Raw genomic sequence first — 72,089 nt, forward strand, 5'->3', positions numbered from 1 at the left:
AAATGGACGTTGAAAAAGAGAACACGACTGTATGGAAGGCCATAAAATTGGTTCTCCAGTCCAAAGGCCTTCCAGACTCACGCTAACAAGAAGTCCTACCCATGGTGCTCCACTCCAGAAGGTCGCTCCTCTGCATGGTGACCAATACAACTACTCACAAGCTTATGCTTACGTTCCAGAGGAAATCCACGTCTGGGACTACTCTCCTGTCTTGGCTAATGGCACCAGGGCCAGTCCTGCTGAGAAAGCACGTAAGGAGGAGCAAGACAGATCTCCTGATTGAGACGGTGCACCTGCTGGATGCCAACCCAACATTGGCCTACGTGGCATACCCTGACGACACTGTCTCGATCAGAGACCTGGCATCTGCCAGAACTGAAGATCCGATGCCTCAAGTAAGCCAGGAACCACCAAGTACATCACTCAGGGTTCCAGAGGACATTGCTTGGGAAGTGGTACAATCCACCTCACGACCTGAGCCAGAGCCCTCGAGACCCACTGATCCTGTAACACAGTGGGGTCCAGGAAGTTCAGGAAGCCCAAACTCCTCCAGTACTGTGGTACTCAACCAGAATTACCAGTCCCCCTGACAGACATAACTTGTAAATATTTGTAAAGTATTCATTTTTTGGAATGAATGGTCTCTGTTTTTTACCCACTGGCTCAATTCTGAAGGAAGGGGTGAATGCAGTTAACTGTCATGTATTGTCCAGATGGCTGGCTCCTCCCTTGGCTCCACCCTCACCTACCACAATAAAAACCCTGGTTTTCCCACCTTACCTCGTTGACTGGAAGCTATTAAAAGTCTGTTTGTACTCCTCACTTGTCTCTGAGTGCATTCAGTCACGTTACAGTGTGATCTTATACTCGAGAATCTTCTCACTGATGGACTGACAGGAAGGGGTGATGAGAGTATGGCCGGGCTGGGAATGCAATTAATGTTGCCCCAAAGGGTGTAGTTAAAATCTCCCTCAGTCAGTTTAAGTGCTGTTTTACAATCCCTTTTATATGGAGCATTTTTATATTTACAGATATAATTGTTTCATTCAAAATTAAATATCAATTCTTTAATGATTTTTTTTCTAACAGAGATCATTTATTTGTTCATCTTTGTGACTAAAGCAAATTCAGCAAAACTCCTGGTATCTGGCATATGGGGATTGGTGGATGCTGGATAAGTGAATTTTCCGATTGCTTGAGATTGCATGTTACATGGATTGGCAAACTAACCGCGAGGGTGCGCCAATTTTAAATATTTGTATTTTTTTAAACTTTTTTTTTCCATGTTTTTTTTGCTCATTGCTTGAGGTGGCCGGTTGCTTGAATTTACCGTAGTATGGGATCTATGCCAAATTATGTTTTAAAAGTACTGGCACTCCACAGTGAGTGTAACTGTGCATACACAATCTATTTGTACATGTATATGTTTGTTGCCTACTCTATTTGACCACATGACCTTTCCCTGGTGCCACAGTTTCCTCCTCAATTCCAAAGGCATATGGATTTTTAGTGCAATTAGTTACCATTAATCCCTCTGGTGTAGATGGCAGGTGGAAATATAGGAGAAGAGATGGTGTTAATGGAGAAGTGTTGGTGAATAGTTTATGGGGAATAAATAGCGAATGGGATTTTTCTGAGAGAGGGGGTAGATAGACTGAATAGCCTAAATATTGTCCTGCTATGTCATGAACAAATATGAAGTATATTTTGAATTTAAATTAAAAATTTAATTATTTAATTTAGACATACAGCACGGTAACAGGTCCTTTGGTCCACGAGCCTGTGATGCTCAATTACACCCAATTGACCTAGAACCTCGGTATGTTTTGAAGTAAATATTCAAATTGTGGAAAATTTTGATGGCCCGAGATTCATTCATTAAGATGCCACATAAAGTATTACTGTACATGAAACGGGTTGGGAAAAACCTATGAATGAATCTATTTGTCATAGTGAAGATTCACTTAACTGGACCCAGGGTTGCATATATTTGCTCGTGTCCTATTTTCTCTTGAGATTAGAAGAATGAGAGGAGATGCATACATGGTTGATATGTGATGAATATCTTCCCTTTGATTGGAGTCTAGGATGAGGGGTATAGTTTGGAATAAGGGGGAAGCCATTTGGATCTAAAATAAATTTCTTCACACAGAAGGCAATTGAACTTTCAAACTCTTTATCCTGGTTGGGCTGTGGAGGTCTATTATTGTTCATTCTGAATAAAGGATAATAGATGTTTAGGGTATCGGTGAATGAAGAGATAAGGATTTAGGTGGAAAAAAATGGTAGTGGGTTGGAAAATCTACTCTGTTCTTGTACCAAAGTCCAATGGCCAAGTTCCTCTTCTATTTGCTATGTTGTTATGGCAATGTAATAGTGTGGATAGGAGAGTGGCAAACCTAGGAGAAAACAATGAGATGCAGGTCACATGGTATGCACGGGTAGAAATGATCAGTCCTCCAGCATCTTATTGTTTAGTCAAGATTCCAACATCAACAGTATTTTTTAGGATTAAGGGGTCATTTTTGAATTGCCACTCAGTAACTAAAGTGGGATACCTCGGGTCAGTGCTAGAGCTTTGACTGTTTATAATCTCTGTTGATAAAATGAATGCAGAGGCCAATGGCACTATCACTAAGCTTGCTGAATGTGCAAAAATAGATTGGTTAACAAATTTGTGAACAAGTAAAATGTTGGTAGGAACTTGTCTGAGGAAGGTAAGGAAGAGGAGGAACTGTTCTGGGCAGAGAGAAGTAACAAAAGATGGCACTACCTGAGCTGGTATAAAGGCAGACACAGAGGGAACATGGATACAGTGCTGCTCCGCAGGATCCTATTGCCCAGTCCAAATGCCAATGGCTTCATACAGGTTTTTCAAGGCCTGTTAAAGAAGTCAATGGTGTGTTTTTTTAAAATCCCACCATCACAGGATCTGTGGCCAAGATGCCATTGCCTGTGCTGGCATTGAACATAAGGGATTGCAGATTCTGGGGGGGGGGGGGGGGGGGGGGGGTGGTCTGCAGCAGATCAGCACAGGGCACCAGAAATGGGGAGAACAACCCCTGATTCAGAAGGGGAAGCAAAGGAAACAATCCTAAAGGACAGTGTCCATGACAGAGGACCAGCGAGCGGTTCATCGGCTGAAGGACCCATACAGCCTGCTGAAAACTGGCTCATGGAACCAGGTATTGAAACCGTAATTCGAGGGGGTGCTGAGACAAGGAAGAGTCTTGAAGGCCCTTGGGTGCTGAAACTTTCTTGATTGTATTGGAGTTAAAACAAAAAAAATGTTGGATGAACTCAGCAGGTCTCGCAACATCTATAGGCAGTAAAGATATACCGTATAACTGACATTTCAGGCCTGAGCCCTTCTTCAAGGCTACCTGTGGACACTGTGAGACCTGCTGAGTTCCCCTAGCATTTCTGTGTTTTCACAAAAATCACAGCACCTACAAGCTTTTTTGTTTCACTCTGATCTTATCAGAGTTTTGAATCTGGAGCTTAGGTTGGCAATGGATTGAACAGGGGTCTATGCGGCTGTAGAGGCTGTGGAAGCCCTGGAGGCAAATGTCTCTGAAGGGACTCTCTTTTGCTTCTCTTTCTCTTACTGTAAGAAGCCCCAGGCAATGCAAATAGTGACTCCTTTTTTCCTCTCTTATCGCAGACAAAAGGAAATTTTGTCTGACGTTACATTTTCTGTATTATTACATGACAATAAAATGATCTTGAATCTTGTAGGCGGCAGAAGTTAGGATGCTGCAAGGCAAAGAGAGTGAAAATGGGCCATTAAGAGACTAAAGGTATTTTCTAATTAAGGAGGTGAAAATGGCCACATCAGAACTATTATCAATAGTTACGGAGACACAGGAGAGAGACTGCAGATGGAAGCTGAAGCCAAATTCTAGGCACTTCCAGGTAAACCAAACACTCATTTGTAAAGGTGGAGGTTCTTTGCCCGTATGGCTAAAGATGTACCTTCCTGAATGCACCGTGGCTAGCTCCGAGGCGCTGATTCCAACCCTTCTTGGGGAAGGATAATCAGTGGAGCGCTGCATTCCGCCATCTGACCTGAATGTACAGCCACTGCAAGCGCCTGGTTAGGGGCAGGCTGCTGATGCTCTCACCCAAAGACCCATCTCCCCATTCACCCCTCTCCCTCCAAGGCAGGGGCGGTAGGGGAGAGAGAGCCCTCAAAGCACCAAGGACCATCCGAGCAGCAGAGGCAGTCAGGGCAGCGGGAGCCATCTGAGCAGGTGGGGCTGCTCTCTGCGGCTCAAAACACTGAGCAATGGCCGTCTTCCCTACCCATTATCTCCCATGAAGCTGGAACTGTTCTGGCAACCACAGAGTTTGGGGGATTATGGGTAGGGAAGTCAGCCATTGCTCTGCTGTGAATATATGATGGGTGGCGCTACAGCACCAGTCGCCCCACCTCCATCATGTCTTGAGGGTGCTTCAACGTGCCTCTGGATATGAATTGGCCCTGTCAGAGAGGGCAAAAGTCCAAATGAAAAGGTGGAGAACCTCTGCTAAAACACATAACCACTTACCTCTCTGAATGTGTGATGGCCGTCTCCAAACCGCATAATCCAACCCCCTCTCAGAGAGGGATAATCATTGGAGCGCAGCACTCAGCTGATCGATATGAATGTACAGCTGTGCTAAATGGCTGTTTAGGGGTGGGCTGATGACTCCCAGCTGCCTGACAGCTCCCCTGCCACGATGCCTGACAACCCCCACCTCACTGGGGAGGGGAGGTCAGCAAGGGCCACCAGAGCAGTGGGACCCAGTGGGGCAGTGGGAGCCGACGGGGCAGCAGGAGCCATCAGGCGGTGGCCGGTGCAGGCTGAGAGCCACACTGGGCCACTTTGGCCTTTGGGGCAGCTCTCTGCAGCTCTCTGCAGCTCAAAACGTAGCAGAGCAATAGCCGTCTTCCCTACCCATAATCTCCCATGCAGCTGGAACTGTTCTGGGTGCTTCCAGCTCCTTGGGGGAATTATGGATAGGGAAGACGGCCATTGCTCTGTTGCGAATATATGACGGGTGGCTCTATGGCACCAGTCGCCCCGTCTCCATTGGATTCGGAGGGCGCTACAAGGCACCTCTGGATATGAATGGAACGCTTTTAGAGCTGCTATCTGAAAGGTAAGTTCTTAGTTTTCCATCCACTCCTGTAGCCTGACATGAAATTGCTTTCTATCTGCTGCAGGAACACAGCAGGTCAAGCAGCATCAATCGCTCCTTTTAAGTAGCTCTCCTGGGTCCTGGGTGCAATTACAAGGGCAAAGGCGCTGGAAGCACCTTTTAAATTGCGGGGGGGGGAAGGGGGGGGGGTCGACCCATTAAATCACCAATCCGGTGATTTAAGAGGGATCCTGCCCCCACGATGACATGTCACGCAACCACTGGAAGCACTGCTGGATGTTCGGATGCTGGCTGCCCCATGATGCAAGCGCTGATGTCACCAGAATAAGCAGGTCGGCCATTTTTATTTTCATATTGGCCTTTGACGAGACCTGGGTAAGTTTAACTAGGTTCCCTGACTATCTCTGAGGCATGTCAGGGACCTGGTTGGGTTTCGATGAGGTTGACCCGGTTGGACCCTTTCCAACTGCTGCATAACTGGGGCACTGACGGAGCAAATTGCCCGGTTAACCCCATTCTACATGGGAGTTTGAAAGGGCCTAGTGGGAGAAAAGAATGGCTAACATTTCAAAGCAAAATTCTTTTCATTCTGTTGAAGAGTTTTAGGTCTTTATCTTTATCTCGCAGTGATGGTGCCTGACCCACTGATTTCTTCCAGCAGATTGTGTTTGACAATGATCAGCAGTTGGGCACCATTGATCAGACAATGCTCAACCTATTTCTATTTAAAGCTCAATAGTTGAATGTGCTAGGATCTCAAACTTTTTAAAAATTTGATAGTTTCCACATTGATAGTGTTTTATTGTGTCATGCTTAGTTTCTGTTTCTCTTTCCGTGAATTCTACCCAACTCGATGAATGCTTCCAGCATTTTCTACATTTATTTTGAAATTTCAGGGTATTGACTTAATTTTAATACAGGTGGAATTCAGTTAATGAACCAATCTGGACGAATATTCAAGCAGAGGCAAGGCATGAGGAAATTGATACAGAACAAGTAGCTTTATGTTGCTGCAGTCGTATCATTATCTTTGTCGGGAGCAGTGCCAGCCGCCGCTGAGGATGTAAGCGATGTGATGGGCATGAGTAAGGTGCACATGAGCGGGTGTGTTGAGCATCAGGTTATGGGTAATGAATCTCAGGGGCAGGAGGAGGAGAGTGAGAGTGCCAGGATCACCTGTGTGGCAGTGAGTCAATAGCCCATTTCATGTCAACCTCAGCCTGGAGGCCGGTTTCAAGAGTGGATTGAAAATCCACTAAAAGGCTGCTCCAGCATCACGTTCATGTTGGGAGGCACCTCATAGCACCCTCTGGTGCTGATGGAGGCAGGGCAACTGGTGCCTTAGTGCCAACTGTCATAAATACACAGCAGAGCAATGGCCGTCTTCCCTAACCATTATCCCCTACACAGCTAGAATCGCTCTGTGTTTCCCACAACAGTTCCAGCTGTGTGGGAGAAGACGGCCATTGCTCTGCCGCATTTTGTGCCGTAGAGAGCGGCCCCGAAGGCCAAAGGGGCCTGGTGGGGATGTCACAGCTCACACCACCACCTGCCAGCACCTGCTGCCCCGACGGCTCCCGCTGCCCTGACAGCTCCCATTGGCCCCCACTGTCCTAATGGCTCCCATTTCCCCACTGCCCCCCCCCCCAGCCCCAATAGCTCCTACCCACCACCCTGCCTTGAGGGGGTCATGGAGGAAGAGGTGTGAGTGGGGACATGGGTCGCGAGGTGAAGGTGTCATCACCCCACCCCTAACCAGCTGCTTGCAGCGGCTGTACATTCAAGCCAGGCGGCAGTGCGCAGTGCTCCGCCAATTATCCTTTCCCAAGAAGTGTTGAAATCAGCGTCTTGATGCTGGCCACGGCTCATTCAGAGAGGTAAGTCTTTAGGCATAAGGGCGAAGAACCTCCGCCTTTACAGACAGGTGTTTTCCCTGCTTGAAAATGCCTAATAAGATCAGAGGAGTTTAGCTAGGTGGTGTTTGGGAAGTTGAATAACACAATGTTGTATCTAGTGAATAATAAAGAAAGTGGACTTCATGGTGTGTTGAAAGAAATGATTGGGTGTATTCTTTATTTTTTTGTAAGCTGTGGTGAATCATTGCAGTTACAAATTAATCCACTGAATCAACAAACTGTATCATACCACTATGTGAATTAGAAGCAAGAGCATGCTTCACCTTTAAATAACCTCATGGCTGTCTTGGCTTAAAATGCTGACTGTTCCTTTTCTCCCACTGATGTTACTTGACCTGCTGAGTCCCTCCAGCAGGTTGTGTTTGCCTGTGATTATACCTCCAGATCTGCATTTTCACCTAGTTCCAGTAAAACTTTACCTCATTACTTCTCAAGACACCCTTCCCCACCTCCACCTGGTTCCATCTATCACTCATCTATCTATCCAAATGGGGTTAGGTTCATCTTTTGTAACCCTTCCCCCTCCATCCTGTGGCTCCAACTGCCCATTATTCTTCTCTTATCTCATTCCATCTATCAGCTACAAAAGGTTCAAAGGTTCCTTTTATTGTCAGGTAATAATACATAAAAATGTAATATACATGATACACCTCAACTTTTGTCTGCCGTAATGCAAACAAAAAGTCACCCTGAGCATTACCCGGCACCCATAACAATAAGTGTAAGGGAAGTAAAAAAGAGTCCCTTCAGCAACATGAAGTGTCTGTGGATTTGTCTCCAGTGATCCTGCAGCCTCTGCAGCTCACAGACCCTGTTCAAACCTTGAGAACTTCAAGCTCCAAATCCAAATCAACAAAAAGTCTTCAGTGCCTGAGGCCCTTCAGGGGCCCTTCTTGCCCTCAATGCCCATTCAAATTCCATTTCCCATGAGCTAGTCTGCAGCAGCCTGCAGCCTTTGCGGGTCCTTCGACCACAAGTTGCTCACAGCCTATGTGAGTCCTTTGACTACAAGTTATCAACATCCACAGATTGGGTGGGTTATTCAGCTGCTGAGCCCCTCACTGGTTGCCTTCACTGTAGGATTGTCTTCCCTGCTTTTCCTGCTCAACAGGGAGTGTTCTACCTGTTTCCGAATCCCTGTTCCAGTCTACTGCTCCCCTCGTGTCTGCAGCCCCTCGTGGTATGCTGCCTGGTGCAGTTCCCGTCATCTTATGCACAGACCTCCAAGCTTGTAGAACTTAAAAAAAATATAGCATTGGCTCCTTTAACAGGCTAATTAACATCTGTGCAGAGCAATTGGCATCACGACTGGCCAGTAGGACCTTGCAGAGCAGAGCAGTGGTTCGATTCCCCACTCTCTCAGGTCTACACCAGCAGCAGTGCTGCCATTACAACGGCTCTGGCAGTGCCTCCATTTTTATCAGCTGCTATTTCTGCCAACATCTCCCCTCCCCAGCCAGGTCCATCTGACTAATTCTTCTTCCCCCTATCCTCACGCCATTTCAACCCATCACCTAACAACCCCTGCTTCATGCCTCCTGCCCCCACCTGCTCCTAGGACCTAGATACTGGCTACCTTCCCTGTGGACTCTCAGTTCTAATGCAGAGTCTCGATCCAAAATAAATGAAATAATGTCATCAAGATTTGCAGCTTGACCTGCTGAGATCTTACAGCAGTTTATTTTGTGCTCCACATTCCAGCATCTACAATCTCTTGTGTCATCTTGTCAAGTATCTATCTGCCTAAAAAAATCTTTGAAGGCTCTTTTTCGACCTCCCGATGAGAAAGACAGTTCCAAGGACTTGCAGCCATCTGACAGAAATCTTATCTCAGTCCAAAGGGTGTCCCAATATTTTTCAACAGTGATCATTGTCTTCCTTACACCATTAGGTATAATGAACCATGGAGTCTCCTCCTGCATCTTATATTTTTTTTTATGATTCCCAATAATTCTGAAATATCTGTCAACAATTAGTGAAAAAACTTTCTTCAGGTGGTATTTAAGGGCAATTCTTTTCCTACTTTACAATTTTCCGTCTCAGAACTCTCTAACCGGATGGCCATAATGTCGATTACTCCGGTTTCTGCTTGGCTACCCCCCATTCTTCTTTCCTCCAGCTCTCCACTCTCTCCCAGTGCCATCCCCCCTCCTCTTCCTGGTGCGCCCTCCCTCACTTATTACCTCCTGTCTGTTGGACTGTGCTCCTCTCCCTGGCTTTCACTACCCCACCATTTTGTCCCTAAATATTTTGAAAAATGTGCATATCTGACCTTTGAGAAGGCATCCATTCCCTAAGTAAGAAGTGAGGGTCGCTGGCACATTGTTCAGTTTCAGATTTCAGATTTATTGTCAGACATTACATACAACCCTAAGATTCCTTTATCCTGCAGGTGCAGGAGAACTACCACGAATTGGTAGTGCAAAAAATAAACTGTACATAGCGTAAAACAAACAAAAAACTGTATCAGATACCAAATGTAAACAATTTGACTGTGCCATACAAAGAGAACAAAAATAAAATCAATGAAGTGCACAAGTAAGAGTCATTAAATGAGTCTCTGTGTTTGTCATTGAGGAGTCTAATGTTGGAGGGGTGGCTCCTGGTGGTGCGAGTCTTGTGGCCCCTATACCTTGGCAGCAGTGAGAATAGAGTGTGTGCTGGGTGATGAGGGTCTTTGATGATTAATTATTAGCTACATTTAGTTGTAATTGAGTAGTTTCTTGAAACAATTGGACTTGTTAGTGCTTCTACTGTAGTGCACGACTTAAATTTGGCCTTGAAACCAAGAGTTTCCTCCAAGATTTTGCACAAGGAAGCTTACTTGGTGGGGAGGAGGGTGTGTGTGTGTGCGCGCGTGTGCGTGTGTGGGGGGGTGGTGGTGGAGGAGAGGCATAAAAGGTAGCTATGGGACATTGGAAATGATATTAGATAATGAGTAAAATTCTGCAGACCATTATTTGCATGGGATATAGGAAGTGCAAGGAAGAGCATGGAAATCAAGACAATATTGTGGATGATAAAAGTGATGAATTAAAATGGTTTTTAAAGGAGGTGAGCTCTTCACTGCTCAGGTACATGTGAAAAACAGTTATGTCTTTATCTTTGGCTTGGCTTCGCGGACGAAGATTTATGGAGGGGGTAAAAAGTCCACGTCAGCTGCAGGCTCGTTTGTGGCTGACAAGTCCGATGCGGGACAGGCAGACACGATTGCAGCGGTTGCAGGGGAAAATTGGTTGGTTGGGGTTGGGTGTTGGGTTTTTCCTCCTTTGCCTTTTGTCAGTGAGGTGGGCTCTGCGGTCTTCTTCAAAGGAGGTTGCTGCCCGCCAAACTGTGAGGCGCCAAGATGCACGGTTTGAGGCGTTATCAGCCCACTGGCGGTAGTCAATGTGGCAGGCACCAAGAGATTTCTTTAGGCAGTCCTTGTACCTTTTCTTTGGTGCACCTCTGTCACGGTGGCCAGTGGAGAGCTCGCCATATAACACGATCTTGGGAAGGCGATGGTCCTCCATTCTGGAGACGTGACCCATCCAGCTCAGCTGGATCTTCAGCAGCGTGGACTCGATGCTGTCGACCTCTGCCATCTCGAGTACTTCGACGTTAGGGATGTAAGCGCTCCAATGGATGTTGAGGATGGAGCGGAGACAACGCTGGTGGAAGCGTTCTAGGAGCCGTAGGTGGTGCCGGTAGAGGACCCATGATTCGAAGCCGAACAGGAGTGGGGTATGACAACGGCTCTGTATACGCTTATCTTTGTGAGGTTTTTCAGTTGGTTGTTTTTCTAGACTCTTCCAAAGGCGCTATTTGCCTTGGCGAGTCTGTTGTCTATCTCATTGTCGATCCTTGCATCTGATGAAATGGTGCAGCCGAGATAGGTAAACTGGTTGACCGTTTTGAGTTTTGTGTGCCCGATGGAGATGTGGGGGGGCTGGTAATCATGGTGGGGAGCTGGCTGATGGAGGACCTCAGTTTTCTTCAGGCTGACTTCCAGGCCAAACATTTTGGCAGTTTCCGCAAAGCAGGACGTCAAGCGCTGAAGAGCTGGCTCTGAATGGGCAACTAAAGCGGCATCGTCTGCAAAGAGTAGTTCACGGACAAGTTTCTCTTGTGTCTTGGTGTGAGCTTGCAGGCGCCTCAGATTGAAGAGACTGCCATCCGTGTGGTACCGGATGTAAACAGCGTCTTCATTGTTGGGGTCTTTCATGGCTTGGTTCAGCATCAAGCTGAAGAAGATTGAAAAGAGGGTTGGTGCGAGAACACAGCCTTGCTTCACGCCATTGTTAATGGAGAAGGGTTCAGAGAGCTCATTGCTGTATCTGACCCGACCTTGTTGGTTTTCGTGCAGTTGGATAATCATGTTGAGGAACTTTGGGGGACATCCGATGCGCTCTAATATTTGCCAAAGCCCTTTCCTGCTCACGGTGTCGAAGGCTTTGGTGAGGTCAACAAAGGTGATGTAGAGTCCTTTGTTTTGTTCTCTGTGGCTACCTGCTAAAGTGCCAAAGTATCTTCAAAACTGCCCACACATTATTCAATAATAAGAATAGAAATTCTGCAGCATGAAAGTAGAAGGAGAAAGTAACAACAGTTTCTTCAAGACAAATTTGAGAGGAGGAAGATTCCACGATATATTTCAGCACTTCAAAAATAATTCCAGTCTTCTGCCTCCTCACCGTTATTCTCCCAATTTAAAACCATAACATTTTCATTTCCAGTGAAATATATAAACTACTAACTGTTCTTTTCTTAAATCCTGACTTACCACATTTATTTTAAAAATTATCCATTATTTTAAAGTCATTATCGCCTGTTTTAAGGGCCTCCTTCTTTTAAGAGAAAAAATTGTGTTGCTTCCAGATGCTATTCGTATTCCTAATGACCTCATGGGAATGTGAGTGAGGATTTCAACACAAAATGGTTTTCTGGGAAACCAAAATCAAAACCATTGTGATACTCGATTACAGAAGAATTTTGCTTTTCCCAGAAAAATAAAGTTACAAGGAAGTAAACAGTCACTGAAATCACAGTATTTTGAAAAATAAGGATGTAAGTTACTGACTTGATTAATATTATTATTCTATAGCCTGGCGGCAAAACTCTGCATGCCAAACTGCATGAGTTTTTCAAGCTTTGTTGGGACCAAGGAAAACTACCTCAGGACCTTCGTGATGCCACCATCATCACCCTGTACAAAAACAAAGGTGAGAAATCAGATTGCTCAAACTACAGGGGAATCACGCTGCTCTCCATTGCAGGCAAAATCTTCGCTCGGATTCTACTAAATAGAATAATACCTAGTGTCGCCGAGAATATTCTCCCAGAATCACAGTGCGGCTTTCGCGCAAACAGAGGAACTACTGACATGGTCTTTGCCCTCAGACAGCTCCAAGAAAAGTGCAGAGAACAAAACAAAGGACTCTACATCACCTTTGTTGACCTCACCAAAGCCTTTGACACCGTGAGCAGGAAAGGGCTTTGGCAAATACTAGAGCGCATCGGATGTCCCCCAAAGTTCCTCAACATGATTATCCAACTGCACGAAAACCAACAAGGTCGTGTCAGATACAGCAATGAACTCTCTGAACCCTTCTCCATTAACAATGGCGTGAAGCAAGGCTGTGTTCTCGCACCAACCCTCTTTTCAATCTTCTTCAGCATGATGCTGAACCAAGCCATGAAAGACCCCAACAATGAAGACGCTGTTTACATCCGGTACCGCACGGATGGCAGTCTCTTCAATCTGAGGCGCCTGCAAGCTCACACCAAGACACAAGAGAAACTTGTCCGTGAACTAGTCTTTGCAGACGATGCCGCTTTAGTTTCCCATTCAGAGCCAGCTCTTCAGCGCTTGACGTCCTGCTTTGCGGAAACTGCCAAAGTGTTTGGCCTGGAAGTCAGCCTGAAGAAAACTGAGGTCCTCCATCAGCCAGCTCCCCACCATGACTACCAGCCCCCCCACATCTCCATCGGGCACACAAAACTCAAAACAGTCAACCAGTTTACCTATCTCGGCTGCACCATATCATCAGATGCAAGGATCGACAATGAGATAGACAACAGACTCACCAAGGCAAATAGCGCCTTTGGAAGACTACACAAAAGAGTCTGGAAAAACAACCAACTGAAAACCTCACAAAGATAAGCGTATACAGAGCCGTTGTCATACCCACACTCCTGTTCAGCTCCGAATCATGGGTCCTCTACCGGCATCACCTACGGCTCCTAGAACGCTTCCACCAGCGTTGTCTCCGCTCCATCCTCAACATCCATTGGAGCGCTTTCATCCCTAACGTCGAAGTACTCGAGATGGCAGAGGTCGACAGCATCGAGTCCACGCTGCTGAAGATCCAGCTGCGCTGGGTGGGTCACGTCTCCAGAATGGAGGACCATCGCCTTCCCAAGATCGTGTTATATGGTGAGCTCTCCACTGGCCACCGTGACAGAGGTGCACCAAAGAAGAGGTACAAGGACTGCCTAAAGAAATCTCTTGGTGCCTGCCACATTGACCACCGCCAGTGGGCTGATATCGCCTCAAACTGTGCATCTTGGCGCCTCACAGTGTGGCGGGCAGCAACCTCCTTTGAAGAAGACCGCAGAGCCCACCTCACTGACAAAAGGCAAAGGAGGAAAAACCCAACACCCAACCCCAACCAACCATTTTTCCCCTGCAGCCTCTGCAACCGTGTCTGCCTGTCCCGCATCGGACTTGTCAGCCACAAACGAGCCTGCAGCTGACGTGGACTTTTACCCCCTCCATAAATCTCCGTCCGCGAAGCCAAGCCAAAGAAGAAGAAGAATCCCAATGCACATGAGTGATATTAGTTAATATAAACTTACTCTGGAAATAGCCTCATAAAATTAAATAAGAGGGGCCTGTTCCAGTGACATTGTAGATAGAGTATATTAAATTTTGTTCCTTCAGCTTTCATTTGGGCCTGTTCCAGTGACATCGTAGATCGAGTATATTAAATTTTGTTCCTTCAGCTTTCATTTGGGCCTGTTCCAGTGACATCGTAGATCGAGTATATTAAATTTTGTTCCTTCAGCTTTCATTTGGGACTGTTCCAGTGACATCGTAGATCGAGTATATTAAATTTTGTTCCTTCAGCTTTCATTTGGGCCTGTTCCAGTGACATCGAAGATCGAGTATATTAAAGTTTGTTCCTTCAGCTTTCATTTGGGCCTGTTCCAGTGACATCGTAGATCGAGTATATTAAATTTTGTTCCTTCAGCTTTCATTTCCACCACTGGTGAGAATTGGTAGATTTGGCAATTCTATAAAATGTTTTAATCTTATGTAGTTCCTGAACAATTTATTATCACTTACAAGCAGAATGACAATCATTGTAATTCTACACTTCATTATGAGGTTTTCTTGCATCAAACCATTGGCATTGAACAAGATGATGTAATAGCACTTTAACATATCAGCATCTAATTACGTAAGATGCCTGTGTGATGGTTCAGTCCACATAAAGTGGAACCTAAAAGAATTAGCAGTAACAACAAGAAAAGAGCTCAGGATTCCCTTTGACATTTAAATATTTACACCATTTAATTAGAAAAAGTCAATTCATAATTCGGAGCCTGAGACAGAGAGTTTAATGAGCCATACCTGCTTATGCACCCAAACCACTGACAGATGAAATTGTTTTTTTTAAAGTCTGACGTATGCATCTGAAAGGCTATGATGCTTGTTTTAAATAAAGAAGCTTTTGCAGCTGATTGTCTCCAACAACAGCATCCTTTGAATTGAAAAATAGCAACATTTTTGTTTGCTATTTTCTTGGTAATGCAATGACTCTTGCATTTACCAATCATACCTGCTTGCCTGGTTCCATGCTCCTGCATTGAAAGAATGGTGCACACAGAAAAAAGCACAGCTCCCAAACACTTATTTGTAATGTGTATCAAAGATTGTGGAATAACGATCAGATTGAGTCACAAACCCATGACCTAACTGAATCGCAGAGCAGCCATGGGAAACTGTTCCTAACACCCACTTTTACTGTAACCACAACCCTGAACCTCTAAGCTCATGCCAGACCTCCACCTGGAGGCCATCTACAAGCCCAGAGGGAAAATTTAAAACTTACCTTTCATAGAGCAGCCCTAAAAGGTTGTTCCTGAGTTGCATTCATATTGAGCGGCGCCTCATAGCGCCCTCTGGATCTGATGGAGGTGGGGCGACTGGTGCTATAGCGCCACCCATCATAAATACGCAGCAGAGCAATGGCCATCTTCCCTACCCATAATCCCCCACACAGCTGGAACTGCTCTGCGTTGCCCAGAGAACAGTTCCAGCTGCATGTGGGATTATGGGTAGGGAAGACAGCCATTGCTGTGCCACGTTTTGAGCCACTGAGAGCAGCCTGAAGGTCAAAGTAGCCTGGAAAGGCTGTGACAGCCTGCAACAGCCACCCCCTCATGGCCCCCACCAGCTCCCGCTGCCTTGAGGGGGTCATGGGTCAAAGGGCTGACCATTCCATTAAACCTCTGTCGTCCTTTTTGCATTGTGGCCTTGGCATGTTCCCAATGGCAGACACCTTTCTGGGATCTGGTCTGATGCCCTCACTGCCAATAATATCTCCTACAAATGTTAGTTCTGTCACCCCGAGCTAGCATTTCTCTCTATTCAGCTTCAGGTTTCCTTTCCATAGTCTCTCATCATGCTCCATTCTCGTGGTTCCCCCAGACTATGATGTCATCCATTGAGGTATCAACTCCATACAGGTGCTCATAGACCATATGGATAGTTTTGTGATACCCTTCAGGAGCTGAGACAATTATGAATGTTTCTGCCAAATGGACTATTGGAACATTCACAGTCTTGAACTTGCTTCATCCAATTTTAACTGCAAAAATCCTGATGATGCATCTAACTTGCTGAAAAACTTTGCATTTGCAAACTGTGACATGATTTCTTCACACATCCGAAACTTAAAGTGTTCTCTTTTTATTGCTGTGTTTAGGCCCCTTGGATCTAGGCAAATTCTTAGCTTTCCATTCTTTTTGTCCACAACAACGAGTGAACTCACCCACTCTGTTGGCTCATCAATCTTCTAAATCACGTTCAGGCTTTCCATTCTGTCCAACTCTGCCTTTAGTTGCTTTTGAAGTGCAAATGGAACTTTTCTGCATGGATGTACTATCAGTGGTACACATTTATCCTCTCTGATTATGTCTTCTCCTGGAAGGCAGCCTCGACCCTGAAATTGGTAATTGTACTCTTTCATGAGTTTATCATAGACTGTCTCTCCTTCACTTTCCACAATGAGGGCTCTTTTTACAAGGTTCATTTTCTCATAGGCTGTTAAACCTAATATGGCCTGTACATCCTTTGGTACCATGATAAATGCTAGCATGTGTTCTTTGTCCTTCTGTTTCAGTTTGACCATGCATTCTCCTTGCATTAGTATATCGGTACCTGAATATCCTCACTTCTGTTCCATACATCTTTGGGCTCGGATTAATCTTCTTAAAATTAGTCTCTGATATTACATTAATTTGTGCTCCAGTATCCAATTTAACTGAAATGTATATGTCATTCACTTTTAATCTCAACATCCTGTCTTTGTTTTCTTTCTTGGTCAAAGTATCTACATTGTATTCCTCTATCTCCCTTTCATCTACTGCATGAACCTTGCTTTGTTGCACTTGGATTCTACTGCAACGGGCATAATGATTGCTTTTGTTGCACATATTGCATGTTTTACCATATACTGGACATATTTTTTGGTAGGTGTTGTGCACCGCATCGACGACATGGTTTTCGATTGTCCCTTTCATTTTTGTTTACTGGCCACGCCTCTCTTTTCACTTTGACGTGCTTTTTGTTAAACGGTCTATGTCCGTTCTTGCTCACTGAATCCACGTTGCAGCTAGTTTCACTGAACAACTCTTTTGCCTGCAATTTTACAGTTTCTGTAGCTCTACAGAATTCTACGACTTTTTCCCAGGTCTAGATTTTGCTCTCTTAGCAGTCTTTCCCTTAAACTATTATCTAGCATACCACACACAAATCTCCCTTTTATCAGCGAGTCAGTCAGTCCACCAAATTCATATGTTTTGCTTCTGTTTCTCAATTCAGTCACATACTGATCAATACTTTCTTCCATTTTCTGTATACTGGTCAAAATTTTGTGCCTCTCAAACATCACATTACATTTAGGTATGCAGTATGCTTCAAACTGTTCCATTATTTTTTCCAGTTTCGTTTTGTCTCCTGAAGCAGCAAATGTGAATTTGTTATACACCTCCAGGGCTTCATCACCCACAATATGTAAGAAAACTGATGCTTTCACTTTATCACTTTTCTGATCAGCTCCGAATGCCGCTAAATACAATCCAAAATACAGTTTAAATCTGTTCCAATTTTCAGCCACATTACCTGTCAGCTGAAGTTTCGCTGGTAGATGTGAACCTTGCATTTTTCACTTTGTTAGTTTCTCTTCACTAATCAGTTGCTGACTTTAGATTTTACCTTCTAAAGTATTTCCTTCTAATTTCCTTCAGCTCACTTCTGATGCCATGTTTCATCTTGTATTCGTATGTGTGAGTTCTGAGACAACACATGGATGAAGGAAAAGGTTCTTTACTTTAAAGTTGAAAAAAACTGCACCATGAGGCATGCCATGAAGCTGCAAGTCTCCATTACAGATCTGCATACTGTGTGTCAGCCCCCTTCTGGCAGCCAAATATAATCAAATGGTAAGGCATTGCAACCATGATCACTATCATTGCAAGTTGCTGGTTGGGACATACTGTCATATTATCCAAAGCAAATAGCTACAGTACATTTTGCAGATGGTACTTCCGCAATGTGTCAGTGATGGAGGGTATAAATGTTTCGGATAGTTGATGGGTGCTTTGTCTTAAATGGTTCAAATCTTGAAGTTGTTAGTCTCATCCACACACACGGAGAGCATTCCATCATACTCCTGACTTGTGCTTTGTGGTTAGAGGAAATGCCTTACGGTGTCAGAGCGAGATGCATTACTTGATATTCACCCAATTCCTGGTGCCAATTGCATCTCCTTTGCCATGGATGTTCTATCTCCATCTCCATTGGAATTCCTGCAATATTAATATTTTCCACACCGGTGCCTCTGCCTTCTTCCTGGATCATGGTTTTCCTCTCTAGCAATACAAACAGAGCCCTTGACCATTTGCCATCTATTGCCTGCACCTTTGCTCTCAACCCTTCTCCTTCCGGAGGAGTCACGTGATGGAGTAGTGGCCGGACGGTGAACTCCAGCCCTCTCCAGAAAAGGCGGGAAAAACAAAGGAAAACACAAAGGCACAGAAATAAAAGTTACAGAAAAGTGAGTATAAAGGTGGAAAGAAGATGGTGACAAAAAAAGAAAAATCGAAAGCAACGGTAAGAAGAGAGGAAGAGAAGACAAAGGAGGAAAAAGGTGAAGGCCTTACCTGTCCGAAGAGGCCCGCTGCGGAGAGAGAAACCCGCTCCCTCAGGTCGGTAAATAATGGACTACAAAAATGGCTCGCAGAGCCGAGTAAAAGTGCGCAACCGCGCATGCGCGATACTTCGCGCATGCGCGATGCGAATGAAAAAAAACACACCGACGGGAGGGGGGACCAGCTGGGGAGTCAATCTCCACAGCCGGCAACGACAGCTGCAGAACACCTGCAGCAAGAAGAGACCATAGAAGACAATAGAAACAAGAAAGAAGAGGAGGAAAGGGCATCAAAGAAACAACAGATGGCCAACCCAGAGGAAGAAGAAGAGGAAGAGGAAGAGTACAGGGAAATAGAAGAAGAAAGGCAAGGTAAAGGATATACTTGCTCTTATTAAAGGATACATGGAGTCATTTAAAGAATGGCAAACACAGGAATTTAAGGATTTAAGAAAAAGAATAAACAACACAGAAGAGAAAATAAATAAAATGGAGATGACCTTAACAGAAATGGGAAAGAAAATGGACAAGATGGAAGAGCGGGCAGTAGCAGCAGAAATGGAGGTAGAAGACTTAAAAAAGAAATTGGAGAAATCTAATAAAAAAACTAAAGAGACACAAGAACTACTAGCTCAAAAAATAGATACAATGGAAAACCATAACAGAAGAAATAACATAAAGATAGTGGGCCTTAAGGAAGATGAAGAAGGCAAGAATATGAGGGAGTTTATAAAAGAGTGGATCCCTAAGACCCTAGGATGTCCAGAACTACAGCAAGAAATGGAAATAGAAAGGGCACATAGAGTATTGGCCTCTAAACCACAACCACAACAAAAACCAAGATCTATTGTAGTAAAATTCCTAAGATATACTACAAGAGAAAAGGTACTGGAGAAGACAATGGAAAAAGTAAGAGAGGGCAACAAACCACTGGAGTATAAAGGACAAAAAATCTTCATTTATCCAGATATAAGTTTTGAACTCCTAAAGAAGAGAAAAGAGTTCAATACAGCAAAGGCGATTTTATGGAAGAAAGGGTATAAATTTATACTAAAGCATCCAGCGGTATTGAAAATATTTATTCCAGGACAACAAAACAGACTATTCTCGGATCCAGAAGAAGCACGAAAATTTGCAGAACAATTACAAAAATAGACTGAGGGAGGAAGACGGGTAATGAGAGTTAAAATGATCACGATTGATATGTATGTGGGTAAAGACAAAAATAGACTGAGGGATGAAGACGGGTAATGAGAGTAAAAATGATCACGATTGATATGTATGCGGGTAAAGAGGTATAAGAGTGAATAGAGACAATGAGCATACATGAATGTATCTGTACTTAGAGGAAAATATAGATAGTATAGACAAGAATTAATAAGGGAAGGTAATGGAATAGAGAGAATAAGGAGGGAATTAAAAGAGTGACCTTTGTGACATATGAAAAGTGAAATCTTTTCTGGGGGAGGCAGGGTGGGGGGAAATAGCGGTCACTGCAAAATCAGTTGACGCTTGCGAGTGGATTCGCAAATCCAAATGGAGAGGGGAGATGTGGTTGTCCGACAAGGGATAAAGGACAACTCAGGAGGTGAAGGGGAGATTGGGGATAAATAAGATAGAAATAGGAGAATAAGGAAAATGTTGGATGTTGTAGGAATGTTGTCTTATAAAGAGTTGAAAATAAGAAAACAGAAATGGAAAAGGAGGAAAGGTAATGATGGAAAAACGGAAAGAGAAGATAAACAAAATATAAAAGGGCTACGCTGAACTATATGTCTTTAAATATTAATGGAATACATAACCAAATTAAAAAGGAAGAAACTACTAAATTTAAATGAATAAATGTATTCCATTAGAAAAAATAACATATAGGTTAAGAAATAATATTGAAATATTCGAACAAGTATAGGAGCCTTACATTAAATACAATAGCGAAAACCTACCGGGGACAAACATTACCTAAGTTGATGGAAGGAGAAGGAAAGAAAAGAATGGTCTCAGTAGAATTTCTGGTGTAATTTTGTTGAATGACAACATTGTCTGACTGGCTTAATGCAACCTAGATTGTATACCTAAAATGGATGAGAGGGGGGGGTGGGGGGGTGGTTTGGGAGGAAAGTGGGGGGGGGAGAAAAAGTCACTGTATATGTGTGAAAAAGAAATAGTGTATATCATGGCTAATGTGATTTATGGTGTGAAAAATAAAAAATTAAAAAAAAAACCCTTCTCCTTCCGCACTGAATAAGGATAGTTTCCCAATTTCTGGCAGCTTCAATCAGATTTCATCACAAAATGTATCTTCATCTCCCTTCATCTTTCCTCATTTTAAGAGTGGACCAGGGAATTGCAAAATAAGCAATCTTTTTGAAATGCTGAGGGAGAAGGAGAGGAGAGGATGCATTTAGTGGTGGAATCTCATTGAAGCCTCAACTTGCATTACTTTCCCATGCAACTGCATCTGTCCTTTCATGTTTACAATTCCTGGGACCTAAACAGTCCTTACAAATGATGCCATTGTCCTTCTTCCCATCCAGAAGCACCTCATTCAGTTATGACATTAGAGAAACCAAATACAGATTGGGTGATCAATTTGCAGAGCACTTACATTCGGAACACAGGTGACTCTGAGCTCACTGTTGTCTGACACTTTAATTCTTCAATCTCTAAGCATTCTGACTGTGGCCTCCTGCCCTGTAATGCAAGCTTTACAACTTCCGATGTTACACTCTCTGACCATGTCAAAAAAATTCATCCATCTGTGATATTGGTTTCATTTTTCTCTTGCCTTTAGAACAGGCTGAACCTCTGGACTTGTCTTTTGCGAGAAGTGTTGATATTGTCTCAATTCACTGACTTTTATTCTTGTTCTTTCTATCTAACTACCCTCTCAATAACCTCTTGACCAAATGGCCTTGTCTTAAAATTATCCCACAGCAATCCCACACCATATTAGAAATATTTCATTTGAAATGGTGCAATAACATGGATCTCCCAGTGGCCACCCATTTAAATTCCCCATCCCATTCCCAACACTGATCCAAATCTCCAATACAATAAGAAACACTTCAGTGTTCCCATTTCCAATACCTGGTACCCCTTCAGTCAGCTTTGAGCCAGTCTCCTGCAATCCACAGCCTGGTGCAAGTCCCTTGACAGCAGTCTCCAGCAGCCCACAGCCTGCCTGGGTTCCTATCCTCGTGAAACCAACAGCATCTGTGTAGGTCCTTCAGAGGACATGGTCTTGGGGAAATTGAAGGGATTAAAGGCCGATAAATCCCAAGGGCCTGATAATCTACATCCTAGGGTACTTAAGGAAGTGGCCATTCAGATAGCAGATGCTTTAAGAATTATTTTCCAGAACTCGATAGACTCAGGATCAGTACCCGTGGATTGGAGGGTAGCTAATGTTACCCCACTATTTAAAAAGGGGGGTACAGAAAAAGCAGAGAATTATAGGCCGGTGAGCCTTACATCAGTAGTGGGCAAAATGATGGAATTCATTATTAAGGATGTAATGACTAGCAGAGAAGGGATCAGACAGAGTCAACATGGATTTACAAAAGGTAAATTGTGCTTGACAAATCTATTGGATTTTCTTTGAGATGGTGACAGGTAAAACAAATGGGGGAGAGCCAATGGATGTGGTGTACCTGGATTTCCAAAAGGCTTTTGATAAGGTCCCACATAAATGACTGGCATGCAAAATCAAGGCTCATGGGATTGGGGGAAAGGTATTGATGTGGATTGAGAACTGGCTGGCAGGTAGAAGACAGAGAGTTGGTATAAACGGCTCGTTTTCTGAGTGGCAGGCGGTGACCAGTGGGGTACCACAGGGATCTGTACTGGGACCCCAGCTGTTCACAATTTACATTAATGATCTGGATGAGGGGATTGGATGTAATATCTCCAAATTTGCAGACGACACTAAGCTTGGAGGGGTTGTGTGCACTGAAGAGGGGGTCAGGAAGCTCCAGTGTGATTTGGATAAATTGAGGGACTGGGCAGATACATGGCAAATGCACTACAATCTGGATAAATGTGAGGTTATCCACTTTGGTAATACAAACCGGAGGGCAGATTACTATTTGAATGGCAATAGATTGGGAGATGGGGAAGTGCAGAGAGAGACCTAGGGGTTCTTGTGCACCAGTCACTGAATGCGAGCATGCAGGCACAGCAGGCGGATAAAAAGGCAAATGGTATGTTGGCCTTCACATCAAGAGGGTTTGAGTCTAGGAACAAGGATACCTTACTGCAGCTGTACAGGGCCTTGGTGAGACTCCACCTGGAGTATTGTGTGCAGTTTTGGTCACCTTATCTAAGGAAGGATGTTCTTGCAATGAGGGAGTGCAAAGGCGATTCACTAGGCTGATACCTGGAATGGCAGGAATGACTTATGAGGAAAGATTGTGCAATGTTGGCAGCACTGACAAAAGCAAATTCCATGTAATATTGCACTGTCTTTATTGTATGCCTTGAATCTTGAATCTTGAATGTCTTCTTTTAGCCATCCTGATTTCTTTCTTGATTTTTTTTCTTGTATTTTTTATACTCTTCAAGTACCTCATTTGCTCTGTGTTGCCTATACCTCTCTCTTCTTCTGAACCAAGGTTCCCTATGCCTGTTCACTTCTTTAATCCTGACCAGAAGATACAAACTCTGTACTCTCAAAATTTCACTTTTGATGGTCTTCCATTTAGCTGGAAAATCCTTGCCAGAAAACAACTTATCCCAATATATGCATTCTAGATCCTTTTTCATTTCCTCAAAATTGGTGTTTCTTCAATTTAGATTTTCAACCCAAGGCTCAGACTTAGCCTTTTCCATAATTAACTTGAAACCAATGGCATTATGATCAATGGATCCAAAAATTTCTTCAACACATTCCATCACCTGTCCTGTCTCGTTCCCTAATAGGAGATCCAATATTGGACTCTCTATAGTTGGTACCACTACATATTGATTTGGAAAACTTTCCTGGACACATTTGACAAACTCCAAGCCATCCAGTCCTTTTACAGTTTGGGAGTCCTAGTCATTATTCCCAGGAAAGTTAAAATCTCCTACTATCACAACCTTGTTTCCTGCAGCTCTTTTCGATCTCTCTACAGATTTGGTCCTCCAATTCTCACCGACTACTGGGCGGTCTATAATTCAACCCTATGAGTGTGGTTATACCTTTCTAGTTCTTCATTTCCAGCCATGTACCCTCAGTAGACAAGCCCTCTTGTCTGTCCTCTCTGAGCACAGCTGTGACATTTTCCCTATGACCAATGTCACTCCTTCACCTTTTATCCACTCCGTTCTATCGCGTCTAATGCAATGGAATTCGGAAAATTGAGCTGCCAGTCCTGCCCCTCTTGCAACCAAGTTTCACTAATGGCCACAGAATCATAATTTCACATGCCAATCCACCTCTAAGCTCCTCTGCCTTTCCCATAATACTCCTTACATTGAAATAGATACAACTGAGAACATTTCTACCATGTACAACCCTTTTACTTCTGATATTATTCTTCTTTGGCTTGGCTTGGCGGACGAAGATTTATGGAGGGGGTAAATGTCCACGTCAGCTGCAGGCTCGTTTGTGGCTCCCTTTCTCCTCCTCCACTCCCCTATTTGCACTGGCACTCGGGTTCTCTCCCCTGAAAATCTAGTTTAACCCCACCCCCCCAACACTGTAGCAACACTAACAAGGATATTATGGTAGTCCCCTTCTAGTTCAGTTGCAATCTATCCTGTTGGAACTGGTCCCACCTTCCTTGGAAGACAGACCAATGATCCAGAAACCTGAATCCCTCCCTCCAGACCATCTCTTTAGCCATGTGTTAAGCAGCACTATCCTCCTATTTCTAATCTCCACCCTCATGTTAAGCTAGTTTGGCAAGGGGATGGCAACCAGAACAAGAGGACGGTGAATAGGGCAAAAGATGCACAATTAGACACAGTGTATGATGAGTTTATGAGGAAGGGTAGGCACTCAGACCCTGACATCCTGTCAACGTTCTCGTGAACCTTCTCTGCACTCTCTCTGTTTTGTTTATATCTTTCCTAGAATTTGGTGACCAAAACTGTACACAGTACTCCAAATTTGGCCTCACCAATGCCTTGTACAATTTCATCATAACCTCCCTACTCTTGAATTCAATACTCCGATTTATGAAGGCCAACATTCCAAATGCCTTCTTCACCACACCATCTACCTGAGTATCAGCCTTGAGGGTACTATTTACCATAACTCCTAAATCCCTTTGTTGCTCTGCACTCCTCAATTGTCTACCATTCAATGTATATGACCTATTTAGAGTTGCCTTTCCAAAACGTAGCACCTCACACTTATCTGTATTAAATTCCATTTCTCAGCCCACACCTCCAGCCTTCCTAAATCACCTTGTAATCTATGGTAATCTTCCTCACTGTCCACAACACCACCAATCTTTGTATTATCCGCAAACTTGCTTATCCAATTCTCCACCCCTACTTCCAGATCGTTAATATATATAACAAACAATAGTGGACCCAGGACTGATCCCTGAGGAACTCCACTAGTCACCGGCCTCCAATTGGACAAACAATTTTCTACCATTACTCTCTGACACCTCCCATCCAACCATTGCTGAATCCATTTCACTACCTCCTTATTTATACCTAATGCCTCCTCCTTTTTTCCTAACCTCCTGTGGGGAACTTTGTCAAAAGCTTTACTAAAGTCTAAATAGACAACATCCACAGCTTTCCCTTCATCAACCTTTTTTGTAACCCCCTCAAAAAACTCAATCAGGTTTGTCAAACATGATCTACCCCTGTCAAAACCATGCTGATTACTCCCTATCAATCCCTGTGCCTCCAAATATTTGTAAATACCATCCCTCAGAACACTTTCCATCAACTTGCCCACCACAGACATCAGACTCACGGGCCTATAATTCCCAGGTTTACATTTGGACCCTTTCTTAAACAGCGGAACCACATGCGCCACCCTCCAATCCTTTGGCATTACCCCTGTGGCTAGTGGCATCCTAAATATCCCTGTTAATGGCCCCACTATCTGTCCACAAGCCTCCCTGAGTATCCTTGGGAATATTTTGTCCGGTCCCGGAGATTTAGCGTATTGAGTCGTGATTGAAAGAATATCACAAATTGGAACTACATTTCTGTGGATACACAGTGTATCAAAGGACAGGAAGTTAAGTAGAGGGGGAGGGGGATGGTTATGCCGGTTAAAAATGAAATTAAACGGCATTTGAAGGTTGGCTGCAAGTGGAGGGTTTTGCTAGGGATCGGGTGCACCAGGATGAGTGGGATCAAGATGTTTTAGGAATGTATTCACTGTGGCGGGTTGGGGGGGGGGGGCTTGAGACAAATATGGACTTTAGGTATGTATATGTAAATGAATGTCTTTGTTTATTGGATCTTGTAAGTCTATGAAAACTCAAATAAAATATAGAAAAAAACAGAATTAAACTGTTGGAAGGAGGATACATTGGATCAGGAGAGAAATAATTGCTGTGAGTAGAATTAAGAATCTGTAGGAGTTAAAATGCTCTGATGAATGCTGCATACAGGCCTCCAAACAAAGGCCAAGATGTGGCGTGCAATTTATAGAGGGAGATACAGAAGGCATCCAAAGAGGACAATGTTACAATAGTTATGGAAGATTTCAATATGCAGCAGGGTTGGCACCAAGGAAGGTGGCATCAGTGGGCATTGCGCCCCCAAACAAGGTGCTGAGCCCCCCAAATGGTCTCGACTGTCAACGTCAGACCCGCTTCCGCCCCCAGCCACATCACTAGCGTGGGTCGAATGTCTCTAGCATCTAACTTGACACATACGAGTGCCTCTCAACCACCCCTGGCCGCATAAAGTATCCAGCTTGGGAAGCTTGATGCAATAAAAGCAGTGCTTTTGTCTGCTACGTCGAAGAGATGGAGGTTGTTAATATTCATCGGCAGGTAGGACCAGCATCCACCTCCTCTCCCCCACTGAGCGAGTTTAAGTGTTACCCTGTGCCCCTGTAGTACGTTAATGCCCCCCTCTAACATTCGTTGTGGTGTCGACCCTGATATGCAGGTTGATTAGGAAGACCAGGTTGATCCTGGATTCTAAAACAAAATTGATAGAACGCCTTCAGCAGAATCAGAATCAGAATTTATTCTGTGTTTTGCAGTAGCATCATATTGTAAACATTCATATTATAAACATCTTACAACATTACTATATATAAAAAAAATAATAACAATAATAATGGACGAAAAGTAAGGCAGTGTCTTTGGTTCATTGATTATTCAGGTATCTGATGGCAGCGGGGAAGAAGTTATCCCTGTGCCACTGAGTGCACATCTTTATGCTCCTGTACATTTTCCCCAATGATAGCAGAGTGAAGAGGGTGTGGCCTGGGTAGTGGGGGCCTTTGAGGATAGAGGCTGCTTTTTTAAGACACCGCCTCATGTAGCTATCCTCTATAGAGTGAAGTCTGGTGCTAGTCATATCGCAGGCCGAGTTAACAACCCTCTGGAGTTTATTCTTGTCCTGAGAGTTGGCGTCTCCATACCAGGCAGTAATGCAACCAGCCAGAATGCTCACCACAGTACAGCTGCAGAAGTTTACTAGAGCCTTTGGTGACTTACTGAATCTCCTCAGACACCTCACCAAGTATAGCCACTGACGAGCCTTCTTTGTGATTGCATCAATATGGAGGCACCAGGACAGATTCTTTGATGTTGACCCTCTCCACTACTGAGCTGTCATTGAGGACTGGACCGTGTTCCCCTGATTTACTCCTAATGTGGCTTCTTAGAACAGGTTGTGGGTGAGCTGTCCAGGCAAATGGCAACTCTGCATTGGGCATTGTGTTGATAAGGGAGCTGAAGGTAAGGGAACCCTTAGGAGGCAGTGATCATAACATGAAAGAACTTGCCCTGCAGTTTGAGAGGGAGAAACCAAAATCAGGTGTGTTAGTATTCCAGTGAAATAAAGGAGACTACAGAGGTATGAGAGAGGAACTGACCAAAATTGATAGGAAAGGCACATTGGCAGTGAGGTCAGCAAAGCAGCAATAGCTGGATTTAGTGCAAGAAATAAGGAAGGTGTGGAAGAGATATATTCCAAAAAAGAATAAATATGTGAATGGTAAAATGACACAACTGTAGCTGACAAAGAAGTCAAAGCCAAAGTAAATTAAAGGCTAAGTTTGTAGCTAATACAAAGATACATGAAGGAGCAGGTAGTGATGAGGAAATAGAGAGGCTACGGAGAGACTTAGATAGATAGAGAGAATGGGCAAAGAAGAGACAAATGAAGTACAACATTGGAAAGTGTATAGTCATGCACTTTTTTTGAAGTAATAAAAGGGCAGACAATTATTAGGATGGGAGAAAATTCAAATTTCAGAGATGCAAAGGACTTGGGAGTCCTTGTGCGGGATACCCTAAAGGCTAACCTCCTGGTTGAGTCGATGGTAAAGAAGGTGAATGCAATGTTGACATTTATATCTAGATGAATAGGAGAAAAGAGAAAGAATGTGCTGTGAAGGTTTTATAAGGCACTGGTGAGGCCTCACTGAGACATTATAATATATTATCTTTTAGGGAGCTAACTTATGGGTTGGAAACAAAGTCACTTGCACACAGAGAACACAATCAGTGAACAAAGCAATAAAACTAGAGTTGATTGTAGCAGTGCTTCTATGGTCATTTCATCTAAAACTCTTGCCTGGGTTTGTGAAATCTTCATGGAAATCACAGTTCTGTAACTTCCATGCAGGTGAGGTGAATTGTGAAATCATTCATATGAAGAAACATCTCTCTGAAAGCAACTCAACAAGAATTTGTGGGTTTTGAGAAATCTGATGACTTGGTGTCTCAATTACATAATTACTTTTGAACAGCAGTTTAAAGATCCTGAGTTTCAAGACAAAAGATTTATAAGACTGAACTTTGAAATTGAGTTTGTGCCTGAACTGCAATGGTTTGAAATCTGCACATGAAACCACCCCCCCTCCCCCCCACACACACAGATATATGCATTTGTGCATAGTGTGTTAAGTTTAGAATTAAGAAAGATTTTATATTATTAGTCATTAATAAAAAAAATATTGTTTTAAAGATAACATTGTCTTGGTGAATTTCAGTTGTTGCTGGTCTAGGTTGTAACAATGGGATAGATTATTTTGGACCCCTGATTTAAGAAAGGATGTGCGAGCATTGAAGAAGGTTCAAAGAAGATTGACAAGAATGATTCCTGGGGAGGCGTAGCAAGATGGCGTAGAGGGCAGACATGCGATCCCACTTCTCCTCAGCCATTTTTTTTAAGCACCTGTCTTTAAAGTTTATCAAAGTGAATAAAAGTTGTATCTTTATTTTTGGGAACATTAGTGGGTCAAAATGGTGACTAATGTTTAAAAAAAACCGAAAGCCCAATTACAGAAGAGATTACCTTTTAAAAGTGCTGAAGAATTGAAGCCTACCTGTCCAGTTGAAGCCACGGAATTGTTGTTTGGAACCTTCAAGGCACAGAGAACTGCCAGGCTGAGTATTACACCGGCGCCGAACTTGTCTCCACAAGATGGTGCCAGCATGTTGACGAGCTCAACCGGAGTTGATTCGCGCATTCGCGATGACCCGGCTAAGAGAAGAGGTCTTGAGCCCAGGCTGCCGTCGGGTGAGATGGGAACACGCGGGATGGCGTTGGAAGCTGCCTCTTTGCAGTTCCTGGCCTTGTTGGGCATGCGCGGTGCCTCAAGGGTCTGTGAATTACTGGACCACGTATGGGCTGTGGGGGGGGGGGGGGGGCTGTGCAGACCCACAGCCACACCTGGAAGGGCCTGAGAATTTGGAAGAAGAAGAAGACTTACCTTTAACAATTGGAGGTGGAGTCTAGAGAAGGTAGGCCTCAAGATGTGGAACTAGAACTGGAACTTGGAATTGAGTCTGTTGTACAGTTTTAGAAGGGATTGCCTATCATATGGACAATATATTTAAACAAATGACTCGAGGAGTTTTGGATGTGACAACTAAATTATCTAATATGTCTGAAGATATATCTACACTTAAGAGGGATGTCAGTAAATGTATTAAATCAGTGGAATCAGTGCAAGAATTTCTTTTAAATTGGAACAGCTTTATCTGAATGTAAAATTCAAGTTGTACATAATAAGGAAAAAAATAAAGAAAGTGTAAGATTCGTTTGTGGATTGGGGAATCCAGAAGAAAGACTTACTGAAAAAAATTGATTCATTGGAAAATCAAAGTCGGAGAAACAATGTGAAAATTGTGGGTCTTCCAGAAGTCATTGAAGGGTCTGATCCAATAAAATTTTTCAAGAGTTGGATTCCCGAGGTGTTGGGCAAAGAGTTTTTTTCGGGAGGTTTAGTATTGAAGAGGGCACATAGAAGAAACCGTTACCGGGACAACCATCACAAGCGGTCTTAGTTCGGTGCCTGAACTATCAAGACAGAAATGATATTACGGTTGGCGGTAAAGAAGGAAAGACAAAGTCAATCTCCAATTATGATTCAAAATAACAGAGTATTTTTTAATGCAGATTTGAGTTAAGAAATTATTAGGCGATGACGGGAATTAAATTCGGCTAAAGAAGTACTGTGATGGAAGGGTAATAAATTTGCTTTTCGATATCCTGCAGTGTTAAAAGTCTTTTATGGTAATTTTCAATCTCAATTTTTTGAGATTATTTTTTGCATTAATTTTTGCTAATTCATTACCGGATTTACGAGGACATGGAAGAGTTTCACCATCATCGCCCAAAAAGTTGGCAAATGGAAATGGGCAGAATGGGGAAAAATGGAAAAAATGGAAAGAAAGAAGGTTTAACACAAAATCTTATTGACATTGAAGATCCGGAACAATAATTGGGAATGGAGTCATTGGGTTGAATATATTTACAGTATTGGATTGTATTGATGAGAATGATGTATTTCTGGCTGGTGGGGGGGTGGATTGCACTGAAATCTTTAATAGTCATCTGCCACTAGTGGGGTTTTCCACACCCAGTTTTTGAGGGCATTACTACCTTTGGGTAGTGTTTTTTTTGGGGGGAGGGATAATTAAAACTTTTTCTATATATATTTTCTTTTAAAAAAATATTTAGGGGAGGGAGAGTGGTTTTCATTTACTAGAAGAGGAGCAATATTTTATGGTAAGTGATTATATTGTTAGTTTGTAAGGATGTCTAATATGAAATTTGCAACTTTTAATGTTCAGGGATTAAATATTCTGATTAAGCAAAATTGTGTTTTGGCTTATATTAAGAAAATGAAAACTCATATTGCCTTTTTACAAGAAACGCATTTGAGTGAAAAAGAACACTTGAAATTGAAGAAACATTGGATTGGGCATTTGTTTTTTTTTTCATTTAATTCTAAGGCAAGAGGTGTAGCAATTCTAATTCATAAGAATTTGTCTTTTGAGTTGCAAACTACAGAAGGGAATGCTGGAAGGGTTTTAAAGGTGAATTGTAAAATTTTTACTGAATCTTGGACTTTGCTTAATGTTTATGCACCTAACATGGACGATGAGTGTTTTATTTTGGATGCTTTTTTGTTATTAAATCAAGCTAATGAAAATATTTTAGTTGGGGGTGATTTTAATTGTGTCTTGGATCCTTTGTTGGATAGATCCCCAAAAAATAGAAAGAAATCAAAGATGGTGATACAAATTGGGACCTTGATGAAGGATTTAAATTTGGTGGATATTTCGAGAAGGGTTTATCTTATAGAGAAGAATTTTTCTTTTTACTCGTCTCGACATGATTCATTTTCTAGAATAGATTTTTTTTACTATCAGCACATTTACAAGGAAGCGTATTACAGGCAGAATATCAAAGCAGGGTCATATCAGATCATTCTTTATTATTGTTTTCTTATGTAAGTTCATCTTATAGATGGAGATTTAACACAATGTTGTTGAAAAAAACCAGAGTTTGTCATTTTTGTTAAAGAACAGATTACTTTTTTTTGTCTTAAAATGTTAATTCAGTAAAAAGTCATTTTGTGTTATGGGATGCATTAAAAGCTTATTTAAGAGGACAGATTATTAGTTATACCACTGAATTTAAGAAGCAGTATATGGCAGAAGCTTTGAATTAGAAAAGTAAATTGATGAATTGGAGAAGGAATTTCAGAAACAAGTGACAGAAGATTAAAAAAAGTGGCTTTGATGAAATTGAAATTGCGTTATAATACATTGCAGATTTATCAATTTGAATATTTAATTAATCGATCTGAGCAGCGTTATTATGAGTTGGGTGAGAGGGCACATCAGGTACTTGCATGGCAAGTTTCATGGATTATTAATGCTGTAAAAAAGAATTCAACAGTTACCTATAAACCTCAGGAAATTAATGACCAGTTTTATTCATTTTATAAAAAATTATATACTTCTGAGGGGTAACAGGATAGTGGTTCTATTGATTCTTATTTATCTAAGTTAACGTTATCAACATTAGAAGAGGAGGATGTTATGGATCTGGAAGCTCCGTTTACAGAATTAGAGATTAAGGCGGCTATGTTGGAAATGCCCAATGGGAAGTCACCAGTCGATGATGGGTTTTCGGTGGAATTTTATAAAACTTTTTATGAAGATTTATCTTCGGTGTTTGGGGAGGTATTACAACAAGTGACTGAACATTATGAGTTACCAGAATCTTGCTCCAGTGCTTTAATTATTGTAATCCTAAAAAAAGATAGAGAAAATAATAGCAAAATGTGTTAGCAAATTGACTTGCTAAGTATTTACCTAAATTGATACATGTTGATCAAACAGGTTTTTATTAAAAATAGAAATGCTTCATATAATACTTTTTGATTGATTAGTTTGGAGGATGTGCTTGATGTGGAAAAAGACTTTGATAGGGTCAAATGGGATTTTTATTTAAAGTGTTGGAGAAGTTTAAATTTGGCCCTTTTTTATTGGTTGGGTTAAAACTTTATATATGAACCTGACTGCTAGGGTGGTGACAAATGGTCAAATTTCATCATCGTTTAAATTGACGCGTTCAATTCAACAAGGTTGTCCATCGTCACCAGCTCTGTTGGCATTGGCTATTGAACCGTTAGCTCAAACAATAAGGCAGAATGAACAGAGAAGAGGGATGAGAGTTATGGATGAAGAGTATAAGATTAATTTGTTTGCAGACGATGTTTTGATATATTTAACAAACCCAGAACAATCATTGCCACATTTACGGGAATGTTTATTACAATATGGAACATTATCTGGATATAAAGTTAACTGGGATAAGAGTGAAATTTCACCTGTCAGAGAAGGAGATTATTTATAGTATAAAAATATTATAAAACTGAAATGGTCTGATAAAATTAATTATCTAGGATTAACTGTAAATACTGATTATCAATGGTTATACAAGTTAAATTATGTTCCATTATTAAAAAAGATTAAAGCAGATTTAATTAATTGGAAGGACCTTCTGTTAACTTTAATTGGTCAAGTTAATTGTATTAAGATGAATATTTTTCCTCGTATTCAATATTTATTTCAATCAATACCATGTTCTCTTTCAAAGAGTTTCTTTCAGGATTTAAATAAAGTTACAAGAGAATTTTTTGGAAAGGTAAATTACCATGGGTAGCATTAAATAAACTTACTTTGAAATATGCATTAGGTGGGCTTCAATTACCTCATTTTCAAAATTATTATGAAGGAGCCCAGTTGAAATTTATTCGTAGATTGATGGATTTGGACCAGTACCTGAGTTGAGCTAAAGTTGAGATGACCTGTATTTCTGAAGTCGAGGTGTATCAATTTATATTTCGATGGATTGTAAATTTTTTGAGGGAATATAATAAAAAGTTGAGATTCTAAGGGATTGTTTTGTAGAAGGACAGTTTCTCTCTTTCAATCAATTGAAAGAGTGTTTTGATATTGCTGAAAATGCTTTATTTGTTTAATTATCATCTTTGGTGAAAAATATCTAGGGTAGAGAGATGATTTTACCTGTATTCACGGAATTCGAGTCTTTGATTTCTTCTATACCAAAAAGGGGTTATATTTCTGTTATATACCAAGTATTACAAGACAATATGGATAAGTCAGAATGGGAGAAGTCCAAGCTTAAATGGGAAAATTATTTAACTTTTGTTTTTCCTGAAGACTACTGGGCAGATATGTGCCATAATAGTGTTAATAAATTGACGAATGTGCGGTATGGAATGGTAATTATAATTTTCTACATCAGTTATATTTATCACCAGAGAAATTGAAAAAATATGGTTTCAGTAATTCAGATTCTTGTTTTAGATGTGGTGTATGTATTGGAACTTTTTTACATGCTGTTTGGTCTTGTGTACATTTACAACCATTCTGGGATGAAATTAAGTTAATTTTGGAAAAATTATATAATTTTAAGTTACCATTAGATCCCTCTATTTGTTTAATGGGTTATATGATTCCTTTAAGGGGATTTGGGTTAGATAAATTTCAAATTGTATTTATATATTTAGGATTGTTTGTAGCTCAAAAATGTGTAGCAAATACATGGAAAGATAATATAGTGATTAATATAATGCGATGGCAGAATGAATTGAAAGCTTGTATTGTTATGGAAAAAATTATATATAAGCTACATGACAATTATTCTTTTTTCATTAATAAATGGTTACCATATTTGGAATATATGCATTTAGATATATTTTGATTTATTATACATTTTTAGTTTATGTTTATATATTTTTAGCTCTCCTTAAGAGAGCTGGCTGGTGGGGTGGGATGTGGGGCTTCATTTATTTTTAAAATTTTTTTAAAAAGAAATACTCATAAAATTTTCTTTATAGAATGTATTTTGTATTACTATTAATGATTCTTCTAATTAATAAAGTTTTTTTTAAAAAAAAGAATAATTCCTGGAATGAAGGTATATGGAACATAGGAACATAGGAAGTAGGAACAGGAGTAGGCCAAAAATGGCCCATCGAGCCTGCTCCGCCATTCAATACAATCATGGCTGATCTAATTTATAACCTAACTTCACCAACCTGCCTTCTCCCCATATCCCCTAATTCCTCTATCATGTAAAAATTTATCTAACCGAATTTTAAATATGTTTAATGAGGCAGCCTCAACCACTTCCCTGGTTAGAGAATTCCAAACATTCACTACTCTCTGGGAAAAACTATTTTTCCTCATCTCTGTCCTAAATCTACTCCCCCGAATCTTGAAACTGTGTCCTCTCATTTTAGTTTCCCCAGCCAGCTCAAAAAACCTTCCTACATCTATCCTATCCATACCCTTCATAATCCTATATGTTTCTATAAGATCTCCTCTCATTCTTCTGAACTCGAGCGAATACAATCCTAGACGATTTAATCTTTCATCATAAGTCAACCCCTTCATCCCAGGGATCAACCTAGTAAACCTCCTCTGGATCATCTCCAAAGCCAGTATATCCTTCCTCAAATATGGAGACCAGAACTGGACACAGTACTCCAGGTGTGGTCTCACCAGTATCTTATACAGTTGCAACATCACCTCCCTACTCCTGAATTCAGTTCCTCTAGCGATGAAGGCCAACATTCCATTTGCCTTCTTAATAACCTGCTGCACCTGCAACCTAACTTTTTGCGATTCATGCACAAGCACTCCCGAGTCCCTCTGCATAACAGCATGCTGTAGTTTTTCATCCTTTAAATAATATTCAGCTCTTTTATTTTTTTTGCCAAAGTGGATAACCTCACACTTACTAACATTGTACTCCATCTGCCAGACCTTTGCCCACTCATCCAGCTTAACTATATCCCTCTGCAGACTCTCCATATCCTCATTACAATTTGCTCTTCCACTCAATTTGGTGTAATCCGCAAACTTGGCTACACCACATTTTGTCCCCTCCTCCAAGTCATCAATGTAAATGATGAACAGTTGTGGGCCTAACACTGACCCCTGCGGCACCCCACTTACCACTCTCTGCAAACCTGAAAAACTCCCATTTATCCCGATTCTCTGCCTCCTGTCAGACAACCAATTTTCAATCCAGACCAATATACTTCCCCGGACTCCACTTTCCTGTAACTTACTGATAAGTCTCTTGTGCGACACCTTATCAAACGCTTTCTGGAAATCCAAATATACAACATCAACCTGTTCCCCTCTATCCACCGCACCCATTATATCCTCAAAGAATCCTAACAAGTTTGTCAAACAAGATCTTCCCTTTCTAAAACCATGCTGCGTCTGCCTGATCGAATCCTTACATTCCAAAAGTTTCACTATTTCATCTTTAATGACGGCTTCAAGCATTTTTCCAACCACAGACGTCAAGCTAATTGGCCGACAATTTCCAGTCTTCTGCCTCCATCCCTTCTTAAAAAGTGGCGTGACATTTGCTGTCTTCCAGTCTGCCGGGACTTGCCCAGAATCCAAGGAATTTTGGTATATGACCACCAATGCATCAACTATAACTTCTGCCATTTCCTTCAGAACCCTTGGATGCATGTCATCAGGACCAGGTGATTTGTCTGGTTTTAGTCCCATTAGTTTCTCCATCACTACCTCCTTTTACAACTATTTTATCAAGGCCCTCCCCAACATTCGCATCCTTAACTCTGCACTTGGGCATGCTGGACGTGTCTTCCACCATGAAAACTGACACAAAATGTTTGTTTAATGCCTCGGCCATTTCCTCATTTTTTGCTACCAGTTTTCCTTTCTCATCCTCCAAGGGTCCTATGTTAACTCTGGCCACCCTCTTCCATTTTGTATATTTATAAAATTTCTTGCTTTCTGTTTTTATATTTTGTGCAAATTTACTTTCATAATCCTTTTTCCTATTTCTTATTACCCGCTTTGTAACCCTTGTTGTCTCTTAAAGTTTTCCCAATCTTCCAGTTTCCCACTGCTCTTTGCAGCTTTGTACATCTGCGCCTTCAATTTTATAGTCTCCTTTATTTGCTTTGTTAACCATGGTTGATTTTTCCCTCCCTTGCTGCCCTTTTTCCTGACCGGAATATATTTTTGTTGAGCATTACAAAATAATTCTTTGAAAATCTTCCACTGTTCCTCAACTGTTTCATCAATTAGCCTGTGCTCCCAGTCCACTCTGCCCAATTCCTCCCTCATTCTATGGTAGTCACCCCTGTTTAAGCATAATATATTAGTTTTAGATCTAACTATTTCCCCTTCCATCTGAATGAGAAATTCAATCATACTATGATCGCTATTTCCCAGATGGTCTCTGACTATTACATCATTTACTCTACCTATCTCATTGCACAACACTAGATCCAGGAGAGCATATTCTCTTGTTGGTTCCTTAACATGCTGCTCAAGAAAGCTATTGCAGATACATTCTATGAAGTCCTCTTCCAGACTCCCACGACCAACTTGATTTTCCCAATCTATGTGGAAGTTAAAGTCCCGCATGACTACTTCCGTATCATTATTACATGCCTCACTTATCTCTCTATTTATTTCCTGTGCCACTAAACTATTGTTATATGGTGGGCGATAGATAACACCCACCAATAATTTTTTCCCTTTGTTATTCTTTATCTCTACCCAAATGGACTCAACATTATGCTCTTTAGATCTTATATCATTCCTCACTACTGCCTGAAGCTCATCTTTGATTAAGAATGCAACTCCACCTCCCTTACCATCCTGTCTATCTCTTTGCACCACCTGATACCCTTGAAAGTTTAATTCCCATTTAGGGTCACCTTGTAGCCATGTTTCCATGATGGCTACCAATTCATAGGCATGGATACCGATTTGCGCCTCAAGTTCACTAACCTTATTTCTAATACTGCGGGCATTCAGATAAAGGGCCCTTATGCTCTTTGTCCTTTTAATATCTAGTGACTTCTGTAATCTTTTCTTTTGATTTTTCTGCCCACTATTTTTCTTTGTAATTTTCTTAACACTATCATTGACCCGAAAACTCACTGCACCATCTGATTTTTTACTTTCTCCTCCCAACATTACTTTTCCTATTTTACTTTTCCTGGCCATTACTTTATCTTTCCTACCCTTTTTCCTATTACTCTGGCTCCCATACCCCTGCCAAATTAGTTTAAACCTTGCCCCACTACTGTACCAAACATACTTGCCAAAATGTTGACACCTTTTGGATTTAGGTGCAACCCGTCCCTCTTGTAAAGATCATGCCTTCCCCAAAAGAGATCCCAATGATCCAAGAAGCCAAATCCTTGCCTTGTACACCAGCACCTCAGCCACACATTCATTTTCCTTATCCTTACATTCTTTTCAATCCTTGCATTTGGAACAGATAGTAATCCCGAGATCACCACCCTAGCGTTCCTGTCTTTCAGCTTTCGTCCCAGCTCACTGTAATCCCTTTTCATTACCTCCTCCCTTTTCTTGTCAATGTCGTTGGTACCCACATGTACCAAGACATCAGGCTGCTCTCCCTCTCCTCTCAGAACATTTTGGACCCAATTTGTGATATCTCATACCCTTGCACCAGGGAGGCAGCACACCATGCGGGTATAGTTATCTGGCTCACAGAACCTTCTGTCTGTACCCCTGACAATGGAGTCCCCAATAACTACTGCATTTCTCCTTTTCCTTTTCTTTTGCACCACTCTGCCAGGCTCATTGCCATTGACCTGGTGCCCGTGGCCATCTTCTGTCCGGTCATCTCCCTCAACAGGATCCAACACAACATAACTGTTGCTGAGTGGGATAGTCACTGGTGTGCTCTCCATTTTTCTCACTTTTTTCTTTCCCCCCCTAACGGTTTCCCACTTACCTGACAAGGGTTCTGGAGTATTTATCACCCTGAAAGTTGAGTCGATTAACTCCTCACTCTCCCTTACAAGCCGCAGGTCATCAATCTGCAACTCCATATCCCTAATTCGCTCCCTTAGTAACTGCATCTCGGTACACCTGGTGCAGATGTGGCCATTTCGGAGGGTGGAGGTCACCCATTGTTCCCACATCTGACACCCAGTACAGAGCACTAACCCTATTGGCATGGCTCTGAATGCGAAGGCAAATAATTCAGCTTACCTTTTCTCCTTGCCTGCTTTCGCCGAAGCCTGATAAGCCAAAGCCAGGAAGTCTCACTCCTTCACTGCTCCACTCACTCACTCACTGAACCACTCCTCACTGCCTGCTCCCTCCCCTTTCACTCCTTTTATTGGCCCCTTGACCAATTAACCCTGTCACTTTCAGCAAGCTCCTCCTCCTCTGATTCACAGCCTGACTCTCTCCAAGCTCCTCCTCCGACTCCTAGCCGAACCAAGTAGGCCCAAGCCCCGGTAAGCCCCCGACTTTAATAGCTTACCTTCTCCTCACTTTCAGCAAGCTCCTCCTCCTCTGACTCACTTTCAGCAAGCTCCTCCTCCTCTGACTCACTTTCAGCAAGCTCCTCCTCCTCTGACTCACTTTCAGTAAGCTCCTCCTCCTCCGACTCACTTTCAGCAAGCTCCTCCTCCTCCGACTCCCAGCCGAACCAAGTATGAGGAACATTTGACGGCTCTTGGACTGTTCTCCTTGGAGTTCAGAAGAATGAGTTAGGATATCATAGAGCCATTGTGAATGTTGAAAGGCCTGGGTAGAGTAGATGTGGAAAAGTTGTTTCCTATGGTCAGAGAGTCTTGGATAAGAGGGCACAACTTCAGTGTTGAAGGGCACCCATTTATAATAAGTATGCATAGGAATTCTTTTTTTTTCTCAAGAGCGTTGAACGTCTGGAACTTGCTACCATGAGCAGTTGTGAAGCCAAGTCCTTTTATGTATTTAAGGTAGAGATTGATAGCTATCAAAAATTATGGGGAGAAAGCAGGGGAGTGGGGCTGAGTGGGATAATAGATCAACTGATGATGTACCAGCAGAGCAGGCTTGATGGGCCAAAATGGCCTTCTTCTGCTCCTGTATCTTATGGTCTTATAATCTAAGATGTCTCCTAATTGTATATGCTTGATGAGCTAAAACACACAGCTAGCTCCAATAAAACAGGGAGCGCAACATTACTGCAATCATGCAATCAGAACCTGAATACTTGGGTGATATGTTTCTCTTTAATTTCTCTTTCCAACATAATTTTCTTTTGTGTTAAGAAGCCTGCACAAAATATTTCACTGCATATGAGAATTTGTCTAAAATATGAACTTTGATTCTTTGCAACAATAGTCTTTGAGTCATAGCAGTAATTCAGGAAGTGGGCGGTGGAAGTTGGGCTCTGTGCCAAACTCTTTGCTACAATCAACATTATTCAATTTCAAAATCTTTATCAGCATAGATAAGAAACTTCCAACTGGTCTATGAAGCCCATCCCATCCCAACATGACATTTTACAACATTAAATCACCTCCACACAGCCATTTGATGTGATTGTAATTATCAATAACTCCATTATTCAGTGGGATTAATTCAAGATGTTTTTGATAATTTAAACAATATATATATATATATATATATATATTATATATATATATATATATATATATGTGTGTGTGTGTGTATATATATATATGAGAGAGAGAAAATTTTTAAATAGTATATTTTTTTTCCAATCAATCCTTTACAAGGCAAATGTTTTTGTTTTCCTAATGTCAATTTGTGAAGCAGTTTGACAAGTGATATTCATTCAGGGCTAACACTGATCAACGATGGCAGCACATTTACTCAATTACTTGGCCACTCTCCCACAGCTCCAGTGACCCAGCTTTGATCCTGAACTTTATACTTTGTGGAGTTTGCACATTCATCCTGTGATCAAGTGTGTTTCCTCCAGATGCTCCATTTCCTCCTACAACCCATAGATGGCAGATAATTTACCTTCATTCATGGGTGAACCTTAAAATCTGGGGGTGTTGACAGAAATATGGGGAGAATAGAAAGTATTGCGGTAGGATTAGAGGAAAATTACTACTTGATGGTTTGTGTGAACACAGTGGACAAGTGGAAGATCAGTGCGAGGGACCAAATGGCCTACTCCAGCACCTTTTGTCTATTGTCTAATGCTGTATCTCTATTAATCCATTAGCAGCTACCCCTGCCTGTCTGTGGGCTTTGTGGAGCAATCCATGCTGCAAGCCTACACAGGCAAGACCCCTCATCTCTTCCTCCGGTATATCGATGACTACATCGGGGCTGCCTCATGCACCCGAGATGAGCTGGTCAACTTCATCCACTGTGTGCCCAAATTCCAAGCTGATCTCAAACACACCTGGTCAATCTCGAACAACATTCTCCCTTTCCTGGATCTCTTTGTCTCTATCTTGAGAGACAAGCTTTCCAGTGATATATAATTACAAACCCACTAACTCCCAAAACCCATTAACTCCCACAACTACCTTGAATACACTTTCTGACATCCTGTCCTCTGCAAGGATCCTATCCCCTTCTCCAGGGGTGCAGTATCACCGGATTTCACCGGACCGCTGCTCCGGAATGCCTGTAAAAAAAGGATCAACTTCTCCATGAATGATGTAGATGTGATTCTAGATTTGAGAGAACATTCCTCTCCCAACAAATGTTAGAATTTAAGTCAGAATACTGTCTGCACCCCAACTTTCCATTTCGGACAAAGGCATTAGTGAATCAGGATGCTGGCAAGGCCAGACTGCAAGCTAAGGGAATGATTGGCTACGACTCTCTATTGCCCCTGTACTCCAATGTATGTGAGCAAGGATTCCATGGTCCCACTAAATCTCGTGATACTTACACAGAGAGGGAAGTCACCATCTAGTTGGGGCTGCTGTGACTCCCTCGTGCATTCATCCCTCCCCACCAATTACACCCCCCCGCCCCAACCTCTTGCATCTTCTCCTGTGGCTGCAAGAGGTGCCATACTTGCGCCCACTCATTCTCCCTCACCACAATCTGGGACCCCAAAAAGGCCTTTCAGGTGAAGTAACAAATCAGGACTGATTTACTGCATCCAGTGTTCTCTTTGTGACCTCCTCTATATCGGAGTGACTGGATGCAGATTGGGAGATTGCTTTGCAGAGCACCTTTGCTCCAATCACAACAGTAGCCAACCATTTCAGTTCTGTGTCACACTCCCATACTCACATATCTGTCCATGGCCTTATGCACTGTCCCTCCAAGACCACCCATAAATTGGTGAAACAACATCTTATTTTCCATCTGGGCACTCACCAGCCAGGTGGCATTAATATTGACATTTCTGGTTTTTGCTAACCTGCTCTCCCGTTCCCCCTCCCCCCTTCCATTCCCCTTTCCAATTCTCCTCCCTCCCTTTACCTAGGCATCCCTCCTCCCATTGATCTCTGCTGTCCCCTCCCTCCCTTCTCCACCAGCTGCCTTCTGACCACTGCTTCCCACCACCCCCCACCCCCGCCCACTCTTCTGTTTGGACGCCTACTGACATTTGCACATGCCTTGATGAAGGGTGCATGCCCAAAATGTCGGCTACGTATTTTTACCATAGCTATATAAAGGACACAGCTTGACCTGCTGAGATTTTCCAGCTTTGTGTTTTTACTTCAACCACAGTGTCTGCAGATTTTCATGTTTTACTACTAAAAATAAATAACAAGCAGGCAATCATATTGATTCCTGGTATTTACTGCGGGTCAGATGTTGGAGCACTTAACTTCCTATTCCACAGTTAGTGTCATATTGAATACACTTTGGACACAGCCCTCAGCTTTATCTGCCAGAAAAAAAATACTCCACTAGAAAAATAGGCTGAAAAATGACAGATAAAATATGATGCAACAATTGTGAGGTGTTTCACTTTGGAAGAACAAACCAAGAAAGGGCATGCACTGTATATGGAAGGGCACTGAGGAGTGAGGTAGGACAGAGGGATCTGGGAATACAGACACATAATTCTCTGAAAGTGGCATCACAGGTAGATAGGGTGTAGAGTGTGTTGAAAAAATCAAAGGCTTGTTGATCCAAATCAAGGCTTTTATTAACTAGAAGACTGGAGCGTATCACATGTAGGTCGACCAGTGCAGAATGACCTGGTCTGGCTAGGAGCAACCCTTTAAGACCTGCCAGTAAGCGTGGCTACACTCTCAGCCAATCACAATCATCCTACACTACAATCTATACATATACACATTGGTGATAGAAGCTGTACTATCCCATAGGACTATAAAGAGAGTTTTTGGAATATTGGCCTTCATAAATCAAAGTACTGTGTAGAGGAATTGGGATATTATGGTAAAGTTGTTTGACAAGGACAAATTTTGTCACCTAACTACCGGAAAGATATCAATGAGATAGAAAAAATGCAGAGAAGATTTACAAAGATGCTTCCAGGACCTCAAGAACTGAGTTACAGGGAAAGATTAAACAAGTTAGGGCTTTATTCGATGTAGAGTAGAAGAATGAGATCAGATTTGATGGAGGTATACAAAATTATCAGGGGTATGGGCAGAGTAAATAAAAGTAGGCTTTTTCCATCGAGGTTAGGTGAGATATAAACCAGAGGAAATGGATGAAGACCATAAGACATAGGAGCAGAAATAACCTATTCAACTCATCAACTGTTCCAGCCAATTCAATCCACAACCTGCTGAGAAATTCATGTGGTATCATTGATTAAAATCTCTCTCCATCAGGTCAGAAGCCCAGGATGGCAGGGGGTGTGGGGGGAAGTGGTTGGTGGGGGGGGGGGGGAATGGGGGGAATGGTCAAAGGATACAGAGAACATGGAATCCCACTCAACCCAAGATGATGTCCAGGAATAGCAATGGAGATCTGTACAAAGGATAAGAAAATTCTGGCCATTAATGTTTATTATTTTTTTCATCATTCCTAATATTTAAAAACCATATACAGTACCAGGCCATTGGTTTGAAAGGGTAAAAGTAGCAGATGGAACAATGGGTGGGTGGAAGGTGAGATCAGCTTCTTATCTGTGTAGACCTTGGTCTAACTGAAAAGTGGTCAATTGCAAGGGAAGCTAATGGGATATTAGGCTAGTCAAAGCAGAAGGTAGATTTCTTATAAAAGATGCTTCAGAATATCCAATGGGTTGAAAATATGCTTTGGTAAGCAAGGGGAAAGACGGGCAATATTTTATAGTTCACAAAGGGTAAACAAACAGTCCACACATCCTACAATGTGGAAGAATTCAGGGTTCAAAATTATTTCAAATCTATTTTAGGGAGGAGCTGCAGAAATTTCACAAAGAGAAAAATCTAGATGCTCCCTCTAAAAGAATTCACTTACAAAAGAGGAAGCTAAAGCCTGCACTGGATGAAGAGGAAAACAAGGACAAACGTGGAAATTTATGACTATACCCTGACTTATTGGTGCTTTTTATGGAAACGAGGAAATGCCAATGAGTCTCCTGTGAATTTCATTGGAAACTATTTCTATCACTTATATATTTGTAAATAAATGTGATCACACACTACGTTCATTACTTGGTCTTTAACACAGCCCTGTGAATAGTAGATTCTGTATAACTTTGGGAGCATTGTATGATGTGAGATATTTTCTCATGCTTACCCCCAGTGAAATTTAAAGACCTTCCCATCAGCAAGTGAACAAACACAGTTTGTTTCTTCAAATTTCATTTAGTTGTCAATTGGAAAAATATGGAGTATTTCACTGGCTGATTAGCCTGATCTACAGCTTCAATGAAACAGCTTGTCAGTTGTGATAACAATTAAATACTTTGTGCTCTAGAAGTTGCACATGTATGGATAGTCAACTTTGTCCACTTCATGGGTCACCTCTACTTAGTTCACAAGCATGTTCCTGAGCTTTCTGTACAACCTGTCATTTCAATTTTTGCTTTACTCCCAGTCTCCCACCTGTCTTCTACCTCCTCCTCTGTTCTAGTGATATTCAACATAAACCTGAGCAGATCATCTTTATAGCAGGTATATTACAGCCTTCCATGCTCAACTGTTACAGGTAATGTTTCACCTGTCCCATTCATACCTCCTCTGGGCATGTCTTTTGTCTCATTACCACTTCTTTCATCTTACACCATCATCCCTTTGATGTTCAATCTTATTTTCTTTTTAATCCCATCATATACACTCCGCTTTGTTCGTTCTTTTTCTTATATTTTCCCTGTCTTAAATCTTGTTCAGTTTCTCCTTCTGATGAAAATACCTTGATCCTAAAGTTCTCTGACGAGCTGGCCTTTTCCATAACCTTCTAATCTCATATGTGAGCGAGGATTGTCTGGTCATTTATAGGGCAGGAATTGTTGAATCATAGAATTCCAGTGCCATAGAATTAGACAGCAAAGAAACAGAACCTTTCAAACCACTTGGTTCACACTGATCTATTTTCCTTCGATAAGTCTAGATCCCTTTCTGCTTTTCCTATTTAAGTATCTGTCAAAACACATTTTATATTTTGTAAATTGTATCTGTCTTTACCACTTCTTCTGGTAGCTCATTTCCAGATATCCATCACCTTCTGTTTGAATGATTTACCCAGCAGATCCCCTTTAAATTTCTCCCTTCTGGCCACGAAACCATTCCATCGTAGTTCCTGGGGGGGGAAAAAAACTCTAATTATGTATCACATCTATGCTCCTCATATAAACTTCCGTAAGGTCTCTATGTTTCAATGAATATAAGCAAGTTTATCCAATCTCTCTTTATATCTACAACTCCTTATTCCAAACAATACATTGATGAATCTCTTTTGCTCCCTTTCTAATGGCGTAGCGGTTTGTGCAACGCCTTTATAGTGCAAGTGATCGGGACCGGAGTTCGAATTCTGCGCTGTCTGTAAGGTGTTTGTACATTTTCCCTGTGTCAGTGTGGATTTTCCCCGGGAGCTCTGGTTTCCTCCCATGATTTGAAATGTTCCATTGGGTGTAATTGGGCAACACTGGAATGTGGTCCAAAATAGCCTGTAACATGCTGTCTGTCTACATTTAAATTTAAATTTAAAAAATTGTCCTTTCTGTAGTTTGGTAACCAGAAAGGTACACACTCTTCCAAATGTAGTTTTATACAGCAACAACATGACATCTCAACTCAAATACCAGCCTACCCTGAGTACATAAAATGCCTTCTTCACCATTTACTGTTTTGCCACTTTCAACACCCTTGTCAAGGTCACTTTATACATCAGTGCTCCTAAGCCACCCACACATATATCAATGACTGAACACTTATTCAATTGCTCAAAAGCCTGCTTCCAAGTTCATCTTTCCTTGATTCTGATAGCTTTATTTGATTCTTTCTCAGATGACTTAGTCTCATGGGTGAATCTAGAACATGGGGGAGGTGTCACGTGATGGAGTAGTGGCTGGTCGGGGAACTCCAGCCCTCTCCGGAAAAGTTTAAAAAAAACCACACAAAACACAAATGCACAAACATAAAAATTAAAACAAAGTGAAAGTAAAGGTGGGAAGAAAATGGCAGCGAAGAAAGAAAAGTCGAAAGCAACGGGAAGAAGAGAAGAAGAAAGAACGTCGGAAGAAGAAGGTGGAGGCCTTACCTGTCCAAGGAGGCCCGCCGCGGAGAGAGAAGCCCGCTCCCTAAGGTCAGTTGAAGTCCCGAGCTCGGGACTACAAAAATGGCTCGCGGAGCGAAGTAAAAGTGCGCAACCGCGCATGAAAAAAAAACACTGACGGGAGGGGGGACCAGCTGAGGAGTCGATCTCCACAGCTGAGAATGACAGCTGCAACACAACAACAGGAAGAGAACATAGAAAACAACGAGAACAAGAAAGAAGAGAGTAAAAAGAAAACAAGGAAACAACAGATGACCAACCCAGAGGAAGAAGAAGAAGAAGAACATAGAGAAATAGAAGAAGAAGGGAAAGGCAAGACAATGGATATTTTTTTAAAAGAATATATGGAATCAGTAAAAGAATGGCAATTACAAGAATTTAGTGAAATAAAAAGAAGAATTAAAAGTACAGAAGAAAAAATGAATAGATAAGAGATGGTCATGTCGGATATAGGAAAAAGAGTGGACAAGGTGGAAGAACGAGAAACAGCCGTAGAAATGGAAGTAGAGGACTTAAAAAAGAAATTAGAAGAATCTAATAAAAAAGTTAAAGAGACACAAGAGCTGTTAGCTCAGAAGATAGATATAATGGAAAATTATAATAGAATAAATAATATAAAGATAGTGGGCCTTAAGGAAGATGAAAAAGGCAAGAATATGAGAGAATTTATAAAAGATTGGATCCCCAGGGTCCTAGGAAGACCAGAATTACAGGAAGAAATGGAAATAGAAAGGGCACATAGAACATTAGCCCCGAAACCACAGCCACAACAAAAACCAAGATCCATTTTAGTAAAATTCTTAAGATATACAACAAGAGAAAATATATTGGAGAAAGCAATGAAGAAAATAAGAGAAGACAAAAAGCCACTGGAATACAAAGGTCAAAACTTTTTTTTCTATCCAGACATAAGTTTTGAACTCCTGAAGAAGAGAAAGGAGTTTAATACAGCAAAAGCGATCCTATGGAAAAAAAGGATATAAATTTATGCTAAAGTACCCAGCGGTACTTAAAATAGTTATTCCAGGGCAGCAAAACAGACTATTCTCGGATCCGGAGAAAGCACGAAAATTTGCAGAACAACTACAAAACAAGCAGAGAGATGAAGACATGTAACGAGAGTAAAAATGACCACGAGCTCTATGTATGTGTGTATATGGGTATATATATATATGTGTGTGTATGTATATATGTGTGTACATGAGTGTATCCATATTTAAAGGAAAATATATAGAGTATAGATAAGAATTAATAAGGGAAAGAAAGGGAAGAGAGGAAGTAAGGAGGGAATTAAGAGAGTGACCTTTATTATATATGAAAATTAAAATCTTTTCTGGGGGGGCTGGGTGGGGAGGAGTTACGGTCACTGCAAAATCAGTTGACGCTTGCGAGTGAATTCGCAAATCCAAATGGAGAGGGGAGATGTGGTTGCCCGACAAGGGATAAAGGGCAACTCAGGAAGGGGAGGGGATAGTGGGGTTAAAGAAATTTTAGATAGGAGAATAAGGGAAATGTTTGATGTTTTAGAAATGTTGTCTTATAAAGTGTTCAAAACAAGAAAGCAGAAATGGATAAGAAGGAAAGGTGATGATGAGGAAACGGAAAGGAAAGATAAACAAAGTATGAAATGGCTACGTTGAACTATATGACTTTAAATATTAACAGAATACATAACCAAATCAAAAGGAAGAAACTGCTAAATTTACTGAAAAAAGAAAAAAATTGATATAGCATTCGTGCAAGAAACACATTTAACTGAAATGGAGCACAAGAAATTAAAGAGAGATTGGGTAGGACATGTAACAGCAGCGTCATATAATTCAAAAGCTAGACGAGTAGCTATATTAATCGGTGAATCTAGAACATGGCCATGATTTTTTAATAAGAAGTTTCTCATTTGGGACAAGATTAAAAAGAAATTTCTTCTCCTGGAAGGTCATGAATCGTTGCAAGTCTCTAGTCCAGAGGGTTATGGAATTTGATTCATCAAGCATATTAAAGGGAGAAAACAGACACATTTCTCATCTGCAGAGGTTGTGGACAACTGACAGGAATGTGTTGAGGCTAACTGAAGAGTAGACCAGAAGCACCATCATGGGTGCCAAGGTTAGCATAATGCTATTACAGCGCCGGTGACCCAGGTTCAACTCCACTGCTGCCTGTAAGAAGTTGGTAAATTCTCTCTGTGTCCGCGAGTATTCCTTCTGGGTGCTCCAGTTTCCTCCCATGTTCCAAAGACGTGTGATCAATCACACGGAGTGCAATTGTGCACCGTGGGCTTATGGGCCCGAAAGGCCTGTTTCAGAGCAGAATCTCAAAATTAAAATGATTTGTTTAAAAAGAAAACTCTACCCCTGTTATCTTTTTTTTCATTTCATCTCATTTCATTTCATTTCATCTCTTTTTTGATTTCATTTAATAGACCCATTAAGAATTAAACGAGGATGTCAGTCATAGACTGATTCCGACGATGTTAGAGGCTGGCATGACCTTTAGAGTACAATCCACTATAATGAAAATAATCATTCTATTTCTCAACCTAACAAAGAGCAGCTGGAGAGATTCAACAGATCAGGCAACATCCAGAGAGAAAAATGGTCAGCCAACATTTTAGGTCCCAACCTTAAATTTTGACTGACCATTTCTCTCCATAGATGCTGACTGACCTATTGAGGTTACATGGATGCTGCCTCCTAAGTCTCTTCAGCTACTCATTGTTTGTCCAAAGTTCTAGCATCTGTAGTTTATTAAATTTCACTTTTACCTATTTAGAAATGCTATCAAAGCATGGATATGAAATTCATGCAAACTTGCAGAGAACGCACAAACTCCTTACAGACAGCACCGGGTTGCTGGTGTTCTGATAGCATTGTGTTAACGACTACATTTTATTTCTTGTCCTGTTTAAGATACAGTGTGAGATGTTTAGAGGTAAGGACATTGAAAAGCAACACAAAGTGTGATTAGCTTGTACAGATGGTGAAATGATTTCACATTGCTCACTTAAGTTTGTCACTATTGGGCATATTGTTGGAGAGTGAAAAAAATGCAAACTCTTTCCTTAACTAACTTGGCAATACAGCATGTAATTTACTGGGTTCACTTTTAGAGTGATATCAAGTCCTTGGCAACCAATGCTCTTGGTCGCACTGATACACGGGATAAGAGAATGAAAGGTATCGATTATTGTTCAGCTTATATTTTTGGGTGAATTCTTCAATTTTGAGAGTCGAGACACATGAATTGTGTAGGAAGTATTATTTTTACCATTAGTACCACCAAAAGAATATGGAAAAAATAATATACACTGGCATTTATATAATCTCATCACCACGAACCAATTACAAGCTGTGGGAAAGAATTTTATGATAATGGACCTGAAAGTGTTTTTTTTTTTTGGCCAGAAGTTATTATGAAACTTCCTTATGGCTCAACTCATCTCTGTCTTCTGAGTTGTGGAAATGGATGGTGGCACGTTCTGACCTTCTGTTCACCGCTGAGGTCAGCATTTAAACCATGGATAGCACACAAGCATTCTGAGCTCAGGGATTAAATGCACTTCACATCAAGCCCATTAGCTTTTTTTTTTGCAGCTGGCATGGGCCCATTTATTTGAACAAAAGTCCAAATAATAGGTTTGTTTTTCCCCTTTATCTCAATTTATATTCAATTTCTTAAAATTCATTTTTGGTTCAAAGTGTTTCGAAACATATATGGTGCATCTGTTTTTATTTCTTTATATATGTAATTTATATTTTTTAAATTATATTAATCAATTTGAACTAATTGCGCTTGGTCATTGTCTACCTGCTAATATTAAGTGGTTCAAAGACCTTGGAACGGCACTCACATACTCAAATCCCAGATTAAATACTGAGGATGCTACAAGTTAAGCTACAACTCACACCAGATCAATGATAAATAAAATTCTTTTTCCTCTCTAGTAAATGCCAGAGTGATTTGGAGATGGAGCTAGATGAACACTGGATCATTCGTGAGGCAGGGATAGGTAAAAGTTTGAGACAGGTAACTGGGTGACTCTTAGGAGAGGAAAGGGATAGACTATCAGCACTGAGAGCCCATGTGCCATTTCCTTCAACAATGTAGACTGTTTTGAGTAATGTTGTGGGGGAGGGGGGGAAATCCAATGAGGGATAAGTCGTAGTGATCTCGAAGAGCCTGGCTCTTCGCCTCAGAAGGGAAGGGAGAGGAGGAGAGCTATAGTCATTGGGATTCAATAGTTAGGGGAACAGAGAACAAGATTGGGACTCCCGATGGTATGTTGCCTTCAAGTTGCCGAGATCAGGGAGTCTCAAATCACGTCCATAGCATTCTCAACTGGGAGGGTGACCAGCCAGATATTATGGTCCACATTGTTACCAAATACAAAGTAAAGGAATAAGGTGAAAAAGAGGGAATATGGAGAGTTAGGAAGGAAGCTAAAAAGCAGGACCTCAATGGTGGCATTCACTGGATTGCTGCCTATGCCACATGCAAGTGAGGGCAGGAATAGGAAGGTGTGGCAAATGAATGCGCAGCTGAAGAGTTGCTGCAGGGATTTTTATTTGTGGATCACTGTGATCTCTTCTGCAGAAAGTATGTCCTGTACTAAAAAGGCGGGTTGGCATCTGAACTGGAGGGAAGGTTTGCAAGAGTTGTTGGAGAGGGTTAGTACCAGTTTACTAGGGAGGTGACAACCAGAATATGAGGGCAGAGAACAGAATAGATGGGCCAAAGGTTAATGGACTGTGTTGTGAGCTTGTGAGGAAGGATGATGATGGAGGGAGCATAAATGTAGTCAGTTGAATTGTTTGAAATGTGTTAATTCAATCCAAAATGTATTAGGAATAAGCAAAATAAACTTAGCACATGGATCAATAAGTGAAATTACAATGTTGTGGCCATTTCAAAGACTTGTCTGATGGAAAGACAGGATTGATTGATGTAGGTACTGGGGTTAGATGTTTTTAAAGGGATAAGATAGGAGATAAAGGAGGGGGCAGGGGTGAGCACCATTACTAATCGGGGATAGAATCACATTTGAAGAGAAGGAGGATATTGTGGAGGGATTGTTCATTGAGTCAGTGTGTGTGGAAGTCAGAAACAGGAAGGGAGTAACCACTGTATTAGGAGTACTCTATCAGCCCCCAAATAGCCCTTGGTACACCGAGGAACAGATAAATAGGCAGATTTTGGAACGGTGGCGAAATAACAGAACTGTTGTTATGGGTGACTTCAACTTCCCAAATATGAACTGGCACCTTCTTACAGCAAGAAGAATAGATGGGGCAGAATTTGTCAGGTGTTTCTGACCCAGTATGTAGACTAGCCAACTAGAAGAGAGGCCATACTGCATCTTGTTCTAGGTAATGAACCTGGTCAGGCGACAGATCTCTCAGTGAGGGAGCATTTCAGTGAAAGTGATCACAACTCCCTGACTTTTAGCATAGCCATGGACAAGGATAAGTGGAGACAAAATGGTAAAGTGTTTAATTGGTGAAGGGCTAATTATGATGGGATTATTAGGCTTGAACTTGGTAGAGTAAATTGGGAACAGATGCTCTCAGAAGTAATATGAAGGATGTTTAGGACCATTTGTGTGGTGTTCTGGATGGGATAGTCTGACTAAGACAGGGATAAGTTGTTAGGATAAAGTAACCATGGTGATAAAACAGGTGAGGCAACTAGTTAAGAGGAAGAAGGAACCATGCATAAGATTTAAAAAAAACTTTAGTTATTTGAAGAATCATTAGTAGTAATACAAAATACATTCCATAAAGAACATTTTATTTGAGTATATATTAAAAAAAAATATATAAATCAAGTCCACACCCCCCTCCCACCCCATCAGCTCACTCCCTTAAGGAGAGCTAAAAATATATAAGCAGAACTAAAAATGTATAATGAATCAACATATATCTAAATGCATATATTCAAAATATGGTAACCACTTATTAACAAAAAAATAATAATTGTCATGTAGATTATATATATTTTTTCCCATAACAATACAAGCTTTCAATTCATTCTGCCATCGCATTATATTAATCACTATAATATCTTTCCATGTACTTGCTACACATTTTTGAGCTACAGACAATGCTAAATATATAAATGCAATTTGAAAATTTATCCAACCCTAATCCCCTTAAAGGAATCATATAACCCATTAAAAAAATAGATGGATCTAATGGTAACTTAAAATTATATAATTTTTCCAAAATTAACTTAATTTCATCCCAGAATGGTTGTAAATGTACACAAGACCAAACAGCATGTAAAAAAGTTCCAATACATACACCACATCTAAAACAAGAATCTGAATTACTGAAACCATATTTTTTCAATTTCTCTGGTGATAAATATAACTGATGTAGAAAATTATAATTACCTCACATTCATCAATTTATTAACACTATCATGGCACATATCAGCCCAGTAGTCTTCAAGAAAAACAAAGCTAAATCATTTTCCCATTTGAGCTTAGATTTCTCCCATTCCGACTTATCCATATTGTCTTGTAATATTTGGTACATAACAGAAATATAACCCCTTTTTGGTATAGAAGAAATCAAAGACTCGAATTCCGTGAATACAGGTAAAATGATCTCTCGACCATACATATTTTTCACCAAAGATCGAAGTTGATAATAAACAAATAAAGAATTTTCAGCAATAGTAAAACACTCTTTCAATTGATTGAAAAAATGAAACTGTCGTTCTACAAAACAAACCTGTAATGTTTTTAGACCCTTAGAATCCCAGCTCTTTAAATGACTATGAAACAAACATTGAAAAAGAAATAAGCTGATTAGTATATAATGGAGTTAAAATTGACAATTTACCTTTTGATCCTAAAATCTTATTTTTTAAAATCCATAATTTTATAAATGTTTTAATATCGGCATATTACATTCCCTCAACAAATTTACATTCCATCGAAATATAAATTGATACACCTTGACTTCAGAAATACAGGTCATCTCAACTTTAGATCAACTTGGGGACTGGTCCAAATCCATCAATCTACTAATAAATTTCAACTGGGCTCCTTCATAATAATTTTGAAAATGAGGTAATTGAAGCCCATACTTCCAAGTAAGTTTATTTAATGCTACCCGTGGTAATTTATCTTTCCATAAAATTCTCTTGTAACTTTATTTAAATTCTGAAAGAAACTCTTTGAAAGAAAACACGATATTGATTGGAATAAATATTGAATATGAGGAAAAATATTCATCTTAATACAATTAACTCGACCAATTAAAGTTAATGGAAGATCTTTCCAATTAATTAAATCTCCTTTAATCTTTATTAATAATGGAACATAATTTAACTTGTATAACCATTGATACTCAGTATTTACAGTTATTCCTAAATATTTAATTTTATCAGACCATTTCAGTTTTATAATATTTTTATACTCTGAATAATCTCCTTCTCTGACAGGTAAAATTTCACTCTTATTCCAGTTAACTTTATATCCAGATAATGTTCCATATTGTAATAAACATTCCCGTAAATGTGGCAATGATTGTTCTGGGTATGTTAAATATATCAAAACATCATTTGCAAACAAATTATTCTTATACTCTTCATCCATAACTCTCATCCCTCTTATCTGTTCATTCTGCCTTATTGTTTGAGCTAACAGTTCAATAGCCAATGCAAACAGAGCTGGTGACAATGGAGAACCTTGTCGAGTTGAATGCGTCAATTTAAACGATGATGAAACTTGACAACTTGTCACCACCCTAGCAGTGGGTTCGTATTTAAAGCTTTAACCCAACCAATAAAAAAAAACAATTTTACACTTCTCCAATACTTTAAATAAAAAATCCCATTCGACCCTATCAAAGGGTTTTTCACTTCAAGCGCATCCACCATTGGGTGGTTGGGCTGCTGTCAATATGCATTGACCAAACTAATCAATCAAAAAATATTATCTGAAGCATTTCTATTTTTAATAAAACCTGTTTGATCAACATGTATCAATTTAGGTAAATACTTCGCAAGTCAATTTGCTAACACTTTTGCTATTATTTTATAATCAACATTCAATAAAGAAATAGGTCTAGACAAAAACACTTTCAACGGGTCTCTATCTTTTTTCAGGATTACAGTAATTAAAGGCCGAGAGCAAGATTCTGGTAACTCTTATTGTTTAGTCACTTGTTGTAATACCTCCCCAAACATCAAAGATAAATCTTTATAAAAAGTTAAAACCTCTTTCTTTCCATATTTTCCATTTTCACCATTCTTCCCATTCTGCCCATTTCCATTTGCCCTCTTTTTGGGCGATGATGGTGAAACTCTTCCATGTCCTCGTAAATCTGGTAATGAATTAGCAAAGATTAATTAGCAAAAATTAGCAAAAATTAATTAGCAAAAATTCTCAAAAAATTGAGATTGAATGTTACCATAAAAGACTTTTAACACAGCAGGATATTGAAAAGCAAATTTATAACCCTTCCATCATAGTACTTCTTTAGCCGAATTAAATTCCCGTCATCGCCTAATAATTTCTTAACTCAAATCTGCATTAAAAAATACTCTGTTATTTTGAATCATAATTGGAGATTGACTTTGTCTTTCCTTCTGTACCGCCAACCGTAGTATCATTTCTCTGTCTTGATAGTTCAGGCACCAAACTAAGACTACTCGTGATGGTTGTCCTGGTAATGGTTTCTTTTGTAAAGCTCTATGTGCCCTCCCAATACTAAATCTCCTGAAAATACTCTTTGCCCAACACCTCGGGAATCGAACTCTTGAAAAATTTTATTGGATCAGATCCTTCAGCGTCTTCTGGAAGACCCACAATTTTCACATTGTTTCTCCGACTATGATTTTCCAATGAATCAATTTTTTTCAGTAAGTCTTTCTTCTGGATTCCCCAATCCACAAACGAATCTTCCAATTTCTCGGTTTTCTTCTTATTACGTACAACTTGAATTTTACATTCAGAAAAATCTGTTCCAATTTTTAAAAAAAATTCTTGCACTGTATCCACTGATTTAATACATTTAGTGGCATCCCTCTTGTGCAGATATATCTTCAGACATATTAGATATATCTTCAGAGGTATTAGATATTTTAGTTGTCACATCCAAAAATCCTTGAGTTATTTATTTGGACATATTGTCCATATGATAGGCAATCCCTTCCAAAACTGTACAAACAGACTCCATTCCATATTCCAGTTCCACATCTTGAGGCCTACCTTCTCTAGACTCCACCTCCAATTGTTAAAGGTAAGTTTTCTTCTTCTTCCAATGTTGTTGGGCCCTTCCTGGTGTGGCTCCGGGTCTGCACACGTCCACACAGCCCACATGCGGTCCAGTAAATCACGGACCCATGAGGCACTGCGCATGCCTGGCAAGGCCAGGGACCGTACCGAAGCAACTTCCCACGCCATTCCTCGCATCCCCGGTTCACCCGATAGCAGCCTGGGCTCAAGGGCCCTTCTCTCAGCCAGGTCACCCACACGTCCGACATCACAAATGCACGAATCAACTCCGGCCGAGCTCGCCAACATGCCGGCGCCATCTTGTGGAGACAACATTGGCACCGATGTAATACTCAGTCTGGCAGGCGTTCTCTGTGCCTTGAAGGTTCCAAACAACAATTCTGTGGACAGGTAGGCCTCAATTCTTCAGCACTTTTAAAAGGTAATCTCTTCTGTAATTGTGTTCATTTCTGATCACCTCATTACAGGAAAGACGTAGAAGCTATGGAGATGATACAGAGGAGATTTATCAAGATGTTGTTTGGCTTGTGAGGCCAGGCTAGCAGATCTAGGGCTTTTCTCAGGAGCGAAGAAAGATGAAAGTTGACTTTATACAGATCTACAAGTTTATGAGAGGCATAGATAGGGTGGACAGCCAACACTTGTTCCCAAGGGTGAGAGTAGTAAACACATGAGGGCATCTATACAAAGGGGAAGAAGGTTTTGATGAGATGTCGGGTATGTTTTTTATACAAAGAGTAATGGCTGCCTGGAATGCATTGTAAGGGGTGGTGTTGGAGGCTGGTAGAACAAAATCATTTAAAAGACTCTTAGAATAATAGAGGGTTATGAGGTAGGGATGGTTTCATTTGTTGTGTAGGTATATATATATCGTGGGCCAAAGGGTCTGTCATATGGTGTAATGCTCTATGTTCTATGTTCTAATTCTGAAGAAACCACATGGCTATTCTTGAGCTATATGCAGACATTAGGAGCATTTTGCCATATTTAATGTGATGGAGCAGAACATCATAATGATGAAACAGAGATTCCATTACTGTTTCTTCTGTTTCTTCACTGTCCATTAACCTTTAGACCATCTACTCTATTTTCTGTGTTAAATTTTAATACATTCTTTGCTTATTAAATCCTACTAGGGCGATGTCACATGATGTTCTGGAGTTAGTACGTGGAACCTAACCCTCCTTGGTAAACTGTAAAAAAAGTTAAAAAGCAATGTTCTGAACAATTAAAAGCTATTGAAGTACATTTAAATACATTTACAATACTTTCAACATATCTCCAAAAGAAAGGGAAAACTGCTCCTGCCTTACCAGAAACCCAATGCAATAAAAAGCAAGAAGAGACCTGAGACCTAGCATTGGTGAAAAGCAGGGAGCTAGCATTCGAGCTGCTCTGTGGTTGAGTGATCCTCTGGAGTGACCTTCTTTTGCTGTCGCTCTACCGCTGCGAAGGAGAGATGGTGTCCTAGAAGGAAGCAGAAGTGACCTGCATGTGCACCTGCGCAAACAACAGTGGGGCTTCAGCAACACCATTTAGAGGAAGAAGAATCAGGTTCACAACTATCTAGCAATCAAAGAGGATGAAGGTCAAGAAGGAGAGCAGCAGCAGGAAGAAGCGGTAATGAAAAAAAGTTAAAATTGTTAAAAGCAGAAATAAGAGTAAGGCTAAAGTTATATCTAATATTGAATTACTGTCAGAGGTAAAGGGAGAAATAAACAAAGATTTGGAGGCTATTAACAAAATGAAGGACATATTAGAAGGTTCAATGAAAAAGTGCAAGAAGATATGCAACATGTGAAAGACAGAGTGACTATAGTCGAAGATACTACCGCTGTTTTAACTATGAAGAATAAGAAGTTACAGCAAAAGTTAGATATACTGGAAAATTTTAGAAGGAGAAAAAAATCAAGAAAGTAGGTCTTAAAGAAGGTGTAGAAAAACAAGACCTAATTGGCTTCTTTTTGGAATGGTATCCTGAAATGTTGGGACCTGAGCAGTTTGCGCATCCTATAGAGATTGAAATAACACATAGAGCTCTTAGACCAAAACCGCTTCCAACTCAAAATCCACGATCTGTGTTAATTAAATTTCTTCAATGCTGAGATAAAGAGAAGATTTTATTTTTGGAAGCAGGATTAGCAGGAAGCCTGCTTGAGTATGAAGGGGCCAATGTTTTAATTTATGCTGATATAAGTGCAGATTTATTAAAAAGAAGAGAATTTAATCTGGTTAAAAAGATTTTATGGGAGAAAATATATCAGTTTGCATTACATCATCCAGCAACTTTGAAGATCTTCATATCTTTTTATTTCACTGGATATATGATGGAGAAAATAAGTTATTTTTGAGCTTTGTGGAAGCTGAAGATTTTGCACAAAATCTTCAAAGAGTTCAGAAGGAATGAAGAATAAGAAGATTTGTTGATGTTTTTGTTTCTTTCATGGACAATTCCTTTGGTAGGTTTTTTTAAATAAGGTGAATTTGGAATATTGTATGCAAAATATTTTTATTTATCTTTACTATCTTTGTTTAGTCTATGGGTTTTTCTTAAATAAACTTTTAAGTAAGATTTAAAGAAGAAAAATAAAATTTATCGGGGGGTTGAGGAGGATAGGAAGTTTTGACTTCTATTGGACCATGTGGGTAGTTGTGAATCTGGTCACAGCCCATAAAATAGAAAGAGTAGTGTTGGACTTTGTTATTACAACACCTATTGGGGAGGGTTTATTTTGTTTATATATAGTTACAAGTTTGATTAAATGTATACTTTAATTGTAGTTTCCTTTTTTTCTTTTTATCTGAATTGCCAAGGAGGTATGTGCAAGCACACTGGGTTTGGAATGATAGAGTTGTGGGAGGAAGGTTCGCAGGCAGAGCCGAAGGAAATAGTGGTCTATTGAGATGAGTAATATAGTCAAATTTGTAAATTATATTAATGAGATCGATGGAGCCATGAAAAGGAAAAGTGAAAAGAGTATTAATATATATTAAAAAGATGAGAGTTAAATATAGCTTTTTTGGAAGAAACTCATTTAAATGAAAAAAAAATTGAAGTTAGAGAGATTGGGTTGGACATGTAATAGCTTCTTTTAACTCTAAGGCAAGAGATGTGGCAATTTTCGTGAAAAAGCATAATCCAACTAAATTACAAAATGTAGTAACAGATCTTGCTTGGTGATGTGTGATGGTACATTGTCAAATCTTTTCAGAATTATGGATGCTTTTTTATATATTTTATTTATAAATTTTAATAATATAAAATTAATTATAATATATTCATACAGATATTATATAATTAAGTAAAAACCCCAGCAACCTCCCACGTCGACCTCACTAACACCCTCCCTCCTCCCCCTTCCACCTACAAAGAAAGAAGAAATGAGATCATCACTTAAAAACAACAATAATCAACTATTTAGCTGCGGAAACTGAGACACCCACCGGAGCGAGTTGAGAGATTAAAACTTCAACCCAAGAATTTTTAAATATGGGCTCCATACTTTTACAAAAATATGATATTAATCTCTCAAATTATATGTTATATTTTCTAAAGGAATACAGGATTACATTTCAGTATGCTATCTTTGCATTCCTAAAACTAAATCAGATTTCCAAGTAATAGCCAAACATTTTTTTTTAAAATGACCAAAGCTAAAGGTAAAAATTCAATTCAATTTAATGTCCCATAGTAAAAACAATATTAGATCAAAGGGTAGACTCATTTTTAATACTTGCTCGAAAAACAATTGTATCCAAAAATTCTTAACTTTAGAACAAGTCCAAGTCCTTGTCTACATCTAAAACACAAATCTGAGGAAATTAAATCAAATTTATTTAATTTTTTAGGGGTTAAATGCAATTGATGTCAAAATTATATTGTACTAATCTATATCTTACATTTATAACCTTAGACATATTATCATTGCACAAATTTCTCCAAATATTTTCACCTATCTTCCTATTTAGATCAAGTTCCCATTTCATTCTTGTTTTATGAACATTCACTTAGGCATTTTATTTTCTAATAACTTATACATCTCAGAAATAAGCTTAATTGTTTCTTCCTTAGTAAGCAATAATTCCAAAGCAGATTGTCCAGGTAATTTTAAACTATGACCTAATTTTCCCAATAATTTTTTTTTAACCAGATAGTAACAAATAAAAGTATTACGAGGAACTTGAAATTTGTCCTTCATTTGATGAAAAGATAGAAACTTCCCTGCTTCAAAACAATCTTCAACTTTTTAAATCCCAAATTGATTCCATACCTGGGGGGGGGGGGGGGGGGGTGGGGGGAAGGAGATCATTAGGTGTAAATTAGGTGGCATGGACTCTTGGGCTGAAATGGCCTGTTACTGTGCTGTATGTCTAAATTTTTTGAAAAATTAAAAAACCTTTGAGGAAGTGACAAACAGGCTGCATTACAGAGATGCTGTGAATGTTGTGCATTTGAATTTTCAGAAGGTATTTGACAAGGTGCCACACATGAGGCTGCTTAACTGGTATAACAGGAAACATACTAGTGTGGGTAGGGTAGAGCATTGCCTGATTGACAGAAAGAAGAGTTGTAATACAAGGATCATATTCTGATTGGCTGCCAGTTGCTAGTGGTGTCCCAGAGGGTTGGTGTTGGGGCTGCTTCTTTTTGTATTTCATATTAATAATTTGGGTTCTGAAATGAACAGCTTTGTGGCCAAGTTCCCGAATGATACGAAGGTAGGAGTAGGTAGTGTCAAGGAAACATGGAGGATATTAGAAGAACTTGCAGATTAGGAGATTGGGCAGAGAGGTGGCAAATTGAATACCATGCACTTTGATGGAAAAAATAAATGGACAGACTATTTTATAAATGGAGAGAAAATTGAAAGAGAAAATTGAAATTCCATTTCTTTAAAAAATGATTATTTACTGTAAAAGGGGTAAAAAGCTTATTTTGATATAGGGGCATTTTAGCTGTAATCTTCCTTTTCCACCAATCTCATATTCAATTTTATTCCATATTTTAATTAAATATTTCAAAATTGGTGGATCCTTACCAATTAACAATTTTGAATTCCATTTATAAATAAATTCTGACATAGACTTCTCATCAATTTTATCTAACTCTATATTAGCCCAAAGGTTTATTGAGATCAAACATTGCATTAATAAATTTCAATTTTGCAGCTTTATAGTAGTAATTCTGAAAATGTGCAAGTTGTAAACCACCTAATTGAAATTTCCATTAATTTCTCCAAAGTACACTCTTCATTTTCCCATTCCATAAAAAACTCCTTATAATTTAATTAAGATATTTTTGAGGTATTAAACAAGGAATTAATTGAAAAAGATATTGAATCCTTGGAAAAATATTCAATTTAATACAATTCACTCTGCCCATTAAGGTAATAGGTAAGTCATTCGATCTATTTAAATAATCTTTAATTTTATTAAATAATGGAACATAATTTAAATTATACAGATTATCTAAATTTCTATCAATTCTAATACCTAAATATTTAATCAGGTTATATGTCCACTTAAATTGAGCTACATACTTACAACGATCATAATCTCCTTTTACTAATGGCATAACTTCACTTTTATCCCAATTAACTTTATAACCAGATATTTCCCCATAATCTTGTAACTTTTTAGTTAAAGAAATTAAAGAATTTTCAGGATCTGTTATATAAATCAATACATCATCTGCAACCAAACTAATTTTTTACTCCTTCTTATTCACTTTAATTTCTTTAATACTAAAATCTTGCCTTATTGATTGTGCCAACAGTTTAATTGCTAAAACAAATAATGCAGGAGATTAAAGATAACCTTTTTTAGCCAATCTAGTTAATGAAGCAGAAGCAATTTGTCCATTGGTAACAACTCTAGCCAAAGCATTTCTATGTAAAGCTTTAATCCAATTCATAAATATTGGCCCAAATTGAAATTTTTGCAAAATCTTAAATAAATAATTCTATTCTAATCTGTGAAAAGCCTTTTCAGCATCTAATGATAAAACTAAAGCTAAATCCAATTGTTTCTGAGAACTATGAACTTGTCTAATTAATTTAGCTATATTATCAGCAGAACATCTTTTTTAATAAATTAAAACTTTAGCAACAATCTTATAATCAACATTTAATAACAATATAGACCTATAAGACTCCAGTTTTAATAAATCTTTATCTTTCTTAAGTGTTACTGTTATTACAGCATTTGAAAAAGAATCTGGTAATGAACAAGTTACAGTCACTTGTTTTAATACTTCCATTAAAAAAGGCATCAATAAGGCTTTAAATCTTTTATAAAATTCAAACATAAGCCCATCTTTACCAGGAGATATACCATTTTGCATAGAATTTAAAACCTTAAGAACTTCTGGTTTCCTGACTGAATTTTATAAATAATTTAAAGATGTATTGATTCATATTTTTATAGAAATGTTAGATCAAGCATCAATGACTCATACTCTCCCAAACTCATTTTCAACAGCAATAATTATTGTGAAATCCTTTAAATTTTTTTATCGTATATACCTTCCTCATTATTAAATGGTGATTATAAAATACCAATATTCACCAAAATATTGGTGAATAGAGTTACTAAATTATTGCCCAAATTAATAAACATGGATCAGACAGGTTTTGTGAAAAAAGAGACAATCGGCAGCCAATGTGGCTAGGTTAATGAGTATTATACATTTAGCACAAAAAAAGGAAAGATTTGAGTGTTGAAGTGGCCCTAGATTGAGAAAAAGCATTTGATAGATTGGAGTAGGCCTTTTTGTTTAAAATGTTAGATAAATTTGGGCTTGGTCAAAGCTTTATAAACTGGATTAAGGCATAATATAACAACCCTAAAGCAAAAGTAGTATCTAATGGACAAATGTCCACTCCATTTCAATTGGCAAGATTTAGCAGATAAGGTTGTGATTTATTCCCAGCTCTGTTCATTTCAGCTATAGAGCCACTAACGGAGGTAATTAGGAGTAATTTTGGAATTAAGGTGTTCAAGGTTGGTCAGGAAGAGTACAAAATTAGTTTATTTGCAGATGATGTTTCAATATATCTGTCAGAACTGGAGATTTCTCATTTAAATTTGAAGAATGTGGGAAGATCTCAGGTTATAAATAAATTGAGATAAAAGCAAAATTATACACCTTACTCCAGGAGATTATAGCCTTTGTTGAAGAAATACTCAATTTAAATGGCCAAAGAGGTGATTAAATATTTAGGAATCCAGATAGATAATAATTTAAACATTTTATATAAACTGAATTACTTAACATTACTTAAAAAAGTTGATTTTTAAAAATGGATGAACCGGCCAATAACGTTAATAGGAAGGGTTAATTATATTAAGATGAATATATTTCCACAAATACAATACATTTTTAAAAACCTTCCACACTATTACCACAAAAGTTTCTTATTCAATAATTAAATAAACATATTGCGGCGGCTCCCAAAGGATGAATGCGACAATCCAGCAGGCTGCACTCCCCTCCAGTTGGCCACAACTAAAGGAGCCTAACTGGCCTATCAAGGAAAGAGGATCTCAAATGCACCAATCGGCACTGAGGGGGCTTTGACCATGCCCCTCAGCTTGAGAATAAAAGCTGTGATCCCAGTAGAACTCAGTGTTAACTACACTCAACTGTGGTTTATGTTGTTCTTTCTGGGAACAGCGTGTTCTTTCTGAGCTAACCTGCACACACCTATAACCTCTCCTGCATGATAGGCTCCATAGAGCCATAGTTTGCAGCAGCCAGCTACAACATAAGGAAATTTCTTAGAAAGGTAAAATATCAAGAGTTTTTATGAAAAGATTAACATGGAAATATGAATTGGGAGGTTTACACTTCCTAATTTTAAGAATTATTATCAAGTGGCTCAGATGAGATTTCCTACTTTTTTTTGAGGGATCAGGAAAACCACCATGGGATAAAATAGGAGAGAAAATAGCAGAGGAATTTATCTATAAATGGGATTCAATAACTGGCGTGAAAGAAACACCATTGTTGAAACATTTAATTACTATCTGGAGCAAGATAAATAACGAAATTGAAACAAAAGGAAATACATCACCTAAGACACATTTGATTCAACATAATCTTATACCTTTCACTAAAGTTGATCAATTTTTAAACTTTTAATTTCATAATAGCTTTAAAAATATAGAAGATTGTTATGAACAAGGTCAATTGATGTAATTTCAATAATTAAGGAATAGATATGGAAAAACCCCAAATGCACTTTTTGCTATCTTCATTTGAGAGGATATCTGTGGGAAACGTTATGTTTTTAGCAGCTTGTAGTGAGTTGGAAAATCTTATCAGGAGAGGTAATACTAAGAAATTTATCTCTGTAATGTACCTTTTATTCCAAACAGGCACTATTAAACAGGCAGTTTATAAATCTAGACAGAAATGGGAGACAGATCTAAATATTACAATTGATGAAAAAAGTTGGTAAGATCTTTGTCGAGATTGTATGACAAATACTATAAATGTAAGGTATAGACTGCCTAAAGAAATCTCTTGGTGCCTGCCACATTGACCACCGCCAGTGGGCTGATAACGCCTCAAACCGTGCATCTTGGCGCCTCACAGTGTGGCGGGCAGCAACCTCCTTTGAAGAAGACCGCAGAGCCCACCTCACTGACAAAAGGCAAAGGAGGAAAAACCCAACACCCAACCCCAACCAACCAATTTTCCCCTGCAACCGCTGCAATCGTGTCTGCCTGTCCCGCATCGGACTTGTCAGCCACAAACGAGCCTGCAGCTGACGTGGACTTTTTACCCCCTCCATAAATCTTCGTCCGCGAAGCCAAGCCAAAGAAAGAAAAAAGGTATAGATTAGTTCAGTGTAACTATCTGCATCAATTATATTTATTGCTGCAAAAATTGAATAAAATGAAATTGGATTTATCAGATAACCGTTTTAGATGTGGTTAAGAAACAGGAACCTTTTCACACTCTACTTGGTCATGTTCTAAAGTAAGGTCTTTTTAGGTGGATTTAGGAAATTTTTTAGAACAAATTTCCACAAAATCTATACTTATTTTTATTATGAAATATTTAAGGAACATGCCTAAGTTAAAATTATCATTTTATCAAGTGAAATTTATCAAAATAGCATTATCAGTGGTAAGGAAGTGCATTACAATGACTTGGAAATCAGATGCATATTTAGGAATGGAAATGGAATGCAGAAATTCAAAGTTGTATTCCTTTGGAGAAAATTACAGATAATTTAAGAAATAAATATCCAAATTTAGGGGTAAAAGTGTACTTCCGGCCTCTTAAGACTTGGGTTAATCTTCTTCCCTAAAATGATGATACAAATACTGTAGGATCCCAGTGGGAAAAGCAACCTTTTGTGCAATCTAGAAAACCATTTCCTCTCTTTTTTTTAATATTTTAGATAACTAAATATCATTTGTATTTTTTCTTTTTGTACCATTTCTTTTTTTAATATTTTATTTAAAATTTTAAAACCACAATTACATTCAATTAATAATAAATTGTATATTATATATACTGCAACCGCTGCAACCGTGTCTGCCTGTCCCGCATCGGACTTGTCAGCCACAAACGAGCCTGCAGCTGACGTGGACATTTACCCCTCCATAAATCTTCGTCTGCGAAGCCAAACCAAAGAATATATATATATATATATATATATAGATAGATATCTATATATATATAGATATCTATATCTATATATATATTTATATATAACAAACAAGATATTTTGTACAATTTCTGAGTTGGAGGGGGTAAGAAAGGAAGGAGGAGAGGGTAATGGGGGGGGAGGGGGGTAAAACCAGCATGTAATCATTGTAAAGTTAAATTTAATCAATATTTGTTTATTTGAGAGTTTATTAATTACATGTATTGAAATGTTTAATTAAAAAAAATCCTACTAGATCATATTCATAAGTACAATGTCCATATGGACTGAAATTCTTACTTGATCAGCCACACAGGTATGGATGATTCACCAATAATGATGAATTAAAATACCACAATATGCCATAGAGAAAGAGATAATAAAAATAAAAGGATAAATAGATGTATCACAGTTGCAGTTAGTATAAAATGAATGATGTTTCAAGGGAGCAGCCAGATATTTTGGAGGTCCCAGGGTTGTACTGGAAGGTTCAAGAGCCTGACAATTGTTGAATCTGTAATATTTGCTTGCTAATTGACCATGACTGATAGTTTGCCTCACTGGACATTCGAAGAGTAATTTCTGTTCTAATAGTACCCTTGGATAATTGCCCCTGAAAGGTGAATATGAATTTATATTTGGGCCTTCTAGTTATCACAGGCAAATCTCAAGCAACAGACAAAAATTAATCTCTGCACTCTGTTGAAATAAGTATGGTCGCACAGCATTAACCCTGCTGCCTCACAGCTCCAGAGATCAGGGATTAATCCTGACCTTAGTCGCTATCTGTGTGGAGTTTACATGTTATCCCTGTGATTTTGTGGTTTCCCCTGATTGCTCTTGTATCCCCCCCCACATCCCAAAGATGTGCTGGTTGGTAGGCTATTCTTAATTGTCCCAAGTCAAGGTGGGTGATAGAAGAATCAAGGATTAACATGCAAGGGAGAACAAGTCATTGAAAAGAAGGGGAGAGGGGAGGGGAAGGATTGCTCCAGCATAGATTCAGGGACATGATGGCCTCCTTCTATGTCATAGAATTAGAGTCTTAACATTTTTGAAGCAGGTCCAATGGCCCAGTGGCTCTATGCCAACAAACAAATACCCATTTATTTTCATCCTTTTACTTGGACTGTTTTGTTCCACCCACAATGCCACCAAGTTCTACTGCTCATCTGTGCAGTAGTAACAACTTAGAGTCGTTAATTTACCAAACTACTTGTAGAGACATTGAGAGGCTCATTCTCAGAACCTTGCCTCAGGATCGTTGCAGGCTGTCTCTGCTCAGATATGAGACTCTGCTGATCATGGCTGAATTACAGAAAAAGGTCCATCAATAAGGTTAGGTATTATCCATTTTCGGTGAATACATCTTTTATATTCCCATAACTGTCTTGACTGCAATCTGGTCCTCGATCTCCCTCTTCATTCTATTGCCAAAGCTATTCTCTCATTCTCTGCAACCGCCACTGCCTCACCAGACTTCATGTGCTCATCGGTACTCTTACTCTGGTCCTCTGGATGGACTCACCACAGCACCCTTGACGTGGACCACAGATAAATGTGGGGGACCTCAATGCTGAAAACTTTGGACTGGGAGAGGATACTGAAATGAGTTTGCTGAGTCCACCAATCGATCTGGAGAATTTTATGCAAAAATCTTTGTGTTGACTCCTTATTATATATTGACATGTGCTCCAGGTCATCTATGTCCCAGACTAAACATTAGGACAGAGATCAATGATGCCCTGTAGAGCCTGAGCTCTTCTTTGGGTATGGGGTCTTGATTTTCATAAACTTTCTCTCAGAAAGTTAGTCTGTGCTGGTGTACTGAAAAAGCTGGTGTATTGTTTCAGCAATGTCCTTCTTCATAACAGGTGCCTTGCAAAATATGGGAAGACTTAATTAGGTCTCATGGATCTTTATTGTCAGAGGGTGGTATTAACTTGCAGAGGCATGTTGGATGAGGATATTCAAGTGTTAAATTAAGGCCCATTCACCCCCACGTAAGAGTTGATGTTGATCTGTTCAGTCTCCGAACATGCACACGATTAGGTGTCACCTGTATAATGCAGCTTAATGACTGAGTTTCTGAGTGAACGCGACATGACTTGCTTGAAGTGTTTCCCACTTGTCCTGAAGATCAACATTTCTGCAGGAAACCTGCTGCAGATGAGTTGCAGCATTCCCGAAAAAAGAAATTTGGATAAGTATTGAGGTAATGCCACAGCTTTGTCTGACTCCAATCTGCATTGAGGTCTTATAGCTATTGAATAAGATTGGCATTGAATGCCATCATGTAGCAGAAGAATGCTTGCATTATAAAAGAAGTTATTGCAACTCTTGATGCTATTTACAGTCAATTATGTTCTTTTTGAAGTATTTTACTGGAGACAACAGGCAATTTGCTTGAACAAATCAAAACATTCCATTGGAGAAATTCTTTCTCAATTGGTAACACAACATGAAAAATAATTACAGGCCATTATACTTCACTTCAGAAATCTTGAATGGAACTTTCTTTCAGAAATGGAGCAAAATGCATAGTTCCCACTACAGAAAACTTTTGGCTAACCTGCAGCTGATTTAACATCTTGAGGTTAACCATTCAAAAAAATTATGACATCAGTTTAAAAGGTCCACCATTCAAAACTTAAAAGCCTGTCTCCAGATACCCTGCAGAGATGCTCCTGAGATTTTCCAGACAATAGTGTACAGCAAGAGTACATTAATCACAATAAGAGGAGAATAATAATACCTTGACTGCTGTTGCAGTACACTGAGAATACATTAAGTATAGTGGGAGAACAGTCATAAGGCATTAAGTACCATTACAGTACAGCAAGATTACACAGAAAATTTACAAACTTATTGAAACTTATTCATAAAAGGTATTTGGTTGGAGAGAGTCAAAGTGTGTATCTATAAATCCCTGTAAATGAAAACATATTGTTTTCACAATTCAAAAGAAATTAGGGTCCTGACTGTGAGCCAATAAAGGGTAAAACAACTTTCAAACAAGCAAACATGACTATGCATTTAATACAAAGTAAACAACAAGACTTTTAATGTGGTTTTAATTCTCCCAGAAGTTACTTTGTCTAAAAAGCTACTTCCCCAGATAATTGAGAATTGGCTGTATTTTATGTGGAGAATCCAGAGAGCAGCTTCCCATTACTTTCCGGAGGCATTTAAGGATCAAGGTTAGAAGTCAATTCTATATATTCATTATTTTTTTGGTTAGATTTGTTGACATGAAGTTTCATTATTAATGCATTTCTCTGAAATGTAATAATGTTTTTAAAAGTTAATTTGTGATTATTACAGAATTTTGTTCTAGCTACAAATAGCTTTGATCCTTATTAAAAAAAACCTCAAAGTACATATATCTAAAATATGCATTTTAAAGTCACAGAACACAAAAAAAATACTGGCTGGAAAGTACAGAAATCCTTACAATTCTCACAATAAGAGATAATGCAGGCGTGTCCTTGAGTAATACAACCTGCTGATAACCTGAGCCATCTGCTTAATGTTTGCATTCTTGTTGTATGACTTGTTCAATCTAGGAAGCAAACAACTTTTCTTGGTTGTTTTCAGGGCATCAATGGCAAGACCAGCACTGATTGCCCAGTTTTAAAAACTGTCTTGGTAGTAGTGGGCCTTCTTGAACTTACATTCCAGGTGCTGAAAGCATTTCATAATGTTGGACAATGCATTCTTCCATCTTTCTCCATCCATATAACACTGGACAATGAAGATTTTTGTTTCCTGAACACTTTTGGATGTGTGTAATGGATTTGGGAATGCTGATCATAAAAATCACCTTTAAAGTTTCCTATCACATACCATCTTATAGGTATAACCTATTTTGTGATTTCCTGTCGTATTTAAAGTCTACTAGTATATTGCCAACAAAGCAAGCTGTTTTTATTAACCCAAGCATTCCTGGGCATGCACTCAGTGCAGGTCCTATGCTAGTTTTCACTTCGGCCTGGACATGCTTAGTCAGGATAGATGCAGACAGGCTATAAAAGTAGCTCACAGATGCTGTGCATTACATTGATATCGATTGAATGCATGTTGATGCACATGTTCTTCAGACGATAGCATAGTGAGTGTATTTAACAATAGCATTTTTTGTCTTCAGGAAAATTCAATACAGCCTATATTTCTCATCAATGTCACCACAGCTGCAATGCATTCTGTTACATTTGTGATGAGTACATGTTTAATGCTAAATTCAATATAAGGTTCTCCAACCTCCTATGTGATACAGCGAATCTGAAATTATCTTTCTATTCAGCTTGAAATTGTCTATCATCATCCCCAATTTTCTTTCAGGAAGCAAACCTTTTTAAAAAAATGAGTTGTCCAGTGTAATTTATGGCAGTGTACAGGAGAAAAGGTGATGCAGAGGGAGGCAGAAAGGATTACAGTCAAGGGAGTGTTGTCAAAGAAACCTTCAGTGCATCCTATTGTTGGGATGTAAGTTGGGATGTATGTAAGAGTTGGGGAAAATGTAAATGCTTGGGCTGATAGATAAGTGCTATTCAAACTTTCTTCTGGATAATGTCCATTATTTAGAGTATTATTAAGGTCTTCAGCTATTCACAAAACTAGAAAGGCCTTTTTTTTCCCCTTCATGAGCCCTCGTGAATGTAGGGGTAAGCTGATTTCCAGGTTGTCGGTAGGCCATGCAATTAAGGAATTCTAGTGAGACAGGCAATCCCAGGAATTAGCCTCACTGACAAAGTAGGCAAAGAGAGAAAGAGATCCTTCAAAGTCAGATGACATGCAACTTTATTGAATCATAGACATGGGTTCTGTCATCCTATCTCCTCCATGCCAATCGTGAAGTTAATTCTATTTGTTTGCGTTAGGCCCATTTCCCTCTGAGTCTTTCTTATCCAATGACGTCCACACGCCATTTAACATTGGTAAGGAGCTTGGAGAGGAATGTGCATGTAGTGGTATTCCCTCATTCAACCAGCCTGACACATGATTTGGAGGTGTTGTTGAAAATGTCTTGGTGAGTTCCTGCAGTGCATCTTGGAGATGGTATATGCTGCCATTGGGCTCGTGGAGATCATAAATATTCAGATTGACATGTGAGGTGCCAATCATGCTATTGCTTCATCCACACTACCAAAGGGGTTTTCAAAATGAGTTGAAATAGCACTCATCCTGGCAGGTAGAAAATCATCCCTGAAAGCCCCGGAGGTGGTGGAAAGAAGTAAAGAACTGAATTATTTTCTACAGAAAGCCCAGCACCTGACTTGCAATTGTATCCAAGATGTTGATGGTGGTAAAATCCCATTAAATATCAAGGAGATGGTTATATTTTCTCTTGCTGAACATAAACATGGCCTGGGAGTTGTGCAGCACGAATGTAACTTGCCACTTATCAGCTCAAGCCAGAATGTTCTGAAAATCTTGCTGAATGTTGATACTAACTGTTTAGTTATCTAAAAGAGCTGTACTTGGAAATACATTCTGCATAATTGTCAGCAAAGCATTCTGTCATCATTATGACTGAAGACCAGTCGCGGATACCATGCTGTGATACAATCGTATCAATATGCTTCTGCTCTCAGGGGTTTAAATTCCTGTTTCAGCCCCCATTCTTACCCAACTTTGCGTAATTGCCATCCAGCTAGGATCTCACGAGATGATGCTGGAAGAATCAGACATATTGGTGGAAAGGTTAGAGTCTAACTGTATGGCTAAGTCAGCCCATTGCTTGACTGATCGCTGCAGTAAAATAATTGAGTGATTTATGGATAACTTTAGAGGATGGCTAAGACTCAACTATGAGATAAGAGTGGGACAGGGTCACATAGAGGGTAAAATGGACATAGATGAGCAGTCATGAACTATTTGGGTTTCATGATAATTCATGAGGCCTCAAAGGCACTAAAATCAGCTTCATATTTTTTGATACTTACAGCTGAATTAAAAAATTCAGACCATTCTGGTGGATTTGATCCTTGAATTATTAAGTCATGGAGTTATACAGTACAAAAACAGGCCTTAAAGCCTGTCTTGTCTACAATGACCATCAAAAACTTTATAATATATATAAGTTATGAGGTTCGATAATTCAACTACAGTACACACCATAATGTTTGGGACAAAGTCACTTTTTTCCTTTGTTTACCCTTGTGCTCCACAGTTTTAAATTTATAACCAAACAAATCACATGTGATTAAAGTGCAGATTCCAAATTTTGTTAAACAGTATTGGTGTACGTTTTGGTTTGACCATATGTCAATTACAGCACTTTTTATACTCCTCATTTCATGGCACCATTATATTTGGGGCATAACAATGGGGCGCATATTAAAGTAGTCAAGTTTAGTACATTGCATATAATGACTGCTCAAAGTCTGTGATTCATAGACATAACCAGGTGCTGAGTGTCTTCTCCGGTAATGTTCTGCCAGGCCTCTACAGCAGCCATCTTCAACTCCTGCTTGTTTAGGGGGCTTAGCCTCTTAAGTTTTCTCTTCAGCATATGGAAGGCATGCTCAATTGGATTAAATTGAGCGATTGACTTGACCATTCAAGAATTTTTTAGTTTTTAGCTTTGAAAAACTCCTTTGTTGCTTTAGCAGTATGTTTGGAATCATTGTCTTGCTGTAGGATGAAGCACTGTCCACTGAGCTTGGAGGCAGTTGATTGATCTTGAGTAGATAAGATGTTTCTATACATTTCCGAATTCATTTTGCTACTGCCATCAACAGTTACATCATCAATGAAGATCAGTGCGTCAGTACCTGTAGTAGCCATGCATGCTCAGGTCACAAAATCCCAACCACCATGTTTCACAAATAAAATGGTATGCTTTGGACCTCGGCAGTTTCTTTACACCTCCACACTTGGCTCTTGTCATCAGAATCAGAATTTAATGTCATGAATAAGTCATGAAATTCGATGTTTTATGGCAGCACCATAATGCAAACATTACACTAAAAATAAAAGTAAGGGAGTGTCTTTGGTTCATTGATTATTCAGGTATCTGATGGCAATGGGGAAGAAACTGTTCTTGTGCCATTGAGTACTCATCTTTAGGCTCCTGTACCTTTTTTTCCAATGACAGCAGATTGAATAGGACATGGCCTGGGTGATGGAGGTCTTTGAGAATAGAGGACGCTTTTTCAAGGCACTGCCTCATGTAGAAGTCCTCAATGGAGTGAAGTCTGGTGCCTGTGATGTCACAGGCCGAGTTAACAACCCTCTGGAGTTTATTCTTGTGAGTTGGTGACTCCATACCAGGCAGTGATGCAACCAGCCAGAAT

Source organism: Narcine bancroftii, chromosome 5 (genome assembly GCF_036971445.1).
Source record: "Narcine bancroftii isolate sNarBan1 chromosome 5, sNarBan1.hap1, whole genome shotgun sequence".
Taxonomy (NCBI): domain Eukaryota; kingdom Metazoa; phylum Chordata; class Chondrichthyes; order Torpediniformes; family Narcinidae; genus Narcine; species Narcine bancroftii.